At 44.4% G+C, this 71,643-nt stretch overlaps 3 protein-coding genes and 1 long non-coding RNA gene across 6 annotated transcripts; 2 read left to right on the top strand and 2 right to left on the bottom strand.

Moving 5' to 3' along the window:
- Positions 1-8,945: 8,945 nt before the first annotated feature.
- Positions 8,946-9,663, bottom strand: LOC136452593 (uncharacterized). The gene is made up of 3 exons (XR_010758857.1): positions 9,569-9,663; positions 9,170-9,485; positions 8,946-9,082 (listed from the first exon to the last, which is right to left on the bottom strand). It is a non-coding gene; the product is annotated as an uncharacterized lncRNA (long non-coding RNA).
- Positions 9,664-36,431: 26,768 nt separating this feature from the next.
- LOC136450225 (GTP-binding nuclear protein Ran-2-like) lies at positions 36,432-52,627 on the top strand. The gene is made up of 8 exons (XM_066450592.1): positions 36,432-36,591; positions 36,732-36,801; positions 50,081-50,137; positions 50,229-50,346; positions 51,690-51,779; positions 51,862-52,041; positions 52,151-52,228; positions 52,405-52,627. Exons 1-8 carry the CDS (start codon positions 36,589-36,591, stop codon positions 52,472-52,474), a joined length of 666 nt encoding a protein of 221 aa, XP_066306689.1. The 5' UTR covers positions 36,432-36,588; the 3' UTR covers positions 52,475-52,627.
- Positions 52,628-59,689: 7,062 nt separating this feature from the next.
- On the top strand, positions 59,690-65,241 carry LOC136452592 (transcription initiation factor TFIID subunit 7-like). Of its 3 annotated transcripts, none has more exons than XM_066453198.1 (6): positions 59,690-60,018; positions 61,061-61,194; positions 61,285-61,404; positions 61,507-61,567; positions 61,876-62,060; positions 62,886-62,909. In XM_066453198.1, the coding sequence occupies exons 1-5, from the start codon at positions 59,895-59,897 to the stop codon at positions 62,028-62,030; spliced, it is 594 nt and encodes a 197-aa protein (XP_066309295.1). In that variant the 5' UTR covers positions 59,690-59,894; the 3' UTR covers positions 62,031-62,060; positions 62,886-62,909. The 3 variants fall into 3 exon arrangements, with proteins under 3 accessions (XP_066309295.1, XP_066309294.1, XP_066309293.1); XM_066453197.1 differs by lacking the exon at positions 62,886-62,909 and adding an exon at positions 63,087-63,210 and having other exon boundaries at positions 59,691-60,018; XM_066453196.1 differs by lacking the exons at positions 59,690-60,018; positions 61,061-61,194; positions 61,285-61,404; positions 61,507-61,567; positions 62,886-62,909 and adding an exon at positions 63,087-65,241 and having other exon boundaries at positions 62,048-62,060.
- A 1,141-nt stretch (positions 65,242-66,382) lies between these two features.
- On the bottom strand, positions 66,383-67,009 carry LOC136454916 (uncharacterized). The gene has a single exon (XM_066455157.1). It carries the CDS (start codon positions 67,007-67,009, stop codon positions 66,383-66,385), a length of 627 nt encoding a protein of 208 aa, XP_066311254.1.
- Positions 67,010-71,643: the final 4,634 nt, after the last annotated feature.

The raw sequence follows: 71,643 nt of genomic DNA, 5'->3' as shown, positions 1-71,643 counted from the left end.
ATGCTTTTTTCACTCAATGCAAATGCACTAGAATTACTCCCAACAGTCACTTAGGATGAAGCAACAAACAATGAGATGAGTAGGAGGTGTTTCCTTAGGCTCACGAGAGATTCAATTATTTACATGCGTTCACCTACGCGATTGAGCGAGTGCTCTTAGTCTGACCCGAATTTTTTACAATTTGGCCCTTTTTTGAAAGTTTCTCACAAATAGACCCCTGGCGGAAAGAATTCAGGAAATGGACCCTTAGCTCGGTGCCATTTATGCTGGCGCCGAGCTCCTAGGCACGGTCGATGCCCTGCTAGGGGCCTTGGCGCCAGAGTGACTGGCGCCGAGCTCAGCGCCGTAGATCTTGGCGCCGAGCTCGGCGCCAATCACTTTGGCGCTGAGCTCGGAAATATCTACCGAGCCCATGCCGGTCCTCTCTCTTCTTCCTCTCGTGCCCTAGCCCTGCCGATGCCGCCGCCCTTGCCCACGCCACCTCGGTCGCCACCGTGCCGCGCCACACCCGCGCCGCGCCGCCGCCCTGCGCCAACCCTACGCCGAGCTAGCGCTGACCGCACGCCGCCACCCTACATCGCCGCCCTGCGCCGCGCTCACGCTAACGCCTTGTCACCAAGCCCATGTTGTCACGCCTGCTTCCGCGCCCGCTCCTACGCCGCGCCGCGTCGAGCCCATGCCGCAGCTACCCCCTCGGCCCGTGCCGTGCCCCTCGCCGCGCCGACCCTGCACCACCACCCTGTGCCGTGCCCGTCAATGTGCCAAGGCCGCCCCCACCCCGCGCCATGCCCCTCGCCGCTCTGAGGCCACGCCTGCTCCAGCGCCTGTGCCCGAGGCCGTGCCCGCGCCCCCCGCCCCGTGCCACGCCGAGGCCACCCCCCGCCGCGCCCCTCGCCGCGCTGTCTCCCATGGTTGGCCGCTACACCATGCCACGATGCCTCCGTCGCCCTCCATCGTTGGCCCTAGGCCACGCCCGTCGAGCCGGACTCATTGCGCGTAGCCTCGGGCATCCCGCGCTCGTCGCGCACCACCGATGTCGTCTACCGCACCACCGCCGGCCTGGATCTTCGGCCTGACCCACGCCCATCGTCCACCGGCCTGGATAGGTAAAAATTATGAATATGCAATGTACCTACTTAGTTGGTATTTGTTATTTATTAGTTAATGTGATGACTCAGGTAGTTGACTTAGTTAGTGATCTAGTGAGATATATATGTAGATAGAAACATAGACACATAGGCACATAGATATAGTTAGATAGCTACTTAGATATGTAGTTACATTTTTAGTTATCTACCTATGATCTAGCTATTTAGTGAGTACATTGTAAATATATTCGTAGTTATTATCTTGATTACTTAGTTTGTAGTTAGAAAGTACTTGTTAGGTACTATCTATCGTCTAATTTGGACTAAAGGAAATGTGTTTCGTTACTTGTTTGAAATAGATGGACAACCTAGTGACCATATATCATGGAGGCACCATTGAAAGCGATCGCTATGGATATGTTGAGTTTCTTGACATGCAAAGCGTGCCTGTGCTATTCAATGATAGGCCTTCATTTAGTGACATGGTTGCAAGGGCTCGGGAGGAGCTGCATTGCCTTGGAGATGATGGCATTGCAGTTGATGGTGTACTGCACCTAGGTTGTCCTCTGAACATCTTCAGGCGAATGATCTCAATTGGTTGTGCGGATCAGTGGGAGAACTATGTAAGATCGGCTATGAAGAGTCAACTGCAATGTTTGGACGTGGTTGTGCGTCGGGTGTTAGTTGATCCCATCCCTCATGGGTTTACCCCAACAATGGATTAGCAGGCATACATCGACCCTCCTGTTTCGGAACCTTACCTGCATGTGCAGATTGCACCTACGGTTCCCGATGCTCAATCTGCCCCCCAATACGGTATTTGGAGATGGTTGTCAGACTCATTTTTCCATGGCAGATCCTCCTTATGAGATACCTTTGACATAGAATCATCCGAGTAAGTGTCTTAACCGCAAGTTTTTTGGGAGCTTACCCCATTCCTTACATCTATTTCTTTCATTCTTTCCTCCTTTCTATAATGATGTTGCAGGAGACATTCCTGAGAATGTGGATGTGCCCCCTGTTGCTGCGCAAGTGCAGTTTGGAGATGGATTTCGTGGGTCAAATAATGTTGAAATTATGCATGATTTGGAGCCATATGAGATGGCTAGGGCTCTTGATTCTGATGATGATCGCCCTGTTGGAGAGCTGACGGAGAGTGACATTGAGATGATGAGGCATATCTTTCCCGACCGCAGTGATCCTAGAGTTCACGAGTTCAGCGATCTTGCTCATTCTAATCAGGCGTTTGTAGAAGGATGTGATGATGAGCTCCTAGAAGCTCCTGAGGCCGGTCCTAACATGGTAATTGAGAATGGGAGGGTGTTCAATGACCTCCCTGCTTTGAAGAGGTGGTTGTAGGCTTTTGCAGTGATACAAAAGAGGCCTTATAGGGTATTGCATTCATATGTGGAGCGCTGTTACACAGTTGTGTGTGACTAAGGAACGCTGCCCATGGAGGGTTTGTGCAAGGAAGCAACTAGGTAACCGGAAAATGGAAGATCACAAAAGTTGTCGGGCCACATAATTGTGCTGACCATGAGCTGACACTGAGGCATCGGCAGTTGACATCTACCCTCATTGCCAAGCGGTTGATGGGAATTTTGTAGGAGAGAACCCAACATGAAGGTGAGGACAATTATCAGGACCGTTGAAGCATTGTATGGAGGATATGTGATAACTTATGGTAAAGCATGGAGGGCTAAGCAGCGAGCGTGGAAGATGATATATGGGGATTGGGATGATGGGTATGAGCAGCTGTCAGTTCTTTTCAATGCAATCAAAGCGGTGAATCCTGGCATGCATTATGAGTACATCCCAAAACCTAATGCATGGAAGGATGGGAGGCATATATTCTTCCGTGCCTTCTGGTGCTTCCCTCAGTGTGTCGAGGCCTTTAGGCACTGTCGTCCCATCTTCTCCATTGATGGTACGTTCTTGATTGGCAAATACCAGGGCACACTTCTTATAGCCATATCCTGTGATGCGAACAACAAGTTGGTTCCTTTGGCATTTGCCTTGGTTGAGAAGGAGAACAATGACAGTTGGGGATGGTTCTTGAGGCTAGTCTGGATACACATGGTTGGGCCTAGGTAGGGAGGTTGGCATCATATCTGATAGGCATCAGGGCATACTTAATGCCATGCAAGAGCAGATAGAGGGGTATGCACCTGTTGCACCATCGTTGGTGTACTCGGCACCTTGCCAAGAATCTACTCCGAAAGGATGGTGTCAAGGGTAACTTTGATCTGTTCTAGGAGGCTGCTCGATAGCTTGAGGACAAGTACTTTAAGGAAAAGTTGGAGCAGGTCAGAACCGCATCAAATGTAGAAGGTAGACAATGGCTCACTGGTTTGATGAGGGATTTGGAGAAATGGACGAGAGCTCACGACGTCGGTGGCTGGAGGTACGAGTTTCAGTGCAGCAATATGGCAGAGTCATTCAATAAGTTGCTATTGGGGATACGTGGTATGCCCATGAATGCAATCGTTCAATTCACCTTCTATAAGCTTGTTGCCTGGTTCGACGATAGACACGCCCATGCATTGCAGTTGCGGAGTGATGGAGAGATATGGGCTCCGAAACCAAAGGCACATCTAGAGAAGGCAAGAGAAAGGGCTAGGCACACATGAGGTTGCATGCTTTGACCACACCACAGGGACTTATCAGGTCGAGCATAGGGGCGGTACAACTGTCGACGGCGAGGTCCGAGAGTCGAGGATACATGTGGTTGTCCTCTAAGATTTCAAGTGCACTAGTGGTAAACCAAGGCAATACCACTTTGTATATTCTCATTTGGTGGCAGCAGCTAGGCATCGCAACTATAATATCGAGAGGAGGATACCTCATGAGTTCAGTGTTGACACGCTTGTGAACACATGGAGCCCCCGCTTCGTGCCTTTCTCGGGACCCTAGAGAGTGGCCTCCATATGATGGGCCGAAGTACATTGCGGATCCAGCTTACCATTGGAACAAGCGTGGATCAAGGCAGAGGACGAGGCACAGGATGGTTATGGATCAGATACCTAGAAGAACTAGGCGTGGGAGAGGAACTCCATTTGTTACTGATCCCGAGCAGTACTGAGTGCGGCAAGTGTGGTAGACTTGGCCACAACTCACAAAGTTGCCGTTGGCAGATCAGTGAGGTAGGACTATTGGTTTATAGTATTATTTTATATTTGTCTTATTCATATATTTAATTATGCATGTCTCAATTTATGCTTGTATTTGTGTCAATTACTTATACATTTATAAGTTCATGTTTCATTGTATATTGGAATTCTAATTCATTCACTTTTTTGTAGGATGGAGCAATTCCACCTGCTCGACCCAACGTACAAGGCAACCCACTGAGGACGTCTCGTTGCGCTGGGGCAGGTAATAATCTATAAGTTTTATTCGTACATGTGTTCATGAAGTAACATGTGACTATGTTTTATTCGATGCAGGACCTTCCGCACCTTCGTTCTAGGACCCACAGTGGGTTCTTGGACATTCGGTACGACGACTAGGTACACTCCTTTCCTGCAAAGAGCTGGCCTGGATGTCATCTCCTTTTAGGTTCATCGTGGGTTGCCCAAGTTCAACTCAGCGGTGATAACTGCGTTGGTAGACAGGTATTAAAGTGAATCGTTGCCTCCATTCATGGTCATTTGTTAATGCGATTGACTTTTTGACAAGTAATCTTGCTTTGTCTTAAATATAGGTGGCGGCCGGAGACTCACAGCTTCCACCTACCTTTCAGGGAGATGACAGTCTTGCTCTAGGACTGTTAGAAGATGCTAGGCCTAAGGATTCATGGCAACCCAGTCACTGGGGCAGTGCAGGTTAGAGGGCTAGAGAGCACAAGTGGAGGCCTTCCTTGGGCGTGAGCTTGGCAAGCAAGGGGCTCGCACTTCTAGAGTTCCCATCTCCTGGCTACGTGCAGAGTTCGCATAGTGCCCCAAGGAGGCAGATGAGGAGACGGTTGGGATACTACTAGCAGGGCAGTGGATCCTACACCTTTTTGCCTGCGTTCTCTTTCCCGACGCCACGGGTGATAGTGCGTCCTAGGATGTGGATCCACTGCCTCAGTGACTGGGACCAGGCAGGTCAGTACAGCTAGGGGCTCTGTAGTCTTGTGTTTTCTATACCGGTAGCTGTGCGAGGGGTGTTGTCGGTCTACTGTCCAACCCATCACTTGGTGGATGCGTGTACCTGTTACAGCTAGTGGATGTGGGCTCATCTTCCAGTTGGTCAGTCCAGAGGTTCTGGCTCATCGTGAGTGGTTCCAAGGTCAGCCTCGAAGTTGCCAGCCAACATGGGCATACCTTTGGGACTAGGTTAGGGTTCCGCACATGAGGATAGATCCGGGCGTACATTGAGTACATGAATGAGCTAGATACGCTGACGACGTCTAGTGTAAGTAAATTTTATTTTCCATGCTGCTTTGAAAAGGATTAGTATACCATCTAACATCTTATTTGGACATGTTGCAGGTGGAGTGGGAGCAGTATGGTGGAGAGGATGCACTTCCTTTTAGCTGAGCAACGTCTGTGGGGCCGACGACTACTTCTATAGGATGAGGTGCCCTCTTATCTGCTTCTATGCTGTCGAGTACCACCTTCCAGATAGGGTTGCACTGCCAATTTGGAGTGAGACAGCTTTGGCCTATGGCTCTGTTCTCGACTGGCTTTGACTTACACAAGTAAGTGTTTTGATATTTCAAATGTCTCATGATGATGGTCCATTTCTATTAATATGGTGACACGTACATGGATTCATGTAACGATGACATACGTGCAGGTTGGATCATCAAAGGAACAAGAAGATTTTTGATGGGGAAAGGCACCACCAGTCCTACATTGAGGAATGGGAGGAGATGCATGACAACATGGACGACAACAATGAGCCGCACAAGAACCGTGAGTTCAGGCGGTACCAAGCTTGGTACCAGCGTGCGACACGGTACAGGCTGAGGCTACAGTGGACCGAAGCTGACTACGCCGACATCGAGTCCTCCGACGATGAAGACACGGCGTATGACCAGTCGACTCGTGCAGGAAGGCAGGTGGAGGCAGGACCGATCTTGGACAGAGTGGTAAGCCAATCGCCTTATTTTTTTACGTTGAGTTACATAACAATACATTCGGCGTTCTTGGACTGACATTAGGAGTTATCTATTATAGTTAGTGCAACCTTCGAGCCAGTATAACCCATATAATAAGTTAGATTCTTGTACAAAAGAAAACAAAACTAAATGCTATCTATTCAGAAGTATTATTATTGAGAACTTTGTTGCAGGGCAATACACTAAAATGCTCAGTTGAAGAGATCGAGCGCGTTCGGCCGAGAGTCAATGACGACTACATACTTGGCTTCCTAGACGTAAGATTTAAAATATTCTTTCAAACATATCATTAATGCGTTATATTTTTCAGTTAACATAGTTTTGTACAGCAGAGGCTGTCACTGTCATCTACGTCGTGCGGCTAGTCATTGTGGTTGCAGGACAGACACTGACGCAAGACAGTGTACGTTCCTTCCGTAGAAGAGGAGGCTTGGGTTCCTCTAGTCAAGCAGCTACAGGGGACATGGACGAGGACGAGGAGGACGACGATGACGTGGACAAGAGGCACGATGAGCTTGGCCCCTCTCAGCTCCATGACGCTCCCTCGACTCATCCTACACCGCCTCTAGGCACTAGGCGACGCCGTCCGCGTGACCCTTAGACTCCAGGCACCAGCGCTCTGGGTCACAAGGGTAAGGGCAAGAGTAGGAGGCAGTGAGGGATGTGGTAGGTGTTAGTATGAACTATTATGGATTTTGTATTTACTTTTCTGTAACTATTCGGGACTGCATGGACATTGTGGAGTATTTAGACTTTGCATGACATATTATGTTGGTTGTGATATTCGTTGTGGTTGCATTATGCTCCTTGGATGATTAAATGTTTGGAATATATATTGATGTCTCTGTTTGTAACTGTGGATGCTCCTAATACAAGACCGTATCTTGCGAATTTTTTTCGTGAACCTTTAATCATACTACACTTGTACAAAGGCACAAATGTAGTACACAGATTAACTATAAATTTATTAGAACATGTATAATCTAGGAAATATTGTACATATGCTTTGTAGATGAATCTAGGATTACCAAGCAACAGTGAACGAATCTATGCTTTTCAGACAATAAACATAGACTTTTCAGATACATGGACAACATCGAATTATCACATCACTGATATAGTACTGACATGCAAGGAAGCACAACTCCACTATATCTCCACCATCCATCTTATGACTATTTGATCCAAGGGCTGAGGTGAAGAGGCACACGGATCGCTGACATGGCACATTGAGAGGCCTCCATTCCTCCTCTCAACCTATAAATAACCACTCACTCCCTCTCATTCACACAAACAACAAGGAAGAAGAACACTCCTCAGCATTTGCTTTCAGTTGTAGTACCAATGTCTGGAGGGTCGTCCAGAGGGAGAGGAAAGGGGAAGGAAACTACCTGGGGGTGGGAGGGTCCTCTTGGTCCCGATTTCTTTGAGGAAGCTCTTTATGAGAGATTCCCAGTTGAGAGCAAAAGTGATTTCACCAAAGAGACACCACTGAGAGGATACGATGAAAGGAAAGAAGAGTGGCCAAAATGCATGCATGGTGAGGATTGCCTAGTGCAGATGTTCACCGAGGGAATAGATGGAGGTTGTCGTTTCTTCAAATGCCCATGAGCATGGGTAATTGCTATTACTATTTGTTTCTTCAATATGTTTGTCTTGTATATCACTTACACGACATACTTATTGTAGTCTTCCTTGGCCTGAAGAAAACTGTGGGTTCAGTAGGTGGGTCAATCCTCGACCTATTTATCCGCATGCGGAGTACATCTACTACCTACAGGACCGTATCTTCGATCTAGAAAGGGAAGTTAGCAGCGGTTACAAGGACGACGAACATGACGACAACAATAATGGTGCCGATTCACAGGAGGCACTCTGCAATGATCCATATTGCACCTGCCCTAACCACAAGAACAAGGGGCCTCCCCCGTCACCCCCACCCCCACCACCAACAACAGGGAGGCTACTATGGAGAAGGTGCAACACAATTTGCTATGTGGCCACAATACTAGGATGACTTTATCTTTTTCACATGTACCCAGGTTTAATTACCTAAGGCATGGTTTAATTACCTAAGGCATGTTAGGTTTAGTCAAAGAAAACTCTGTACCCAGGTTCGGTACATGTAGTCACATGCCATTTAATGTGTTTCGTGTGTTGATTTATATAATGTCCGTACGTCGTTAAGTTTTTTTGCAGCACGTGTTCAAATTTAAATACGTCCATATCATTAAGCAGAATATTAAGACCATAGATAATGAAAACAACCACATAATGAAAAGTTCGATACTATGCCACATTACACAACATATTAATACTACAACTATGTGCCGACAGTAGACATAGGGGCAAATACACTTCCAAATCCTCAGTCTGAAACTTACTGAGTAAGCAACTCATCATCCGAGTACTAGTCCTCTACTACAACCCTGTTGCTGTGGCTAGGCTCAACTACGTTGCTCTGACATGCCTAGTCGCTTGTAGTAAGCGGCCTCCGCTTCATCTGCGGCCGCTGCGGCCTGAGTGAAGAACGCGTCGTCATCCTCCTCTGTCTATAAGTCCGCCTCTGCTAGAGCGATGAGCTCGCTCAGTCTGCCAGTGTCGTCATCCGCCTCCTGCGCCTAAATGCCCGCCTTTGCTAGAGCGATGAGCTCGCTAAGTCTGCCAGTGTCAGTCCTTAGCCTCCTGCGCCTGTATGTCCTGCCTCTGCTAGGAGCAATGAGCTCACTTAGTCTGGCAGTGTCGTCTGCATCCTCGTCTCTCTCATCAGACAACACAATCGGTGATTGAATGGTGCGACCAACTCGTGGTCTATGGTCATCTAACTTCTTCTCCTCATACCTTGCACGAGCCACCTCTGCGGCATGTTCCCCGCTGCAACCAATCCCTTCATGTATAAAATGCAATCAGTTAGCAACACGATTATATTACATTTAAAACCAGGCAACGAAAAAAAAGGTTTTCAAGCACTCACTGGCACATAATGTAGCAACATGCTCGTTCAAGACCTGCATCTGTACTCTTGTCTCCTCCCTTGCCTCATTCCTTGCCCTCTCCTCCTCTAACATCATCCGCCTCTCCAATCCCCATTTGTTAAGCCCAACATCGATCGGGTTACAAATACCGCGCTGTCTAGCAAACTCACGCATCTTTTCTTTGTGATGTTTAACGAATAGGTTGACGTAGTCAGGTCCATATCCCCTCTTCCGTGTAATTAGTTGCCTCTTCTTCAGTTCATCCAAGAACTTAGCTTGACCATCATAACATTCCCAACTGCATTTCCTAGTGCTCTGTTCAAAAGAAATATTATATCATATATGTCTTTGCAAAACAAACAAAATACGATTTCATGTTTATCAGAAAAATAACGAACCTCATCATACTCAATCATATGGCCGCAATAATGGCCTATTCCAAGCTCCTGAAGGGACTAGGCCATAGTTGGATTTTACACCATATTCGCACATGACAGGAGGTGCTTTGTAGATTACCCTTTCTTTCTTCTTTTCCTTAACCCTCCGCGGTTCTTCCGGCCATTGGTTCTTAGGACCATACAACCACTCCTTGAAACGACACTTCGCCATTGAAAACACCTAAATAATGAGACATTAGTACATGAACACATATAGCTCAAGATTTTAACACATACGCTTTGCACTTACTTCATGCTTGTTTGGACACACAAACTCCAACGTATTCTCAGGGTTTATCACAGCTCGATCTCCGCAATCACACAGAGGAGGTTCCTCGAGTCGTCTAACTGCGGCTAGGTGCTTCTCCTTAGCCGTCATTGCCGGAGGGTTAGGGGGTGGAACCCACCGCTTGAAGTGCTCACGTTGATATCTCCCTCTAAACCAATCGTCGAAAAAGAGGTACCTAGGATCAAACATCTCTTCACCATCGATCCACTAAAAGAAAAAAGCACCTCTCATGGTCCTACACAACAAGATTCCAACAAAATATTAGTACCATACTTACACAAATAAAGAAAAAGGATAGTGCAAACAATTTCTTACATTAAACCGACTACATGTGTAGAAGCAACGCGCGGCTGTGTCCGGATGTTTCGATTGAAAACATAGGCCGAGAAACCACAGTCACAGTTAGGGACAGGAAGGCCAGGAGGGACAGGGGCATCTTTGCTAGACGCGTCGGGGTATAATTCTCGAGGACGACCCCGTTTTCGCCAAAACTCCTCCTGAAACATTTCTTGCATCTAACAAAACGGATGTAATTTAACAAATATAAATCAAAACATCACAAATAAATATCAATGAGAACCATAACTACAATACAACCAATTTCGTTCTGAGAACCGAAAGCAGTTAACATTATACCCTAAACCTAGGGTTTCTCATTTGATCCACAACAATGACCCCATAACATAACTACATGCGCCTAGGTTTGCTAGCTTTTTTCACGCCTTGGAATCAACCTACGGTTGTATAATACATATATTGAGGGATACAATGAAACCCTAAGTGATGACGATTCTTAGGTTCAAAAATCCGACTAATATATACCGAATCGATGCGAAAAAAACAAGGAGGTGAGCGATGATACCTTGCTCTCCAAGATCTACAGATCAAATCAAGGTTTTCAAGGTCCAATATGTCGATTCGTGAGGTAGGGTAAAGTGGTGAGAGAAAAACCCGAGAGAGAGGAGAAAGAAGAGGAAGAACGTTCGGGCAAGAAGGTTGGGCTGTGGTTAAATGCAGGGACCTCAGCGCCACTCAGTTCGGCGCCGAGCTCGGCGCCGAGCCCCCTGGCAGGGCATCGACCGTGCCCAGGAGCTCGGCGCCAGCATAAATGGCGCCGAGCTAAGGGTCCATTTCCTGAATTCTTTCCGTCAGGGATCTATTTGTGATAAACTTAAAAAAAAGAGTTAAATTGTAAAAAATCGATAGTCTGAAGTAGGACCAAAGAACCCTATGGTCTGACGCGGTTCAGTAAGAGTCCAGAGCATTTTTTTTTTCTCTTCGGACTAGGCTAATGCTCGTCGTCAGACCAAAGTTGAGTCCAACGACCGCATTGACGAGCCCCTGCAGTATTGACTCCGTGGCCCCCTCGATAAATAGTGTTAGTGTCTCATTCGACGAACGTCAGACCCTGGGCGTCAGACCAATGTGCTGAGTCCAACGAGACTCAGACGCACGGTCACACACATTGAGATAGGCTTAGTCGTCGGACCCATCCCATTGTCCGAGGGCTCGCAGAGGCGCCCTCTAGCTCACTTCTTCCACCCTTTCCTCAAACGTGCTAACTCTAAAGTGTTCCAAACCCTTGTGCACGTGAGCTGCATTTTCATAAATATTTTTAAAGAGTTTTTTTGCGTACTCACTTGGTCTAATCACATGCAAGGAGTTAATTCACCTAGTGGCACTTAGATAATCGTTTTGAACTTTGAGTTCCCTCTTAATAGTAGGCTAACTATTCTAAATATGATCACGCACTCTAATGCGTCTTGACCGGCAAACAAAATGCCCTAACTTATACCTTTACCTTGAACCTTGCATTATTGTAAAATTAACATCTAGATATATAGTAAAAGTAATGCATCTAAAAAAGATAAAAAAAACTTATAACTTGGAACGGAAGAGTAGTTGTGACCCAGTCTACATACTTCCTTTGTCCTAAAATAAATATACTTCTCGTTTTTCGAGGAATCAAACTTTTTAAAGTTTGACCTAACTTATAAAAAATATATTAATATTTATGATGTACAAATACAGAAAGTATCATTAGATTGAGCATGAAGTATATTTTGTTATAAATAAACTCATGTAATAAAGATGTAAATAGTGATATTATTTTTATATTTCTAGTCAAATTTAAAGAAGTTTGATTCTTTGAAAAATGAGATATGTATTTATTTATTTTGGGAGAAGAGAATAATCTCCAACGGTGGCCAAGGCAAAAAAAAAATTAGAAATGCTATAGGGCACGTGTGTTTTATGGTTTGTTGGCACATGAATTTTCTAGCCACTAGGATGAAGAATGGAACGCCCGATATGTGTGCTGGTTGCTTTGTGTCGCTGACGTGTAGGGCCCACTCAAAATGTTACTGCTTGAAATCAAAAGTCACGCCTGTCGCCATCGCCGTCGTTGTCCAGGAGAGGAAGCGGAGTGGAGGCGCTTTCCTGTGTTGCGTTGCGGCGATCTTTCGACGCACTGCCCGCCCAACCGCCCCGCCCTACCTCGTCTCCCCCTCGCCGAACCGGAAGTCACGCCTGTCGATTTTCGGCTGTCTCACTTCCCCCATCGTCCAGGTGAGAGGGGAAAGGGGTTCGTCCCGGTGGCTGGTGATTGTCTCTGCATCGCGGCGAGCCACGCCCTCTCTGTCTCTATGCGCCGCATCCCTCTCGTCTGCCATTGCTCGAGTTCTGGGGGTACGTGAGCTCGCCGCTTTCTCCCTTGAGTTTGTCATCGCTCTCGTCCTCTTTGCCCACCGATTGTAGATCTATGTTCCTCTGTTTCCTGAGGCCCAGCGATGCGTGTGGGGCGTTGTGGCGGGATGGCGAGAGCGCGTGGGGGGGCGCTGCAGCGGCGGAATGGTGAGTGGCGCTGCAGCTGCTGGACGTAGAGAGCGCGCGGGGTGAGCAGCAGCGGCGTGACAGCGACAACGCGCAGGGCGAGCTATGGCGGTGCATGGGGTGAGCTATAGGGTCGGGACAACGAGAGCGCATGGGGCGAGCTGCAGCGGCACGCGGGGTGAGCTGTAGTGTCGGGACGACGAGAGCGCACGAGGTGAGCTGCAATGGTGGTTTGTCTGGTTTCGATGAACTCTGTCGCCGTGTCGAAGGAACACCTATAGTAGTAGCAGAGAAGCAGGCATGCATGCATTATTTCCTTTGATTTGTTCTGTCTTTCTATTCTATCATATTCTTCCTCGTAGCAGGAAACACATAAAGGCATATTTGATATGTGGTTGTTGTTGTTGTAACTTGTAAGATCAATCAGTGAGGGCAATTACTATGCCATACGGAGAGCCCGCCAGTGCTTCTAGTCTTTTATATGAGGCTAGGAACAGTAGCTTAAGAAGCCAGGCTTCAGATGTAGGGGCAGCCAGGCAGCAGGGCAGGTGATGGCGTGCATCTGGAGTTCACTAAACATTTTGACTGGATGTTGAATTCAGTTTGTGATGAGAGTACTGAATGTTGCAACCTTTCGCCTAGGTAGATATTGGTGTTTCCTACTAATGTTGTAGGAGCTAATATGCCTCTATCTAATGACATGTAGTACTGCAGGTTTGCATTCCAACAATTCTAGCATAGATAGATAGAACCTATCGGCAAATAGGCTTAACAGTGGGAAAGGTAATTATTTTTCCTAAACTAATGAAACTATAGGACTTAAACGCATATGACGACATTGACATGCTATATTCACTCTTTATGCAAAAGAAAGTTGTTCTTCTTGTATATGTTATTGTCTACTAGGAGTTGATTAAATTCTCCTTGTATTATTTCGTGAATTAAGCTCTGATTCTGTAAATTTATAGAAGCTCTGATTCTGTAAATTTGTTTTTATTTCATAACTGAGTCTTGTCACTCCATTGCTAGGAAGATGCTTGTCACTCCATTTTATAGGCAGAGGTGTTTTAATTTGCAGTGTGTTGCCATGTATGTGTAATTAGAATAGGGGGTAAAAACACAAATATTTGTTGTAATCAAACTGATACTTGTATTTCAACTTTGGTATTAGAAGAATGGAGGTATTTGATATAGCTTCTTGATACTCGTTTATGAATATGGTCTCAGATTGTATTCTAGAGTCTGAAATGAGTGTAAGTGTATATAATCAGCTCTATAATTAGGACATTTCTAAAATAGCATAGATGTATGGCACTGAGATCCAATCTGGTTCATCAATGTTATAAGTAGTTGATTGTGATACATTGAAAGCTACCAGCACCATATGGATAAGTATAAAGCTAGCTGCTATCATGCAAAGTTTTGGATTAGACTGTTGAATGCTTTATACTTAGAAGATCAATGTTTTACCTTTTTCGGCATTATCTTTGGAAATGAAAATTTTATAATCATCAGATTGGCAGGTAAATATCAGTTTAATCGCTTGTAGTGCTCTTTCAAGCATTTCTTGCAAACTGCAAAATAGGACAATCCATCATGAAACACACAAAATAGTGAGCACCTATCTTTTAAAGTTTTAATTGCTTGGTCCATTTTGGTGGTTCCTACTTTTCTGATATCAGCTTGTTGAGGTGAAGTTCAGTTACCATTGTGATTTACATATTTAATGGTAGTTTCATGGTAATCCGACAGTTGACAATATTTATTTGACTGAGCTTGTTGACTACAATTGTAATTTTCATGTATATGATCAAATGATATATAATTATATATAGTCATATAGTCACAATACTAATAACCAAACTCGATTGATCATTATATGATTTATGCATATGGATTCTTCAGTATTATGTTAGATAGATCTGATAAATCTACACTGTCAACTGTCCCATCATTTGTCAGTTCGGTGGATTAAAATTGGTTTCTGTCTAATTATGTATGTTTTTCCTTTGCTGATCTTGGGTGGATTGAAATTGGTTTCTGTCTAATTATGTATCCAAATTGCAATTACTAAAGCTAATAATTTTTTGGCCATTTGAGTGACATTGACTGTAGTCTAAAAATAAGAGTATTTCTGAAAAATAATTCAACTATTCTGCTTCTTAGGGTCACTAACATCTAAAATGTCTCCTTTTTTAGGCTAGGTTCTGCCAGTTTTCAAGTTCTATTCCTGTCACAATAGTAACTAGTACTTATCACAGTTAGCATACTTCCAGTCTAGTTCATGTGAGAGGAAGATGGCACTAATTATGGTGGTGAAAACTAAGAGTGCAATGTGAAGCTAAACTCTTAGTACTATCTCTGTAACATACTCATGATTTATTGAGCATATGTATGGTCATTGTTGGACCATCCATCCATGATCCATGCCTTGGTTTCCCGGCTGAGCTTGAGCATCAGTTCTACTGCTACATACTCATGATTTTTTTACATGGATTTTTGGCTGCGCGCCGTTTTCTTGACTTTGATATAGTCTGTGAATTCTATAAGGAATTTGGATCCTAAATTTTATTTGTTATCTATTTTTTCCAAGTTGTTATTGCACCAAAGAAATTCTTGTAACTATATATTAGTTTCCTATGTTATCTTGTGACTATGTAATCTCGGTGAATCTAACTTGTCCTGCTCCTGTATCACTGATTTGCCTATATATGCAATTACTTCATGCATGCAACAACAGTTTGGTCATACCTATTCTAATATCGTGCTTGAAAGCTTTTGTTCATTCTGTTATGGTGTATGCCGACCTAGTATGAGTAGTACTGAACTAAAGTAAAAGAGTTCACTCAAGTGAGTTACTGAATGGTAGGCATGCAAAATTTTAAGAAAATAGTAGCTGATTAAACATTATTATTTTTTGCTATATAGCCATGGATGATGATGAGTTGGGTTCTGATGCTCAATCTATAAATGTTGAGAGTGATGATGACTTTGATACGAACTCTGAAGAAGACAACAACTCTGATTCATTGAATATTGACGAGGTAATAAGTTTACTTGATTTTGTTTGTATATGCACCTGTGTATATAATATGATACTTGTTTGGGACTTAAAGGGTTTGTTGTTGTTGTTGTTGTTGTTGCCTTTTTAGGATCCAAACTCCTTAGATGATGATATTGTTCCTGCTGTAGCAGTCCAAGCTTTCAAGCATCTGAAAGGAGTGTTTTCTAGAGTATGTTCTGAAACTTTTATTACTGAACTATGCATATTTCTATATCTCTTTTGGACTTTTACCTTCACTATATCATAGTCATAGGAGTAGGACATCAGTGTGTGTCTCATTTGCACATATCAACCTTTTCTATTCTTATTGTCCAGTAGTTAAGTTACTTGAATTAGTCCATGCCATAATGTTTTTTAAACTAACTATTGATATTGTTTTTTTAGTTTTCTAAGTCTATTCAGAAGAAAGGGAAATCACGATGTTCTGAAGTTCAGAAGCGTGCTGCAAAGGTAAATTCAGTAGCATGTCGTTTTTTTGACACCATGTTTAGTGAACTAATGATTAGTTTCATAACTGAAAACTTATTTTTTTATCATTTTTTCAGAATACTAGAGATGTTAAAGGCACCATTAAAGGAAAATCAACCGCTGGTGAAAGTTCATCTGGTAAAGCAGGAAGCAGGTGCAATAACAAGTATTTTGGACATAAAATAAGAGAATTGGATGAGCGTAAGAAAAAGATCATTAGGGATCATGGATTTAGGATCTTGTTTGAGTATGATGGATGTTCAGTGCCTAGAAACTTTATCCAATGGATTGCAGATCAAGTCGATGTCAACTATTGTGATATACTTGTTGGAGGCAAAGTAGTCCATTTTTCTGCAAAATTAGTTTACCTTTTCTTAGGGATTTCAATTGGTGGTGAAGACATCAGGCAGTAGAAAGATGAGTCCGCAAAGGCCAATTTTCTTAAAGAAATCAATGAGACTTCTTTGCCCCTCATCAAGACCTTTGGTAAGAAATTGGTAGGCAACACTTTGCCTGATGATGACATCTTCCGATACTTCATGGTTGTTGCATTGTCAACTTTCCTATGCCCAAACTCAAGTACTCTTCCTAGCCCCAAGTATCTAGGTGCTTTGATTGATGTTTCAACTATGAAAGATTGAGAGTGGTCCAAGTTTGTATTTGAATGGCTGTTTGCTTCGATATCATTATACAGAAAAAGCAAAGAAGGACAATCAGTGGCTGCATATACTTCTTTGCGGTGTGTCTTTTTTCCATTGCTTGTTTTCCTATCAATTACTTTTTGTCATCTATATGTAATGTATTTACTGACCACTTTGTAATTTCTTGTAGGCTTACTATCTAGACTTCCTGAACTTTGAATCTCGTCACCAGCTTCCCCCAAATTTGCCAAGAATTCTATGTTGAAAAGGTTCTATGATAAAAAAAATATGCTTCATATGATTGTGTCTCTGCTGATAAGTTTGGAAAGCATCCGATAAGTCTTGGTTTGAGGTTTTAAGAGTGTTGTCATGTTTGTTTTGTTCTTGTTTAGATTACTGACTGACTCACTATAATATATTTTGTGTAGGTCAAATCTATTGAGGAAACTTGTTATGCTGAATCTTTGTTACTGGTTGATGCTTGTGCTTCTTTTAGGGATTCTTTGTATACTGATTGTAGATTATTTGATGAACAAGTAGGTGCCTTGTTCAGTATATTCATGAGTATTTCATTTAGTTTAATATTGGTGTGGTTTAGTTCATTGCTATTTTAATATGCAAAATCCACAATTTTTTGCTGTTTTAAATTACTATTAATTTTACATGATAGGACAATGAAGCTTTGTGTGGCATTTTCCAAGAACATCACACAACACATAGTTTTAGGAGTCCTAACAAACTTGTCATCTCAATATTCTAGTACATGAAAAACCGTCATGGTCATGTAGTTGATGATGATCCACTGTCTGAGAATTATGCTGTCGGAATCCCTTCTCCAGCCAATGTTAGTCACCAAAATGATGATGTAATGGCTCATGAATTTGAAGCCCTGCTTCAACTCATACCATTGTGGAAGATGTTTTGGATACCACATTGCCTGCTGCTGCTGCATTTAATGTGGAAGTTATTGATCCCACAATGGCTGCTGTTACTAAAATTAATGATGAAGAAGTTTCTATGACTAAAAAAGTTGATTCAGATAGTACATATAATGTTTTTGGTAGTGACAATTGTGGTGTTTCTCAGGCAACTATAATTATTTCTTCCAATAACTCATCAGCTCAAGGTACATAAAATGTTTTTGTAGCATTTTTTCAGCATTGAGTTAACTTTATATCTCTTGTTCATACTCTTATGAATATTTTTGAGGTGCAGATTCAGGTAGAAGGAAGAGGAAGAGAAAAAACTATGCATCACAAACTTCCACTCCTAATAGTGTAGCTTCTAGGACTCGACATGGACTATCTAAACATCTTGGAAAATCCCCTCTTAGTTGCAGAAAAGATGATGATGCTGAGGTCAATGTTTTGAATATGTTCTTGTGTTTTGAATAGAGATTTCAGTTACAAATTATTTCCCTGAATAATATGTATTTGTAAATTTTAGGCAAGTGTACTCGATTATGCTGGAAATGGAGGTACAAAGGATATTCCTGTACTTATGGAAGAAGCACCAATGTTAGCTTCTAAAGCTGCAACCAAACGTCAGAAGCTTGTTCTAAAAGTGAGTTTCTGTGTTTTGCTATTTTTTTGTTTTCTGTGTGTGCACCTCACTGCTATATATAGATAGCCTGAATAATGTGTCTAGTTGTCGTGCACTATTCTCACCTGTTAGTACATCATTTAGCATAAGTTGCATCTTTTTCCTTCCATTTTATCAGCTATGCCATTGATCAGCCTTGTTTAAGGCAGCAGCATACTGCTCTACATAGCTACATTATTGTGTATGTCATGATCACCGATTCCTAAGGAAGATATACATATATGAAGTAACACTTTTGATAATTTGAGCAACTTTTTCTTGTTGGAGAGAATATTCCTATAACTAAAATACGATGATGTCCCCCACTTCTAGTTTAGATTCATTACAAAATTCTTAAATCTTTTTTCTACCAAAAATGTAGCGTCTATTTTATCTTCCAATGGTTGAACAACTAAGTCTAAATGGCATTGGTGCAGTATGTAAAAAGGGCAATCAAGTCCATAAGAAGTTGGTGTAGCATTGCCTAGTCTTGGGGAATAGAATTATATATAGGACATGGTCATCAAAAGTTTTAACCAAGGTCCTTTACATTGACAAGTGTTCCACTTCCACACATCTCTTCTCCTCCTTTTACCTTCTCTCTGCTTCGCATCAAGTCACACAATTCCTGTAGTGCTCTAGATTTAGAATACTATGCAGCAGTGACCAAGCCATTGGGTAGGTGTGGGCATGGTCCATTGGGTAGGTGTGGGCAATGCCAGTGGCAGCATGCCTGTAGTGGTCATCCACTGAACTGGGAAGCAAGTCTTCATCTTATGCTAATTGTGGTTGTGTATCCATGTTTGGCAGTGGTCCAGTCTTTTTGCCTTTTGGATTTTGCTTCTCTTAGGTTGGAAGATGCTAGCTTCTTATTGGATGGCACTCCAAATTATTTTGTGGGAGAAGCCTAGTAGGTTGGTGGGTGGGCAACAGAGGGAAAGCTAGACAAAAGCTAGGAAGGAAAAACTATTTGCCTCAGGTTCTCTAAAAACCAATAGTAGAAGGCAGCTGTTTGGTCTCTATTTAGGTTTTAGCAAGAGAAACTGAAGCTATAAGTGGGGCGTAAAAGATTGTCCATAGCACTTAAAAGCTAATTTATTCCATGTACCTTTTAAAACATGCTGCTAAGCCTTATCAAAGAAATGAGCATATTCTTTTGTATGATATACTTGGACACAGAAAGTATTGATCTTGTACAATCTGGCAGTGTTGCATCATGCATTACCTTGTGCCCTAAATAATATAATTAATTTCAATTAATAGAGCCAAGTTAAGGTTATCCTCATCGCATGCTCATTTCCCTTCCATCATTGGGTAATATTTATTACCATACCATTGTCATGGAAAATAAATCCCTACAATTGATCACTGATGCCTTATTACCTTACCAGTGTCATGGATAATAAATCCCTACGATTGGTCACTGATGCACTACAGATATATAATCTGTAGTGCATGACTTATCTATTGCCTGAATAATGTATTTGTCAATTTTAGGCAATTGTGTTGGATCATACTGGAAATGGAGGTACAAAGGATAATCATGTACTTGTTGAAGAAGGCCCATTGTTAGCTGCAACCAAACGTCAGAAGGTTGAACTAAAACTGAATTGTGTTCCAGTCCAAACTATCTTGTTCTGATCATGTGATAGTTGACAACCATTTTTCCTATTTGTTTTTTTAGTCCAAGGACAATGTGAAATTAGATGTATTGAAGAATGTTCAAACTACTTCTAGTTTCATGGACAATGTTTTCAGACCCAAAAGCTATTCCCTGCCATTTAAAAGAAACTCAACTAGCTGAAAATGCAGCTCATGCTTTGGATCATACTGGTTAGTACCTTTTTCTAGATTGCACATTTATTAGCAGTAAATTACACTTTTGAAATACTACAATTATGGTATTTGACATGTGCAATATATGTCCTTAGTCACCTGTAAGTTTGAACCTTCTTTACCAATTTAGTATTTGATAAAGCAGGGAAAGCACCTATTCAGAAACCTTGTATGAAGAATAATGCTCCCTAGTTTAATAGTCCTAGCATGCCATCTTTTAGAATATTTGATGATGAGGATGATTTAGGAAATTATGTTGAAGATCCTAAACTGAGGCATCCAGTTGGTCCAGTATCTGGTACAGCTTGTACTTCAGATGATAATCTTTAGAGAAGCTCAAGTGTTACCTTCTAAAGCTGCAACTACACATCAGAATGTCCAACTAAATGTGAGTTTTGTATTTTTTTGGGTTTTTTTGTTTGAAGTCAATATGCTGGTGCTCTGTCATTGATTATCTCATAGAACAAAAAAGAGCTTCTTGTAACTTGTTTTATTGTACTAACACTTGATTTACTTTCACTCTTTGATAGGTTCAATCCGAGAGTAGCTTCTAATTCCAATTTTGCCCTGCATCAAAGGGTTGGACGTTTGTTGACCGGATGAGGTCTAATCCATTTGGTGGAGGTGGTAATGTGAGCAATCAGGAAACTGTTCAGACCGAAAGAAATGACAATGTTGAAACTGTAAGCTTGTTTATTAGATTAAATCAATTTTGTATTGTGGCATATCTTGTGTTCTCTTTTGTCTCTTTTCTGTAACTAATATGGTAGTATTTTTTGATTAGGACCTTGTCCATATGGAGTCTTTACCTTTTACTAATTATTCTGCGACTGCTGAAGATCCAACTATTGTTGTTCCTCTAGCTGCAATCAGCACTTCTGGAGAACACTATGACATTGTAAATTGACATTTTTAGTTTTATGAATTTGGAACAATTATCTTGTGAGATAACCTACTAATTTTGCTTTTGGTGCAGCCATGGTACTGGAAGGACAATTGTTAGTAGTTGGGGGCTGCTCTTAGTCATGTAATAGCTAGTACAAGTAGTTGTAGTAGTATCCATACTCTAGTGTACCTTAGCGGTACTAGTGCTGTATATATTGAGAATAAAGGCAATAGAAGCATTTCTGTTGTCCCCTTCTTTATACCTCTCAGTCATGTTTGTTTGTGTGCTTGTTTGTTAGGTATTTGGAGAATAGAATGAAATAGTATGAACCCTATTATGTCAATTTTTACTTTATGATTTTCGAACAACTTTATGTTTTTTCCTAATTTTGCAGGCACCTACACCTCTTGCATCCCATCGAGGTGGGATTTCTATTTCTGCAAAAAGTATGGGAAACAATGGTTTATCAGACGACTCTAGGTCCTTTTCAAACCAAGGTCCTTAGTACTCTTCTAGTGCAAAGTTGGCTATTCATCACCCTAGGAGGACAATGATCCCAAGCAAATACAAGTTGAGCCCTTATATGATGCCTCATTCAAAGATGACAACGTCGAGGCTTGAAGCTAACGTGTATGCTGTTGTTTTGAAGATGGCAGAAACTGAACATTCCGAGTAAGTTTTAAATGTTTACAACCTCCTTAATGTTTTCACCACTCATGAGTACACTTGAATCAAGTAATTATGAATTGTTTTCATTTGTCTCAGTCTTGCAGTAATCGATTATGGGCAAGTGGTTGTGAAATTAAGTGCACTTGCAAGTTCTCTTAAGCCTCAAGGAAAGGTCCATTACTTTGTAGTGAATGCTTTGTGTAGGTTGTTATTCCATACGAAACACCCTAAGAATTCTTACAAGCATTATTTCTTCTCTAAAGTTGGTGTAAGTGTCATTTTTTTTCTCTCAATTACATGTGGTAACTATATCAAATAAAATAATATTGACCAATCTATTTTTGTAGGACTATTTTATTGGCAATCACGGTCCTAATGATAGCAAGGAGAAGCAGTTATATGATAATGCAGTGAAATGCTTTAAGGGTGCTAGTCATGCAAGGTCATTAGCATACAGCCAATATGTGAGTAACACATCCTTTTAATTTTTTTAATCTTTAGCACATATGTTGTGTGCATTGCAGTTGTGCTAATAATCCCTTCTTTTTCATTTTGTGTTATTTTTCAGCTTTATTTTCTAATTCTCTTCCATGATCGGTGGTATGTGGTTGTTGTGTATATCACTCGAAGATTGATTGTAATCTTGGATTCCTGTACTGTACATTTTGGAGCAGACTTACATTTCCATAAAGCTATCCATGATGAATTTATAAGTAGTAGCAGGACATGGATTCACATCATTTTGTTTGAATGCAATATGAAATTTTGTTCAAATAAGAAAAAAAAATATATACACTCTAATTATTTTCTCTACCTGCTTTTAGATACCAAACTTGACCACAATCTAGAGTGAAGTTGTTCAAATTGACTTTGGGTTCCATGGATATGAAGTTATCTATGCAGATGTACCTCAACAAACTGAGAAGTAGGTAGTGTACAGTCTTTTTTAATTTTTTAGATCATATCATTTTGTGTGGTGCTTATAATATTCTATCTTGTCTTTCTCATATCTTGTTTCAGCTTTAGCAATGATAGTGGTATCTTTGCGGTGAAGAATCTAGAGCTTTGGGAGCTAAATGTCTATTTGATGGACAAGTTTTCTGAAGCTGATATTGGGCATCTTCGTATCAAGTACGTCAATGACATGATTTTTAATGAATACAATAGTTTTGATGATGGTCGATCTAAAGTGATGAAATATGATGCTGAGGTAGTACAAGTTGCAATGTCACTTTGTGTATTGTTCCATCATGTACTCAATTGATTTTTGTTTCTAATATTTTTTTTCTCAGGTCTATGAACAATACTATAAGAGAGCATGACTTGCGTGTTGTGTTTGGATCTTGTGTTTAGGTTCCTATCATGTATTGTGTAGGTTCACGCTATGAATGCATGGTACTTTATAAAGAAGTAGTTGCGTTGATGAGAATAGTTGGTGCTCAAATGGCTGTAAATATTAATCTATAGTCAAGAGGCTAAACTAAAATGGATGATAATATTTGGTTGGATGGTTTGTTTGGATGCTTGATGTTAATTGTTTTTTACCATTATTCTAAGTTTATGTCCTTCTGCGTTAGTGTGTCTTTTTTGTCCACTATGTGTTAGTGTAGTAACCTTTGATAGTGAAGACAAGGACAAGCTTGAGGGTTGTGGAGGTCCCTCTTGTTCTTGTAAAGATGACGGTCTGATCTGGTTAGTGATCTTACATGCATTACATTTTTTAGTTTGAGCATGATATACTTTACTGAATGTGTTGTATGTTGTATTAACACATGCTTTCTCCCATTACTTGTTGTAAATATTTGGTTGTTTTTAGTTACTAATGGAGGAAGTTCACCCTCAGAGGTGGAACTCTTATCAGGAGCAGCAACCTGTTTGAGGAAGTTGATTATTCCTGAAGTTATATAGTTTGGTATGTGTTCTTCCATTTACTTGTTCTGTTGATTGTGTATTTCTAGTTGATTTTTGCTTTTTTAGTAGATCTGCATTTTTTGACCCACTGCTGCCATTTTTTCTGCTTTTTGGAGCTGTTGCTCCCTTTTTCTATTTTTTGGTGCTACTTGCTGCTTTTGCCTGCTGCTACTGATGTTTGCTGATGCCTCTCTCTGTGTGTGTGTGTGTGGTTGTGGTTGTGTATTTGACTGCTGCTGCTTGATGCTACTACTAATTAAGCTTGATGCTACTATTGCTATTGCAGCTGCATGCTGCTTGCTGCTGAATAAGCTTCTTGTTTTTTTGGACTTTTGAGTGCCTTTGTGGGTGTTGATTTTATTGGAAAGAGTGTGTGTGTGTGTGTGTTTCTCTCTCTTTCTCTATGATGCCAGGCTAGTTTAAGTTGTTGGTTCATGGGGTGATTGGTTTTTGAGTGGTTGATGCATCATTAGGCAATTCTTTTTGAATTTTGGTCCCCATTCATCATGTTTATACTAACTATGTGCAAAAGAATCCATAAACCAAACTTGCTGAACTCACAACCTATTCAGTTTTGGCTTTGGCTTTGTCAATTCAGGTTTGTTTGCCTCCTTGTCTAGTTGACTTATTTTAGAGCATCTTTTGTAGTTAAATTTTTTAGTTGCATTCCTGCATTTGTGATGGCCAATGATTGCATTTGTGAAGAAGTTGAGAAGTTTTGCTTCTGCTTTGCCAATAGGTGGAGTTCTGCTCCTAGAGAATGTTAGATTATACAAGAAGGAAGAGAAGAACGACACTAAGTTTTGCTAAGAAGCTAACATCTGTTGCTGACCTTTTTTTTGTTAATGATGCATTTTTCAGCACGGCACACAGAGCTCATGCTTCAACTAAAGGAGTTACCAAGTATTTTTTAAAGGCTGCTATGTGTTGGCTTCCTCATGCAGAAGGTAATAAAATGTCATCCCTGCTTATGATCTTTTAAGTATATTTAGGTACTTTTGAGTAGGATGGGGGTAAAATGGCTTTGTGTCTTATCTATCTTTTTATATATATCATTGTTTTTAGACAATTTGTGTTTCTTCAGTCTATTTTGCTAAGGAGCTGGCTGAGTTTACAACCACAAAGGGTGTCACCACCATCATCGGCAGTGGTGATTTTGTTGTTGTTGTTGAGAAGGTTGGGCTTGCTGACAAGATGAGCCACATTTTTCTACCATGTGTCCTTTGCCTCGATGATGCCTAAGGTACTTGGTTCTGCCAGCTCACGTGCCATTTTTTGTTTTGGATCTCTGTGTGTGTGATGAGTGGATGTGTGTGTCATTTTACAAACTGCATTGTATGTCTAATGTCAGGTTGCTAAGTAGTTTTCATTTCCTAAACCTTTTCTTTTTACATTACTAGTTTGGTATGATTGTGCCACTTTTGCAATTTTTGCTATATAATAGCTCTGCATGATGTGTGCCCCGAAGATCAACTAGTATCTAACATAAATATTTGTGCAGCTTAATGTGTTTTTGACTCACCAAAATGGCTTTTAGAGATATTCTAGTAGGGATGATTTGATCTTATGTCTAGTTACGGTCCTTTTTGCGGCTGACATGTACTATAGTGGTGCATGAACTTGGTAATTTTTTTCATCTTGCCTTTGCAATCTCTGGGCTTGTTTCCTCTTTTTGTTGTTGGCATAAGCACATGTCACCAGTTGATATTTCATTGCTGAAGAAACTTGCAGTATTGAAACTTGTTCTAAAAACAAAACAAATACTTCTGCCATTATAGCTGTGGAGGAGCACAAGTGCCTGAACTTAGAGTTGTGGCATGCCTGTGCCGGCCCGCTTTGTTTTCTTGCCCGCTTTGACCCACTGCTGCCATTTTTCTGCTTTTTGGAGCTGCTGCTCCCTTTTTTTGTTTTTAGTGCTTCTTGCTGTTTTTGCCTGCTACTACTGATGCTTGCTGCTACTGATGTTTGCTGATGCCTCTGTCTCTCTGTGTGGTTGTGGTTGTGTATTTGACTATTGCTGCTTGATGCTACTACTAATTAAGCCTGTTGCTATTGCAGCTGCATGCTGCTTGCTGCTGAATAAGCTTCTTGTTTTTTTAGACTTTTGAGTGCCTTTGTGTGTGTTGCTTTTATTGGAAAGAGAGAGTGTGTGTGTGTGTTTCTCTCTCTTTCTCTGTGATGCCAGGATAGTTTAAGTTGTTGGTTCATGGGGTGATTGGTTTTTGAGTTGTTGATGCATCATTAGGCAATTCTTTTTGAATTTTGGTCCCCATTCATCATGTTTATACTATGTGCAAAAGAATCCATAAACCAAACTTGCTGAACTCACAGCCTATTCAGTTTTGGCTTTGGCTTTGTCGATTGAGGTTTGTTTGCCTCCTTGTCTAGTTGACTTGTTTTAGAGCATCTTTTGCAGCTAAATTTTTCAGTTGCATTCCTGCATTTGTGATGGACAATGATTGCATTTGTGAGGAAGTTGAGAAGTTTTGCTTCTGCTTTGCCAATAGGTGGAGTTCATTGATGAAGAAACTTGCAGTATTGAAACTTGTTCTCAAAACAAAACAAATACTTCTGCCATTACAACTGTGGAGGAGCACAAGTGCCTGAACTCAGAGTTGTGGCATGCCTGTGCCGGCCCACTTTGTCCTTTCATATAAAAAATGTCTCTTGTGATCTGTGCTAATACTTCATGAACTTTAATAATTCTGATTTGTGCCAACATACACCAAGTTTTTGTTTTTGTTTTTTCATAGAAAAAAAATTATCTCTTGTGATATGTGCTAACACTTCATGAACTTTGATAATTCTGATTTGTGCCAACATACACCAAGTTTTTGTCCTTGTCCTTTCATAGAAAAAAATTGTCTCTTATGATCTGTGCTAACACTTTATGAACTTTGATAATTCTAATTTGTGCCAACATACACCAAGTTTTTGTCCTTATCCTTTCATAGAAAAATGTCTCTTGTGATCTATGCTAACACTTCATGAACTTTGATAATTCTGATTTGTGTCAACGCACATCTCATTTTTTGTCCATACATAGAAAAAAAATTGTTTAATCTTATTTGTGCTAACACATATTAAAGTTTGTTTTTTGTGATTTGTACCAGCACACACCAATTTTTTGTCATCTGAGATAAATAAAATATTCGGTTACACAATTGCAATCACCAACAATGTAATTTGCAGCTACTGGGAACTGCAATTTTAGTTCTCAGCATATGCAATTGTAGTTATGGGCATGATTTAATTTAAGAATGTAACATCCTATTCATTAAACAAATTACATAAATTAATTGGTCATTGAATTTGACTGCATCCCTCCTTCTGATTGATAAATTTTGCTTTCCTTCTATTGATCATCTTTGATTACCATGTCCTCAGTGTTCTGTTGCTTGGTGATTAATGCTACCATTTGATGTTTTCTTCCTCTTCTTTCTTTTTGGCTTCACCGGGGAGCCTACAAAACATTATTAGTTCACATAAATAAGAATTTTTTCATTTGGATTCAAATTCTATTTGTATGTACTGAAATTCTATTTGTATGTCTTAAATTTTTTGACCTGCACTGTCTATGTCATTTGTTTTCTTCTTTTTCTTCTTTTCTACTACCACCAGTTTTTTCTTTATTTCTTCTATATGTGTCTTCATTCTGACAGGTTTAGGTGGCCTTCCCTTTCTCTGAATTCTTTCTAGATCATCTATTTCAGTCTGTGGATCTCCAGCTTGTGCTGCTATAGTTTCTCCTAGCTGGTCATTTTGTGCTTCACCTGTTTGCTAAGCAGATAACATTCTATCTAAATTGATTTCCATCTTGTCAAATTCTACCATAAGGTATTCCATGGCTTCCTTATTTTTTGCTGCTTTTGAATTCAGTATTGTTGACTTCCTAGATAATATGTTGAATCTCAACAATGAGCTTGTTGTAACTGTTTCTTCTTCTTGTCTTTCAACATGTACCTTCATATCCTTTTTTCTCCACCTGTCTAAGAAGTATTTGTCTAGAATTGTGTTGATTTCCTTTTCAATGACAATTTTTAGGATATGAGAGCAAAATATCCCATCTTTATTGAATTTTACACATATGCAGGTAAATTCTTCTTTGTCTTCTGTTAGGTAAGTGTTTACTATATATCTCCTGAACCTATAAACCTCCTAAATCGGGTTACTTTTTTGCCACACCTCAAATGTTTCCCCATCTTCGGTTTCCCTATAGTTCAGCCTTGATGTTGCCTTCAGTTGTAGCTGGGACTTTTTGAATATATTTTTGTTGTATAGCTGTTGTGCCTGCTGCTCTATTCTATAGCCTAATATAAATTCCTTTGGCCTTTTCTGGTCGCTATAGCTGTCCTCTATCCTTTCTGCTCAATTTATGGTATCAATAGTCTAATTGTACTCTTTTAGAAAGCTAATGATACTATAGGTTGGCCCTACATTGTCTTTGAACCTCGTATTTGTTGCCTCACTTCTAGATGTGGTCTGTATGAAAGGGAAGAAGTCATTTTTGTAGTAGACCAGGATAAACCTTTTCCTCATTTCCCACATTTTGGAAAAGTAGTGATTCTCTTGAAGGTTTCTTTCCTCAATCATTCTCTTCCAAAGTCGCTCAAATTCTTCCACTGTTAGACTATTGTTCACTATATCTTTGAAGTCTTCATATAGTCCTTCATTTGCTGCAAAGACCTTGACATTCTTATTGTAGCATTTGGTCTTTATGTGGAACAAGCAATTTATGTGCTTTGTGTTAATGAAGACTTGCTCTATTGCTGATTTCATCGCCATGTATTGGTCTATGATGATCGTTTGAGGGTGTTTTCCTCCCATTGCTTCAAGGAAAGTTTGAAATACCCACTTAAAAGTGTCCACTATCTCATCATGAAGGAAAGCACATCCGAAAAGGCAACTTTGCCCATGTCCTATGATTCCAACAAATGGTGCAAAAGGTAAGTTATATCGGTTGGTCATATATGTCGTGTCAAAACTTACACATTCTCTATAATCTATATAATATTTCATAGAAGAACAGTCTGTCCAGAACAAGTTTCTTACGCTCTTGTCCTCATCTAAATCAAACTTGTAAAAGAAAGACGGATCCTCAGTTTGTTTCTTTCTAAAATAATCTAGTACTTGTGTCAAATCTGATCCTTTAACTTCTCTGTTTAGCTTTGTCATGTAGTTGTTGATATCTTTCTTTTTCATCGATAGAGCTGTAAGCCCCCCTCTCAGATACGATAGAATAGAAACCATATTCCTAGTTGGGATATTATTATTGTTCAGAGTCTTGATAAGTCCTTTTTCCATTTCTATCATATACTTGTGACCAAAAAATAGTTGATCCCTATCTCCAGGGCATAGCTCATGATTATGCTCCAAATCAAGAGTTTTAATCTTCCATACACCTCCTTCTTCTTTCACCATCATAACACAAGGACAATCTGACTTATGCTGAACATTTGTTTTTCTTCTCCTTACCAGTTTCTTTCTAATATCCTTGTCTACTTTAGCTTCTTCTTGCTCTAAAGACTTTGGTTCTTTTTCTTTTCTTTGACGAGTGCATCTCATTGTCACTTTGACTACCTCATTATTTCACTTCTTACTTTGAGTTCTTGTCGTACGTGTTATGGCAACTTGAAATCCGACTAGGAACGCATAGAAGTTGAAGAAATGGTGAGCATCATCCCTAGTCTTAAATTCCATCGATAGTTGTGGGGTGTACTTGCTGTTGATTGGTGTATTGTTGCCTTCAGATGCTGCAACCTGCTCATTTTTTATGAATTCTTCAATCTCTTCCTTTGTCAGTTCCTGGCTGTCATTTACATGCTCATTATCATATGTTATAGCTGATGTAATATCTGAACTTGTTGGTTCTATTGCTATGATCCTCAAGTCATTTTCTCCTATTGTTGGTTGATCATCTTGATTTTCATGCTGCACCTGTAAATATATTAGCAGCAGTCTTAGTTTCTGAGTAATGTCATTTATAATATATATAATTTTTTTAGTGTGGACTGAAATAGTTGAAGAGATCATTTTTATGTACCTCATCAATGTCCATGTTATTGAATACATCAGTTTGCCAATGGTATTGTTGAATTTCAGATCTATCATCATCAGCTATGCTTGTCGTTGCTCCATCATCATCAGCGACGATTGCCATTTCTCCATCCTGCTTTTGCAAAGATAAGTTTTACTTTGATGCCAATACATATTTGTATTGCTTATAAATGTATCAAATTGGCTCAGTTGTCTGTATCTACCTCATATGACAACCTTGACTCTGATATTGACCAGATAGTTTGTGGTCCAAAGATTTCATCCAGATCTTTAAGTCTCATATTCTGTTTTATTTGTTTGATAATGAGAATGGTTACCATTTATAATATAACACAACTAGTTTGACAAGCATTTATAATATAGTTTTACCTCATTCCTATAATTTCCAAGTATCATCTTTGTTAATGATTCTTGCATCTCTTCATGTTGATGCACAGTTTATAATGAAGCATTGAAATTAAAGTACTGTTATGCTAAAATTACATTGCACATATGTGTGTAATTTGCATGTCTAAATTGTAATTTTTGTATACTGGTATTATAAATTTTATCTGTGTATTACAGTCAGTCTGATTATCTTCCTGAGAGTTTCTGATCTGTTCCATCATAAGTTCAGTGTAGCCTCCCTGCATTGAAATATATTTTAGTCAAAAAACAACCTTCTTATGTTGGCATTTTTTATTCTAAGCAATGATTTTGCTCACCTTTTTGTATCTGCAGGTATTTGAAAGGTCACTGGAACAATTTGTGCCTGTAAATATTTGGTAAGGAGCTAACTACACTACCTTAATTGCTTCTTGTGAGGTCATTGACGTTGGATAATAATCACATCTACTTGTTGTGACATACATATTATTCTGTTTCATAAAAAAGCAAGCAACTGAGTACTTATATAGCTTTTTATCATATTCTTCTTTTTTTATTGCATCATTGAATTGTGTTTCTTAAACTCCACCTATGTTGTCTCAACATAGCAGGTCCTAAGCCCTGGTAAAGGAGGAGGGTTGTGATAGGCGTGGTGAGCCAACGTTAAATCTAGCCATTCTAATGGAGATGAAACCCGAAAGAAAACCATTGGGGCGTAACCCTCTTAGCGACGTGCCATATCGGAACCTAGGTATGGTGTTAAATGAGCAAGGGCCGGGTCATCACCCCCGTGACACGCCGTGTCGCGATCTGGGCATGGTGTCAAGAGAGTAAGGATCGGGTCGTCGCATCCTTAGTGGCATGCTACATCGGCACCCGGGTGTAGTGAAAAATGAGTAAGGGTCTTCACATCTGAGTCAATGAGTGCGAAGGGTAAAGAAGCTAGTCGAACCAACTAGGATCCATTTAGGTAGTTAGAATGTAGGGTCGTTTACAGGTAAGTTAAGAGAATTAGTTGATACCGCGACTAGGAGGTGTGTAAATATATTATGCGTTCAAGAGACTAAATGGAAGGGTCAGAAGGTAAAGGAGGTGGACAATACAGGTTTCAAGCTTTGGTACACAGGGACAGTTGTGAATAGAAATGGAGTAGGAGTTTTGATTGATAAGAGCCTCAAGAATAGTGTGGTGGGAGTGAGAAGGCAAGGAGATAGGATTATCTTAGTCAAGCTTGTCATTAGTGATATGGTCTTGAATGTAATTAGTGCGTATGCCCCTTGAGTAGGCCTCGATGAGAGTGCTAAGAGACAGTTTTGGGAAGACTTAGATGGCCTGATTAGAGCTGTACCTAGTAGTGAGAAGCTTTTTATAGGAGGAGATCTTAATGGGCATGTAGGTACTACAAGCGCGGGTTTTGGGGCAGTTCATGGAGGTTTTGGGTATGGTAGTAGGAATCAGGAGGGGAGGAAGTTCTGGACTTTGTGGTAGCTTTTGACCTGATGATAGCCAACACTTTCTTTAGAAAGAGAGAATCTCATCTAGTGACCTTCAGTAGTGGACAACACTCTAGCCAGATTGACTTTGTCCTCACAAGAAGAAAGGACAAACGAGCATGCTTGGGTTGCAAGGTGATACCAGGGGAATGTGTTATTTCTCAATATAAGCTTTTGGTGGCAGACTTTCATTTTTAGGTGCGTGCCCGTAGGGATAAACAAGCTAAGATTGAAAGAACAAAGGGGTAAAAACTAAAAGAGGAGACGTCAGAGGTATTCAGGGAAAGGGTTATCAAAGAGGGCTCTTGGAAGGAAGAAGAGGACATAAACAACATGTGGGAGAAGATGGCAACCAACATTCAGAAGGTGGCCTCAGAGGTGTGTGGAGTAACCAAAGGAAGTGGAGGCGAGGCTAAAGATACTTGGTGGTGGAACGAGGAAGTCCAAAGGGCTATTAAGGAGAAGAAAGAATGCTATAGACGCTTGTACCACGACAGGAGTGTGGACAACATAGAGAAGTACAAGGTGGCAAAGAAGACTACAAATCGAGCTGTAAGTGTGGCAAAGGGTAGAGCGTACGAGGATCTTTACCAACATTTGAGTATGAAGGAAGGAGAGAAGGACATTTATAAGATGGCTAGGGTTCGTGAGAGAAAGACAAGGGACTTCAATCAAGTTAAGTGCATTAAGGATGAAAGGGAGCATCTCTTGGTGAAGGAGGATGAAATCCGACATCGATGGCAAGAGTATTTTGACAAATTATTCAATGGGGAGAATATAGACACAACCTTTTAGTTGGATGACTCTTTTGATGACACCAATAGGTGCTTTGTGCGGAGAATCCAAGAATATGAGGTCACAGAGGCGTTGAAAAGGATAAAAGGAGGTAAAGCGATGGGACCGGATGGTATCCCAATCAAGGTGTGGAGATGCCTCGGGGACATAGCTATAGTATGGCTAACCAAGCTATTCAACCATATTTTTCGATCGAACAAGATGCCTGATGAGTGGAGAAGAAGTATATTAGTACCGATCTATAAGAATAAAGGGAATATTCAAAGTTGTACTAATTACGAGGGAATTAAGTTGATGAGCTATGCTATGAAGCTATGGGAGAGAGTTATCGAGCATCGCTTGAGAGCAATAACGCGGGTCTCTATGAACCAATTTGGTTTCATACCCGGAAGGTCAACCATGGAAGCCATTTTCTTAATAAGACAAGTGATGGAGCGGTATAGGGAGAAGAAGAATGACCTACACATGGTTTTTATTGACTTGGAGAAGGCTTATGATAGAATACCAAGGAATGTCATGTGGTGGGCTTTGGACAAATATAAAGTCCCAACGAAGTACGTCGGGCTCATTAAGGACATGTACAACAATGTTGTGACTAGAGTTTGAACAAGTGATGGAGACACGGATGACTTTCTGATTAAGATAGGACTACATCAAGGATCAGCTTTGAGCCCTTATTTGTTTGCCTTAGTGATGGATGAGGTCACAAGGGACATACAAGGGGACATCCCTTGGTGTATGCTTTTCACGGATGATGTAGTGCTAGTTGATGAAAGCCGGACAGGAGTGAATCAGAAACTAGAGTTATGGCAGGAGACTTTGGAGTCCAAAGGTTTTAGACTCAGTAGAACTAAAACTGAGTATATGAGATGTGACTTTGGCACTACTACTCAGGAGGAGGAAGATATTAGTTTGGAAGGTCAAGTAGTGCCTACGAAGGATATATTTTGATATTTAGGATCAGTGCTACAGAGAGACGGGGATATTGATGAAGATGTTAGCCATAGAATCAAAGCAGGGTGGATGAAGTGGCGCCAAGCATCTGGTGTCCTATGTGACAAAAGGATACCATAGAAGCTAAAAGGCAAGTTTTATAGGACAGCGATTAGACCTGCTATGTTGTATGGTGCAGAATGTTGGCCTATGAAAAAACAACATGTTCAACAGATAAGTATCGTGGAAATGCGTATGTTGCGTTGGATTTGCGATCATACAAGAAGGGATCGAGTTTGGAACGATGGTATACGTGATAGATTAGGGGTAGCACCAATTGAAGAAAAGCTTGTCCAACACCAGTTGAGATGGTTTGGACATGTCCAACAAAGACCTCCAGAGGCACCGGTGTGTAGTGAAATCCTAAGTCAAGATAGTAACATGAAGAGAGGTAGAGGAAGATCGAAGTTGACTTGGATAGAGGCAATAAAAGGAGACTTAAAATGATGGAATATACCTAAAGACTTAGCCTTAGATAGGAGTGCTTGGAAGACAGCTATTCACATGCCTGAACCTTGATTGCTTATGCTGGGTTTCAACTCTAGCCTACCCCAACTTGTTTGGGACTTAAAGGCTTTGTTGTTGTTGTTGAATTATGTTTCTTACCTCAAGTAGTTGATCAAACTTAACTGGTGCTTATATTAGTTTCATAAGGGAAGCAATTGAAACCTGCAAGAAAATGAAGAAGCCATTAGTTCTCATTTATTTATTGTTTGTGTCAACTGTTTTGAATTAGGAGTAATTTTACATCATTGTTGCTTTCTTCTTGGTGAATCATTTCCTCATAATTCTGAATCTGATATTGTGCTTCTGACATTTCCTGCTGTCTTGTTCTTCTTTCTAGATTCATGTTCTGTTATAACATCCAGATTTCATGTCTTGACAGTTAGAAGGTTTCTCATCATTACATATTTCATGCATCTAACACACACAAGGAGATTGGATTCAAATGATCGGTGTACTAACCTTGGCTGTTGAGGTTTGTGGTTCCTCTTCGATCTGATTTCTGCCTCTTTGCGTGGTGTGGCTGCAGAATTACTTTTAGAAAATTAGCCCAGAAAATTCGATTTGTGTGTATGTGTGATTTCTGCTAGCTACATGTGTGTGTGATCTCATGCTCTCTGTTTTTTTTTGCATTATGCTCTCTGTGTTTCTAGTCTTTTAGACCACATCACAACCCCCCAAGTGCTGGATCTGCTCCTTGTGCACAGTGAGCAACCAGGGCCACGCCCTGCTGTTGGAGCAAGCACAAACATTTAGAAATAAATGATGTCATTAGTGTAAAGTTGGAACATCAATTATATGTAGGAAATGGTGATTGAGCACTTGGCATAGAAAATTATGATCCAACAGCATGCCAGGGCCATTTGTATGTCCACAAATAATTGGTTGAGGAACTAGGGTGTGATCGAAATATGGTTGCATGTGGAGGTTCATACATATAACTCCTATTGTAGCTTTTTTGTGCTTTTGGAAATTATATGCTCTCATATGTGTAACTCTTTAGCGCCTGACAGTGTGAGTTATATAAATTGCACTTTTATGTTTTTCTTTTGTAGGTGCAACGCCGTTTGTGGCCTCTGCACAGTCAGGTGTTATATCCACTGAGAAGTATCCACTTGATCATAGTGTTGATCTAATAAAAGCAGATGTAAAAGGACATGTAGTTCTACACAATATTGTATGTGCAGGTATGAGTCATCAAGGTTTTTGGTCATGCTTGTGTGGTTGTGTGCTAGTTTGTCTTTATTTCTATGTACACCATTTATGGTTTTGTAAGATGGTGCAAAAGCTTGTAGGCTTTTGTCTTGGTTTCTTTTTATTTCTGTAGGCTTGTTTGTACCTTTAGACTACATCAGAACTTTCAAGTGTTGGACCTGCTTCTTATGCACATTGAGTAACCAGGGCCACGCCCTACTGTTGTAGCAAGCACAAATAGCAGACCATCTTTGCCATCTTGAATGTCTTTTCCATGGATCTATATTTTTCTGGTCTTTGATCTGAGTTGCTATTGTTTTTTATTGCTTTTTTCAGAAAATAGATTCAAAAGATTGGGATATTAACCATTGCTGATGAGGTATGGATAAGTCTTGTAGTGCTTTTTCTTGAAATTTCCTATTCTTCTTCTTTGCAATCTGTTGTCTGCCCCTTTCCCCTGCTCTGTGTGAGCAGAGCATAGGCTTTCCCGACGCAGCAAATTTGTTTTTGCTTTGCTTCTCTCCTAAGTCTATCTGCTATATTCCTATATATTTATGGTTTTGGGCTTCTTCTATGGGCTGCTGTTGTTTAATGGGCTATTTTGTCATTTTAGTTAATGTCTCTTCAGTTGCATAGAAATTACAACAGATTTTCCTCTACGTGAGTCTTCTTAAAAATCCATTGTTTTAGAGGTAGCCAACAAACGTGTGCTAGCTTGTTTTAAAACACATAATTTCTTCTCTGTTAGAAATCATGTGTTATACAGGCAACCAATAATCATACGTTAGCTTGTGCTAAAATATATGGTTTTTCCTCCGTTACAAATCGTATGTTTTGTAGCCAACAAACAACTATGTAGTACATTTTGCTGGTTGTTGGGTAGACAGATTTTTTTTTTCAAGAAGACAAACTCCCCGACCCCAACCCCGACCCCGACCCCGACCCCGAGACAGGCAGCCGCGCAGGTGTCCGTTGGCGTAGATATGACCGTTCGCGCGCAGGCCAAAAAAAGGGGCCCAACGGGCCCGGATTCCTCGCGTGGGCGGAAAGCTAACGACGCCCCCCCGATCCGCTCCCCACTCGACGCTGCTCAATCCCCTCAAAAAAAAAAACTCGACGCTGCACAAAAAAAAAAAAAAAAACGACGCGGAATCCAACGGCACCCGATCCCTGCGTCCATCCAAAGCTAATAGACACCCGGGCCGCACCCGCACCCGCACCCGCACCCGTATAAAAGCCTCCGCCTCGGCCCCTTCCACTCCAGGTCCAGAATCCAGACGCCAGACGCCAGACGCCAGACGCCCTCTACTTTTCTCCAGTCCATTTCGAACTCTCTAGACGCCTCGTTGGTCTCTCTGTTCGCCGCCGCCCCGTCCTCCTTCTCCCTCTCCGCGCCGCAGAAATGGTGAGCACGAACGGCCGCGATAGAGCGAGTATTCCAGGGGTGTCCCTGATCGCGATCGGTGTTTCTTAAGTAGATCCTAAGGTTTGCCTTGGTCGGATCGTCTGATTTGTCCGTGGTTTTGTGTGGATTTTCTCTCGCAGGCGCTGCCGAATCAGCAGGTCGTGGATTACCCCAGCTTCAAGCTCGTCATCGTTGGCGACGGTGGAACTGGTGATTCTCTCTGGCCTTCCTTAGGCCTGGCATGTTTTTTTTAATTATTATTCGTATCCGGATGTTGGGGGATGCGGTTTCTGATGCGCGCGCCGCGTTTGTTGCCGTGATTTCCTAGAGATCCGGCGGACTGATTCGTGGTTGAGGCAGCACATATCTTGTCCGATGGTGAGGCATATGGATATGGGATTGGTAGGGGGGTTTAGCTTGTGGGGGTTGGATTCTACACGGGAAATGAACTATTCGTGACCTGATTTGGGGTTGTTAGGCCTTTTTGGAACGCAGGAATAGGAACACATAGGGATAGAACGCTCTAAGCCAACATCTTGAATCCTATAGATGACACAAAGGAAACTTTCCATGAGGTTCAACCTCTTTATTAAATTCCTCCAAAATTCCTATGAAACAGGCCATTCCATAAGAATTTCATAGGATTTGTAAAAACCCAACCCTTTTTTCCAAAAGGAGTTCATAGGAAATTTTCCTATAGGATTTCAATCCTCTTGTGGGGTTTGGATACTACACGGGGAATTGTTCGATTTCCTTCCCTGGGATGCAGTTTTGTTACCGGCAAATTTTGTGTTCTTTGTCAGACCAGCCGTAAAGGCCATAGTATCATCTGCCGATAGTACCATTGCAACAAGGATATACTCAACAGTACTGTGAGCTGTTTGGTGAGGATATGTTTAATCACTGTTTAGTTTCTGTCTTTCTGATGAAAGGTTAAGGAGTGACTCAAGAATAAAATGTTTAAATATGTGTTGCAGTTTGTGCATGATTTTAATTCGATGCTATTTGGGATAGGATAATGGAGTAGATCTTTTCAACTTAAAATAAAAGGTGTGCTCCTTTACAAAACTGGCATTGTGTTGATCTAACGTTTAGTTAGGACTTAGGAGTGTTGAAAAATAAGGCATTTTCATATTTATTTTAATCCATAAAAATAACGCAATAAAAGGGAGAGTGAAGTCATGAATAAAAAGACAGAAACAATTCATGACAAATGTTAACATGATGATAAGACAAATTATAGAGCCGAAACATATGTGAAACATTGTTTTACATAGCTGAAGCATCACAAATATGATCATAAATATAATAGATGTGTTCTCAAATATCAAGATCACGATGATCACAAAATTAAAAGGAACCAGAAAACCAGTACTAGCATAATCATCCAAATCAACCAAACAGAGCATGCTGAATATGAAAGCAGTATTGCCTAGGAACATCATGATATTGATAATGAAACTCAGAAGAGGGTGAAGTAGATTATACCCTGCGGCGGAGCCGCTCGCACCAGGAAAAGCCATGGTGGTGCTTTGCTGTTGTAGTCGTCCCGCTCGATGCAGTGCAGAAAAGGACGCCGTGAAGAGGCACCGCTACAGGTTCACCAGCGAGTAGTCGTGCCACCACCGACACTCCCCAAAAACGTAATCGCCCGTCTTCACCTGAGCAGGTGAAGCCCACGACGGAGACGCGTTCCGGAGGCCTACTCTTCCATCTCTGGTGCTCGCCGGAGGTGGAACGGGAAGAACTTGCGCTGCTGGAAAGTGGTGTATTTCGCCAAGAGAGCTTAACCGAGAAGGGAGGATTTGTTTTATAGGCAGAGGCCAGAAGACGAGAAGTCGACGGCACCGAGGGGTCACACCTCCCTTCTGCGGTGGGAGAGACGGAGACGGAGAGCCAGAAGTCACGGGAGTTAACCTCCAATCAATTCGTCACAGGAAACGGATGTTGGAGGTACAGAGTGTTTTTACTCAGCCAGGATAACACACCCAGGCGACTGCTCTTTCATATATAGGAAATAAGTAGCACATTGATTACATTGATGGCTCATTAGAGCATTAACTAAACAGCTAACTGCCTGGGTACTTGCACAGTCACTTGTGCTGCCCAAGGCCTTAATAGCAGAAACATAATTAAGCACAGATAACTAAGTGATAACTGGGAGCAGGACTTAACTTCTACAGTTCTCCCCCTAAGACCTGCTTCCCCCATCCTTGATCTTCATGATCCCAATCTTGCTTCTCATGTCTTCAAACTTGGCCTTGCCTAAGGCCTTAGTCAGAATGTCTGCCAGTTGATCATTTGTGGCGACGAACTCAGTCTTGATGCTGCCTTCTTCAACACAATCTCTGATGAAGTGTTGTTTGATTCTGATATGCTTGCTTCTGTCATGAAAGACAGGGTTCTTTGCAAGTGCTATTGCTGATTTGTTATCCACTCGCAGCTCTACTACTTCCACTTTCTTTCCCAACAATTCAGCAAGTAACCTGGACAGCCACAGAGCTTGTGTTGCAGCAGTAGTCATGGCAACATACTCTGCTTCACAGCTAGATAAGGCAACCACTCTTTGTTTAATGGACTGCCAACTGACCAGATTGTTGCCTAGGAAGAATAGACAACCTGTAGTGCTCTTGCTTGAGTCAATATCTCCAGCCAAGTCTGAGTCACAGTAGCCAATGAATCTGGCTTCACTGGATGCCTTGGTGAAGTGCAGGCCATACTCCAGACTGCCTGCCACATACCGAAGGATACGCTTCACTGCCTGCTGATGCTCTATGGTGGGCCTCTCCAGAAATCTACTCACAAACCCGACTGCAAATGCCAAGTCAGGTCGAGTATGAACCAAATATCGCAGGCTTCCAACCAGCTGCCTGTACTGTGTTGGATCAACTTCCTTGGCTGTACTCTTCTTGCTCAATCTTAGCCTTTCCTCCATAGGAGTGGCTGCTGGGTTGCAGTCCACCATACCACCCAATTCCAGTATCCTTTTGGCATAGTGAGTCTGTCTAAGGGTGATGCCATCGGTGCTCTGCTGTACTTCAATGCCCAGATAGAAGCTTAAGAGCCCGAGGTCACTCATCTCAAATGTTGCTTTCATTTCAGCCTTGAAGCTTTCAACATCCTGCTCTTTGGCCCCTGTGATGATCAAATCATCCACATACACACCGACAAGCAACAGAGAGTTTCCAGAACCTCGCCTATAGATTGCAGCTTCATGGTTGCTTTGTCTGAAACCTTTCTTCTTCAATGTTGAATCAAGCTTTGCATTCCATGCTCTTGGTGCTTGCCGTAGGCCATACAGAGCTTTGCGCAAGCGATACACCTTGTCTTCTTGTCCAGCAACAACAAAGCCAGGCGGCTGATGCACATATACCTCCTCGTTGAGGTCTCCATTCAGAAATGCGGACTTGACGTCCATCTGATGAACAGACCAGCCCTCCTGTGCCGCCAGAGCCAACAAGACTCGAACGGATTCCATGCGTGCGACAGGGGCGAAAGCATCATCATAATCCACGCCTTCTTGCTGGACAAAGCCACGAGCGACAAGTCTGGCTTTGTGTTTGATAACATTACCGTGTTCGTCCTTCTTCAATTTGAACACCCACTTCAGGGTGATTGGACGGTGACCAGCAGGAGGCTTCACAATCTCCCAGGTCTTGTTTCTCTCTACTGATCGCAGCTCTTCTTTCATTGCTGCGCACCACGCTGGATCTCTCTTGGCTTCAGTATGCGAAGTTGGTTCGCCAGAGTGCGTTAGATGCAGCTCTGCGAACAGGCGAGTTGCAGGTGGCGGTGTGGGCTGCTGGCCAATGATATTGCTGACAGTTCTGTAGCGAAGTAGTTCATCCTCGTGATAAGCATCCAGTCGATCATCATCATCCTCCAGAGGCGTGGCATGCTCAATCTGAGGACTTGGTGGCGGTGGTGACACTTCCAGTGCCGCTGGAGCAGAATTAGCTTGAGGATGAGTTGATGCGGAGCCCTCTGCTCCTTCAACTCCAATTGGGCTGTTTGGTGCGGGTGTTCTTGGTGAATCCGGGAGCAGAGGCGACGACGGCGGCGCTGGTTCGCTCACCTCCTCTGACCAGACATACTCAACTGTGAATTCACTGCTGTTCACAGCTGATGGCCCAGATTCCGGCGAGGACCAATCCCAGCCATGTTCTTCATCAAATACAACATCACGGCTGATCCTGACACGCCCGCTCACAGGCTCAAACACCCTATATGCCTTAGCTCCTTCTGCATAACCAATAAACACGCCGGCCTCGCCGCGGTCATCAAGTTTGCGCAGCTGACTGAGCTTCCTTGTGTATGCCACACACCCAAACACTTTCATGTGTCCCAGAGTTGGTGAACGTCCATGCCAGGCCTCATATGGGGTGATCCCCTTCAACGCATGTGTCGGTGATCGGTTCAGTATGTGGACTGCTGTCATCACAGCCTCCCCCCAAAACCGAGCTGGCAGGCCCCTCTGCTTAAGCAGTGCCCTTGCCATGGCCACTACTGACTGATTGCGCCGTTCAACTACCCCATTCTGCTGAGGTGAGTGGGGAGCACTGAAGTGCCTTTTAATGCCTTGTTCTGCGCAGTAGGTAGCGAAATCAGCAACTGTGAATTCTCCTCCATTATCGGTGCGAAGCACCCTGATTTTCTGACCACTCTCCGCCTCTGCGCTCAGTTTGATGCGCTTGATGGCTTCTGCTGCTGCATCCTTGCTTGGTATGAGCGCTGCCCACATGAAACGGCTAGCGTCATCGACGAGCAGCAGGAAATATCGATTCCCTCCAGGTGTTGCAGGTGTCACTGGTCCGCAAAGATCGCCGTGCACCAGCTCAAGGGGCTGTTTGGCACGGTACTGTGTTGCAGCTGGGAACGGGCGCCTTCTCATTTTGGTGGTGACACAGGTGTCACACACCTGCTCCACATGGTCAATAACTGGGACACCGCGCGCCATCTCCTCCTTCCCAAGTCTGCGGAGTGCATCAAAATTCAAATGCCCCATCCTCTCATGCCACTGCCACGCTACATCTCCTCTGCATGCTGCAAGACAAAGTGGCTGGGCTGCATGAAGTTGGAGTGTGTACAATCTGTTAGCCCCTCTCTTCACCTTGGCAATCAAACGGCCAGTGTGTTCCCAGATACGTAACACGTCGTGATATATCTCCACCTTGGAGCCAGTCTCGTCAAGCTGACCCAGACTGATAATGGAATTCTTCAGGGCTGGTATATAGTACACACCCTGCAGCACCCTATGCTCACCAGTTCTTCCTTCGAAAGCAATCGAACCGATGCCTTTGATATCAACCTTGGACGCATCTCCAAATCGGACCGTGCCTCGCACGTCCGTGTTCAAGTCAGAAAAGAGCTCACGCCGTCCAGTCATATGGTGTGTAGCTCCTGAATCAAGGTACCACACATCTGCCTTTTCTTCATCGCCATTGGCACCAAGGAAGGCGCGGGCTTTTGGTTCTTCCAGATTCACCTCTTGAGCAGCATAGGTGTATGCCGGCGCGCACTTATCAAGATCAACGAGCCCATGCGCCAGAAACAGAGCCCCATCATCCTCGCATTCTGCATACTGCACACGCCCATTGTGGCCGCCGTCACCGCCGCCTGCGCCCCCTCGGCAACCAGCGTGCTGGCCTTGATTGCCACCGCGGCCGCTGCCACGACGGCCTCTGCCCCGTCCGCCGCCGCGGTCACCGCCACCATCACGGTCACCATCTCTGTCTCGGCGTGGATGAGGGCAGTCCCTTGCCCAGTGGCCCTCCTGGCCACAATTGTGGCAGGTATCGCCACAGCGTCCACCATCGCGGCCGCCGCCACGGCCCTTTCCTCGCCAGCCGCCGCGACCGCGGCCACCACCGCCGCCTTGGCCGCCGCCGCGCTGATTCTTTGAACTAGAGCCAGCAGAATCATCCCCGCCGCCCTTCTTCTCCTTCCAGCGTGCGCGCCATTGCTCCTCAGTATACATGAGCTTGCCGCCGACGGTGATTGGCTCGGTAGGCGCTTGCTCTTCACGGTCATCAACAGCCTTGAGCCTCCCAGTGGCTTCCTCAAGCGTGAGCATGTCAAAGTCCAGAAACTGCTCAATAGCAACCACAATCTGCGCATACTTCGACGGTACTGTACGCAGATACTTCTCCACCACACGCCTCTCATCGATGTCCTGATCACCATGAAGGACAAGCTGTCGATGCAGAGTTGAGAGGCGGAAAGCAAGATCTTCGACGCTCTCTCCTGGCTTGACACTGATGTTCTCCCAGTCGCGGCGGAGGCGTTGCAGCGTCGCGCGGCGGACCCTGTCCACGCCGATGCGCGCAGCAGCTATGGCGTCCCACGCCTCCTTCGCCGTCCGCTTGTCGATGAGCGGAATCCCCATCTCCTTGAGAACCGCTGCGACAATCGCCTCCATAGCCCGCCGGTCGTCGCGGAACGAGACCCGCTCTCCTTCAACTGCGTCCCACAGATCGCGGGCCTGCATTCGCAGTTTCATCTCTTGGCTCCATTCGTGGTAGTTCGTCTTGGACAGCATCGGCCAGTTCGTGCCGCTGCCCGAGTCCCTGTATACGACCCTGTCGTACACAGGCGACTCCCGACGCCCGCCACCGCGGCCACGCCTGCGGACTGGCGGAGATGGAGACCTCCGGCGCGGGCTCTTGACCTCCTCCTCTCCTTCTTCATACTCCAGCTCCTCTTCTTCCTTCTCTGCTGCAATCTCCTCCCTCAGCACCCGCGCGGTCCTTGCCGCCTCCTCTGCAGCCGCCGCCGCCTGCCGCGCCGCCTGGACCGCCTGCGCAGCTGCCTCCTCTGCAGCTTTCAAGCGCGCGGCCCGGCCAGAGGAGTCCTCCGCATCGCTGACGCCCTTGGCAGCCTTCCTTCGGCGCTCAGAAGATGTCGAGGCCATGGATGAGAAAGCAGGGAAGGGGGCTCGAGTAGAAGATGAGAGAGAGGTGTCTAACCTAGGCTCCGATACCAATTGTTGGAGGTACAGAGTGTTTTTACTCAGCCAGGATAACACACCCAGGCGACTGCTCTTTCATATATAGGAAATAAGTAGCACATTGATTACATTGATGGCTCATTAGAGCATTAACTAAACAGCTAACTGCCTGGGTACTTGCACAGTCACTTGTGCTGCCCAAGGCCTTAATAACAGAAACATAATTAAGCACAGATAACTAAGTGATAACTGGGAGCAGGACTTAACTTCTACAACGGAAACGGAGTTTCAAAAATAAAGGCCTCGCCCGCCCGTCCGCTCGCTCGCCGCCGCCCGCCCGCCTGCCTCGCCACGCCACGCCCACGCGCACGGGCACGGGCTCGGGCCGGGCCGGGTGGCGGCGGCGGCGGCGCGCGCGCGCGCGTGTGGCATCCAGGTGATTCACTTTTACTTCTCAAATAGATCGATCAATGATCAAGTATTTAAGTAGAGTCGTCTCTCGATTAAATTCCCATATGGTATAAAACCATTAATGTACATGTACGGACCATAGAGTTTAATAGAGATATTAAATAAATGGGCCAAGCCCATAATATCTAACAATCCCCACCAAACTCTAGGGTACGCAGTTTGAAGTTCTCAGAACCACATTCCTTTTATATACCAGTGTTTCGATGGAGACTGTTAAGTTGAACATCCATCTAGAAAGCTAGCTACACTCATCCACAACTGAACAATGGACAGAACCTTGAATTGACAGTTTTGTGCGAGATGAGTTTCACATAGCCTCTTAACTGATACTAGGCTGCCAAGTGCCTTCCCTCTGTTTTGAAGCATATAAGTCACACTTCGAGGCCTTTTCATGAGCATCTAGAGATTACCCACATCTCATAGATTGTGACTAGCAATCGAGCTCATATAGGTGTGTTCCTTATAGGATGTTCTGTAGGACAACATCCCCGCTATACCAAGCCGCTCAGATCACATTAAGAACTTAATCATCCTGCCTAACAGTATTAGAGAGACGGTGCATCTCCAACGAACTGAGCTATAATCTAAGGGGTCTCTCTCTCAGTCAATCAACAGCTTGTTTCGCCATCCTAATTCACGGGATCTCCGATCACATAGGATAGGTTACCACTGTTGATGGCTCTATGTGGGTCTCAAACCCAGTTCCCTCGACGCACCTTCTATCACATTGCGTGACAGACCCTTAGTGAATTGATCTGCCAGATTATTTGATGTATGGACATAGTCCAATGCAATTACTCCGGAGTTTCTCAGTTTTCTGACAGTCTTCAAACGTCTCTTCACATGCTTTGTGGACTTCATGTTATCCTTAGAACTATTTACCTTAGTGATCACAGTTTGATTATCACAGTTCATGGAAATTGCTGGGATTGGTTTCTCAACAATCGGCAAATCCATCAGGAGATCACGGAGCCACTCTGCCTCAGCACTAGCGGTATCCAATGCGGTCAGTTCTGCTTCCATTGTAGACTTCGTTAAGATAGTCTGCTTGCAAGACTTCCAAGAAACAGCACCACCTCCAAGTAGAAACACGTATCCACTCGTGGCATACAGCTGATCCGCATCAGAAATCCAATTAGCATCACAATAACCCTCTAGTACCCTCGGATACCCGGAAAAGTGAATGCTGTAACTCATTGTCCCTTTCAAATAGCGCAGCACTCTCTCAAGAGCATTCCAGTGAGTATCTCCCGGATTTGACACAAACCGGCTCAGTTTGCTTACAGCGAACGAGATATCAGGCCTGGTTGCGCTAGCTAGGTACATAAGAGAACCAATTATCTGTGAATATCTCAATTGGTCTCTTGCAATTCTGTGATTCTTCCTCAAATGAATACTTGGATCGTACGGAGTAGGAGCAGGCGTACACTCACTGTACCCAAATCGGTTCAAGACCTTTTCCACATAGTGAGACTGCATAAGAGTTACCCCACCATTTCCTTCCTCCCTTGAAAGCTTAATGTTAAGAATAACATCAGCCTCTCCCAAGTCTTTCATCTCAAAGTTACTCGACAAAAAATCTTTTACTTCTTTAATCACATTTAGATTGTTGCCAAATATTAATATATCATCCATATATAGGCATAGTATCACACCATCACCACCACCAAACCGATAATATACATATTTATCAGCTTCATTCACAACAAAGCCGGCTGATGTTAAAGTTTTATCAAACTTCTCATGCCACTGCTTGGGGGCTTGCTTTAGGCCGTACAGGGACTTCAATAACTTACAAACTTTACCCTCTTGACCATTTGCAATAAACCCATCAGGCTGATCCATGTAGATCTCTTCCTCAAGCTCTCCATTTAGGAAGGCTGTCTTAACATCCATCTAATGAATGAAAAGACCATGTGAGGCAGCCAGGGATAGCAACACACGAATGGTCGTCAATCGAGCAACAGGTGAGTAAGTATCAAAGTAATCTTCACCTTCCTTCTGTGTATAACCCTTAGCAACAAGCCTAGCTTTGTACTTCTCAATTATACCATCAGGCCTCAGCTTCTTTTTAAACACCCATTTACAGCCCACAGGTTTGCAACCAAATGGACGGTCAACCACTTCCCACGTCCCATTGGACATAATGGAGTCCATCTCACTTTGCACTGCCTCCTTCCACATGTCAGAATCAGGAGAAGAGTATGCCTCAGAAATGGTTGTGGGAGTGTCATCCACGAGATATATAATAAAGTCTTCTCCAAAGGATTTTGCAACTCTTTGCCTCTTACTCCTTCGAGTGACAGTATTATCATCCTCCTCAGGATTTTGCTCAAGCTCATGGGTGTTATCATCAGCGTGTATATTTGATTCATGAAGTTCAGGAATAGGATCATGACTAGGCATGCTAGATGCACCTATTTTCATTGGAAATTCATTCTCAAAGAACGTGGCATCTCTAGACTCCATGACCGTTCCAACAGCCATATCAGGAGCACTAGAATTTATTATTAAAAAACGATAGCCCACACTATGAATGGCATAGCCTAAGAAAACACAATCTACAGTTTTTGGTCCAAGCTTTCGCTTTTTGTTTATTGGCACGTTCACTTTGGCCAAACAACCCCAAACGCGAAGATAAGAAATATTTAATCTCTTTTTCTCCCAATCCTCAAATGGAGTGATTTCTTTGTTCTTTGTGGGCACTCTATTTAGGACATGATTCGCAGTTAAAATTGCCTCACCCCACCATTCCTTAGATAAACCAGCTGTCTCCAACATGGCATTCACCAAGTCAGTTAGAGTGCGGTTCTTTCTTTCAGCAATCCCATTGGATTGTGGTGAGTATGGAGGTGTCCTCTCATGAATTATACCGTGCACCGCGCAAAACTCAGAAAATTCATTAGAGAAATATTCTCCCCCGCGATCGGACCGCAACCGTTTGATATGCTTTTCAAGTTGATTCTCAGCCTCAGCTTTAAAGGTTTTAAAATAATGTAATGCCTCATCTTTTGTTTTAATTAGGTACACATAGCAATATCGAGTGCAATCATCTATGAACGTTATGAAGTATCTCTTACCACCTTTTGTCAAAATTCCGTTCATTTCACAAATATCGGAATGGATGAGTTCAAGTGGTGCCAACTCTCTCGCCACAGCTGCCTTGTGAGGCTTGCGAGGTTGTTTTGCCTCAACGCATGTATGACATTTGGAGCTTTTGGCAACGTCAAATTTAGGAATTAAATTCAAACCAGCTAAGCGGGACATGCAACCAAGATTAACATGACATAATCGAGAATGCCAAACATTCATCTCAACATTAACGTTATTAACGACATTATTCACTGCAAGAGGTAAAGTATCAACCAAAGACAAGCGGAACAAGCCTCCGCTCTCATAGCCTTTTCCAACAAAGGTTCCATACTTTGACATAACACATTTATTCGACTCAAACACAAGTTTAAAACCGTCTCGACATAGCAGAGAGCCACTAATGAGATTTTTCCTTATTGAGGGGACATGATGCACGTTCTTAAGTTGCACGGTCTTTCCCGAAGTAAGCTTCAGATCCACCGTACCAACACCATGAACACCAGCACGCGCGCCATTCCCCATCAGCAAGGCTCCACTCCTCCCGACCTGGTAAAAAGAAAACAAGGACTTATCAGCACACACATGTATATTTGCACCTGTATCAACCCACCAATCAGGTGAGGAACAAACTGTAAATGCAGATAAATTACCATACCCAGAAGCGTCTGCATCAGTCTCAATGGTGTTGACTGTCTTCGCCTTTGGTGGGGGCTTCCACTTAGCCTCAGGACACTCTCTAGAAAAGTGCCCAGTGTTCCCACAAGTGAAGCAGTTCATCTTTGCCTTGTCTAATCCCATCTTCTTATTATTACCTTTCTTGAAGAAGGTAGTGGATTTCTGCTTAAGCTCCTGCTGGGGCTTCTTCTTTTGTGGCTTAGGACGAAACTTTTGCACCACATGTGCACTAGTAGTCGCCTCACCATTCCCGCCCTTGCTCTTTCCCTTAACATCCTTTGCTCTTGCCTTGTCCTCAACATCAAGAGTGCCAACAAGTTCAGCAATGCTAAACTGCTGCCTCTTGTGTTTCAAGGTAGTAGCAAAATCAGTCCAGGAAGGTGGCAGCTTAGCAATAATGCACCCTGCCACGAACCTGTCAGGGAGAGGACAGCCGTACAGCTCCAATTCCTTCACCAGTCCCTGTATCTTATGAGCCTGTTCGACTACAGGACGGTTATCAACCATCTTGTAGTCATGGAACTGCTCCATGATGTACAGCTCAGAACCGGCGTCGGAAAGACCGTACCGGGCCTCAAGGGCTTCCCACACAGCTCTGCCAGTCGGGAGTGGTATGTAGGCATCAACCAGAGAATCATTGATGATGCTCAACAGTGCAGCCTTGCACATGGTCTCAGCATGTCCCCAAGCCTGCTTATCCTCATCGGATCTCACAGTAGCAGGCTGCTCATTGAGCACATGACCACAGCGCATGGCCGACAACCACAGAAGGGCTCTCACGCCACCTCTTGTAGTGAGTGCCCTCAAACGGCGTAGGCTTTAGCATGCCCGCAAAGCCAACAGATGAAAATGGCCTGAAATTACGTTTTTGGAATGTTGAAAAATAAGGCATTTTCATATTTATTTTAATCCATAAAAATAACGCAATAAAAGGGAGAGTGAAGTCATGAATAAAAAGACAGAAACAATTCATGACAAATGTTAACATGATGATAAGACAAATTATAGAGCCGAAACATATGTGAAACATTGTTTTACATAGCTGAAGCATCACAGATATGATCATAAATATAATAGATGTGTTCTCAAATATCAAGATCACGATGATCACAAAATTAAAAGGAACCAGAAAACCAGTACTAGCATAATCATCCAAATCAACCAAACATAGCATGCTGAATATGAAAGCAGTATTGCCTAGGAACATCATGATATTGATAATGAAACTCAGAAGAGGGTGAAGGAGATTATACCCTGCGGCGGAGCCGCTCGCACCAGGAAAAGCCATGGTGGTGCTTTGCTGTTGTAGTCGTCCCGCTCGATGCAGTGCAGAAAAGGACGCCGTGAAGAGGCACCGCTACAGGTTCACCAGCAGGTTCACCAGCGAGTAGTCGTGCCACCACCGACACTCCCCCCCCAAAAACGTTATCGTCCGTCTTCACCCGAGCAGGTGAAGCCCACGACGGAGACGCGTTCCGGAGGCCTACTCTTCCATCTCTGGTGCTCGCCGGAGGTGGAACGGGAAGAACTTGCGCTGCTGGAAAGTGGTGTATTTCGCCAAGAGAGCTTAACCGAGAAGGGAGGATTTGTTTTATAGGCAGAGGCCAGAAGACGAGAAGTCGACGGCACTGAGGGGTCACACCTCCCTTCTGCGGTGGAAGAGACGGAGACGGAGAGCCAGAAGTCACGGGAGTTAACCTCCAATCAATTCGTCACAGGAAACGGAAACGGAGTTTCAAAAATAAAGGCCTCGCCCGCCCGTCCGCTCGCTCGCCGCCTGCCTGCCTCGCCTCGCCACGCCCACGCGCACGGGCTCGGGCCGGGCGGCGGCGGCGGCGGCGGCGCGCGCGCGCGCGTGTGGCATCCAGGTGATTCACTTTTACTTCTCAAATAGATCGATCAATGATCAAGTATTTAAGTAGAGTCGCCTCTCGATTAAATTCCCATATGGTATAAAACCATTAATGTACATGTACGGACCATAGAGTTTAATAGAGATATTAAATAAATGGGCCAAGCCCATAATATCTAACAAGGAGAGCAGTGGGATACCCATACCCATGTGGTTGAGGAATCTAGGTGCAATCTACAGTTTTGAGGTGCATTGGAGGTTGACTCACTTCTGGGCATGTGTTTCTCATTAGTATAAAGTGCCCCCCTTTTTTTCAGTGGTTACAATTTGCCAAGTGCTGGCTACATTCCTTGACTTGCTGTTGTTGTGTTATACTTTATGTTATAAAGTAAACTTCCTTGTTTCTATTTATTTAAATGACTTCTTAATTCTTATTGCCCTGTGTTCTGCAGGTAAAACCACATTTGTGAAGAGGCATCTTACTGGCGAGTTCGAGAAGAAATATGAGCGTAAGTCTCATATGATTGTTATTGTGCATCTCATCATTGGCTTGGGGAACACTGAACTTATAATAATCTGAACTTTTGTCCTCCATTGCAGCCACCATTGGTGTTGAAGTTCACCCTCTGGATTTTAGCACTAACTGTGGCAAAATTCGCTTCTATTGCTGGGACACTGCTGGTCAAGAAAAGTTCGGTGGCCTCAGGGATGGCTACTAGTAAGTGATAAATTCATATTTTTTCAATTTGTTTATTTATGTTAATGTGAAGCTCAGTAAATATGCATACTATGTTTTTCTGATTGCTCCAGGCTGCAATACACCTTTTAGAGGTTGTCATTGGGTATATTGGAACTTTCTTTATTGATGAAGTATACTTCAAGAAAGTTAGATATGGTTTCCATTCACCCTGTACATGGTCCGGTTATAACCTGGACCAGCCCATGAACCAGCTCGCAGCAAACCGTGTTTAGAAACACATCCGGGTTGGTTTTGTGCTGGTTGGTTTGTACTCAACCCGTCAGGTAGGTCGTCTTCTTCCTTGCAACGCATCTGTCAGTCCTCCAGCTCTCCTTGCTCATAGAGCAGGTGCTAGTCAGAGAAGCAAATCGACTGGACTTCTCGAGCTTGCCCATGGCCAGGAAGCACGCCAATCTCGGATTCTCAGTGAACGGGGGTGATGGTGAAGGCGGCCGTGGACCCCATCCCAAGTCCGCGCGCACCATCCCGTGCTGCACCTGCTTGACGGCGTGCACTGCTGCCAGCCACTTCAGATCGTTCTGCGCCAGCGCCATCGGCGCAGACTGCGCACGGCCGGCCTCTACGCAGGTGAGAGCTGAGGCAACATGGACCACCATTGCCGCGCATGGCGGGCGAAAGATGAGGCAGCGAGCAGGTAGTTGAGATGGAGCGTGTGAGAAGCCATGCCATTATTGCCGGCAGCAAGGTCGGCAGCAGCGCTGGTGCTACCGTGCGGGAGCGGGCGATTGGGGCGGACCGGCAGAGGGGAAGGTAGGTGGCTTGTGTCGTGTGTTTCCTGCCACCGGGTTGAAACCGTGAACCATGGGTATCAAACCGCTAACATATCATCTCCGACGGGTTGGGTTAGATTTTACCCAAAAACCGCCAAACCTGGACCATGTACAGGCTGAGTTTCCATAGATCACATCTTGGGATTCTTTTTGATAGTTTGAAAAATTGTTGACATATCATTATGTTTTGAACCCACATAAGGCCTTGTTCGGGTTGGTGGGGATTGGATCCCTTTCAATCCCCTTGGGGGGAGGGGATTAACTGAACAAGCCCTAAATGGGACATCATGTCTGTATCCGTATATCCTGACACTTTTAATGGTTAGCTAGTATCCCATCAGCACTCTTTTAGGTGTGTAATGCAGTTTTTAATCAGTCTCCTATAACTATAACAAGCTTTTGAGTTCTAATTTATGGATGGTTGTCTAGTCTTCTATAGCGAGCTTTAACCATTTTTCATTCAATTAGTGTGAAGTGTTTTTCATTCATTTGGACTTGTCTAACTTTCTTGAAATTCCAACCATCTCGCAGCATTCATGGTCAGTGTGCCATCATTATGTTTGATGTGACTTCGAGGCTGACATACAAGAACGTGCCAACATGGCACAGAGACCTGTGCAGGTTAGTGTATTGGTACAATTTGGGTAAAAGGTCAGCAATGGTTATGTCAGAGATTTGCTAAACATCCAATCTTCGATTGCAGGGTGTGTGAGAACATCCCCATTGTTCTGTGTGGTAACAAGGTTGATGTAAAGAACAGGCAAGTCAAAGCCAAGCAAGTTACATTCCACAGGAAGAAGAACTTGCAGTACTATGAGATTTCTGCCAAGAGCAATTACAACTTTGAGAAGCCCTTCCTTTACCTTGCAAGGAAGCTGGCTGGGTAATTAGATATTTTGTTCTCTTCTGCTGTGCTAACTTGGTACTGGTGTTTATACACTGCAGCAACCCTTTTGCTGTGCTTAACTTGGTACTGGTCTTTATATGTTTAGGGATCAGAACCTTCACTTTGTCGAGGCTGTTGCTCTGAAGCCACCAGAAGTGCAGATTGATATGGCCATGCAGCAGCAGTAAGTGCTTCCATCTCTCTTCCTTTTATACCTGGCAACAGCAAAAAATTGACTTAGTGTCCAAATGTTGTCCTTAAAGTACTTCACTAGACTTGAATTCCATTGGGATTTGCTTGAATTCTCACAATTAGCACCATTTAACTGTTTGCTAACTGCACCTTTACCCATGATCTTAGGCACGAAGCTGAGCTTGCTGCTGCCGCTGCGCAACCCCTCCCTGATGACGATGATGACCTGATCGAATAGATGTTATCAATGGCCCTTGTTGATGCGATGGGGGAACTTTTTATAAGAATTCGTGGTGCTATGAGAATGAAGTTAATGACATCTGTATCCTGTTGTTGACGAGGATTTTTGGTGATAATACAGCGCCATTGTCAGGCAGTACGTTTCAGCGCTTCACTGTGCCTTTCTGTTTATTGGTTAATTGGTATTCTCGATTGATTGAAGCGGGGTTTGTAGTACGAACGAGGACGAGGAATTCGTGGGCCCATGGGGGCTGGGTTGAGAAGCTGCTTCCATTCCTAAATTTACATTTTTGAGAGGAAATTAGAGCTTTATTACTCAGGATTTAGGTTACAATCCTGCTTGATGCACAACGGTGAATTAATCTGAACAGTTTAGTGTTGAGTGCCTTACACCAATCAACTACGGTAATGCTTGACCAGCTTCCTGCTTCCGCTATTATGAAGTCCAATTCGGACCTCGACGCTGGAGACGACAACAATTCTGCGACGTTGGATGTCCCTTTGCAGGATCAACCATTCCGCCGACAGGAGGAAACCCTCGCGGTAAGCTAGCACCTGGATCCTTCGCCCTCATCAAACGAACGACGGAAGGGCTAGCGCCCAGACGCTCGAAGGATGTCGTGTCTGGACACAACTCCCCCGCCTGCATCTCATCCCACGCCCTACATCCGCATCCTGCCCAGCGCCAGCGCCTGCGTCCGTCGCAAGACCGTGCTCGCATGGGGATGGGTTGACCCACGGCTGTACCCCAGCACACAACAGGCGACCACTGTCCCCCAGCCACCGACGTCGTGCAACACCCTGATCTACTTTGAAATATTCAGATGAAATATTTGTAACATATATCTGAAATAGATGAAACACTTGAAACATACGTGTATAGGCATAGTAACATATATAACATCTGGATCTATTTTTGCAACATTCAGGATAAAACACTTGCAACATAAGTATGAAACATTTAAAACACACGCTTAGCAACATGTGCAACATTCGGATAGAACACTTGAAATATACGTCTGAAAACGTCTAAAACACTTGAAACATAAGCTTGCAACATACGTATATTGTCATTGTAACATAGGCGACATCCCATATCTACTTTTGCAGCATCTAGATGAAACACTTGAAGCATAAGTCTAAAACATCTGAAACACTTGAAACATAGCACCGCCGACGACCACAGCCTACCTATGGGGAACGGTGGTGTAGACAGCAAGCTCAAGTCAGAGGGATGTCGAAAGCTACCCAGCTGATAGGCCCTTGTTTAGTTTTGATAATTGGGTGACAATCTTATTTGGACTAATATATGTTTGAGTTAGACACACATGTGATTAATTCATAGGTACATCATGTGTGGGCAACCTTTGCCATGGAGGTTAAATGACTTGAAGATGTTGCAAAGCTCAGACATGTGATGAAGGAGCTCATTGCGTATGAGACATGAATGAAGTCATGTGATCAAGGTGGAGAAGATCAAGACAACACTTGGCTCGACGGACCGATTGCAAGTGTGAAGGGCAAGCTGAGTGATGACTTGACGCCGATGGACCGAGGCAATGGTGAAGAGCAAGTGAAGTCAAGATCGATGAACCAACAATGTCACGTGATGATATGAAGTGGATCATATCATTTGTGATATGGTTGGTGTATGTGTTGCATCGACATCAAAGGAGATGGAATAGAATGCGCAAGGCAAAGGTATAACCTATAGTGCATTTTATTTCAACGGTCATAGGTGTGTAGAGAAGTTTATGACCGGGTTTAGGATAGATGGTTATGCTATCAAAAGGAGCAAACTTGTTTGCATATCGGTCATCTAGTGTCACTTGAGTGATCTAACTTTGCATACGTGTTAGGATCGAGTGACGAGGTGAATTGAGTGATTAACTTCTTGAAAAATATTTGTGAAAAGCTAACACATGTGCACATGGTGGTGTACACTTAGTGGTGTTGGCACATTTGCAAATGAGAAGAAGTTGGAATTGATGTTGATCAACTCGGTGAAGAAAAGGAGGCAAAAAAAGGTCACTGGAGATAACCGGTTGCTGGCTCCGAAAGGACCGGACACGTCTAGTCAGTGCTGCAGTGAAGGCGCGGGCGTCGGTCTGTGACCGGACGCTGGCGGTGCAAAGGATCGGATGTGCAGGGACCGCGTCCGGTCGTTGGTGATGTTCTCTGACGTAGCGCGGTGGCGTTTGATCAGCGGGATCAGACTCTGAGGAGCGTCCGGTCATGGTCCCTCGGACTCGTCCGATCGTGGAATCGAGGCTCTAGGAACTATGTTCCGCATCAGACCCTGGCTAGGGTGGTGTCCGGTCGTTTCGTCTGAGCGTCAGGTCAGGGCGCTGTTGTGCGTAGGGGCGCGCGAGCGGAGGCCGTAGCGGTGCATCCTATGTAGCCTGGTGCGTCTGGTCGTTACTTGACCGTTGGCACGCGGCTAACGACCGTTGGGATCGAGCGGCCCTGGTTGAATGTAGGCAACACGTGGTTGCCCAGGAGTGACCGGACATAGGGCCTGGCGCGTCCGGTCATCACGACTGGCGCGCTCGGTCGCTGCGAGACTTGTCTAGTGAAGGGCTAAAAGCTCTAGTTTAGTTTTGGTGAATTGATGAAACCCTAAGTGCTAACCTAGTTTATCAAGTAATCATGAGATAGGTAGCACATTCTAAGTGGTGAAGCAAATGAAGATCATAACATGATGATGATGATGCCATGGTGATGATCAAGTGCTTGGACTTGGAAAGAAGAAAGAGAAAAACAAAAAGCTCAAGGCAAAGGTATAAACCATAGGAGTTATTTTGTTTTGGTGATCAAGACACTTAGAGAGTGTGATCACATTTAGGTTTGATAGCCGTACTATTAAGAGGGGTGAAACTCGTATCGGAATACAGTTATCAAAGTGCCACTAGATGCTCTAAGTCATTGCATATGCATTTATGATCTAGTGGAGTGCTAACACCCTTGAAAATGTTTGTGAAAATATGCTAACACATGTGCACAAGATGATACACTTGGTGGTTGGCACATTTGAGTAAGGGTGAAGAAGTTAGAGGTGAAAAGGAGTTAGTCTAGCTAGTCACAAGGTGATCGGATGCTAGTCCCAGAGGAACTGGCGCGTCCGGTCAGTTGTAACAGCGGAGACGCTGGCGTCGGTCAAACGACCGGATGCTAGGTCGCTCAGCGACCGGACGCTGGCAAGGTGTGTCCGGTCATGTTGTCGGACAGCGCTGAGGAAAGTCACTGTGTGACCGGACGCTGTCAGGGTCCGGTCAAGCATGACCGGACGTGTCCGGACGAAGAAAATCATTTCTGGAACCTTACTGGAAGCGACCGGATGCTGGAGGCTGAGCGTCCGGTCAGTTATAGCGCAACGTCCGGTTAACTCAAGTGACCGTTGAGATTAGGACACGTGGTTGTCGTCGGGCGACCGGACGCTGAGGTCCAGCGTCCGGTCAACATGACCGGAGTGTCTGGTCAGCCCGTGTTGTGCCCAGTGAAGGGGTACAACGACTCTATTTCGTAGGGGCTTCTATTTAAGCCCCATGGCCGATTGAAGCTCACACCTTTGGCCATTTTCATTAACATAGCAACCTTGTGAGCTTAGCCAAAGTCCTTCCACTCATCTCCATCATTGATTCATCATCTTTATGAGATTGGGAGTGAATCCAAGTGCATTGCTTGAGTGATTGCATCTAGAGGCACTTGGTGTTCGTGTTTTGCTGCGGATTTCGCTTGTTACTCTTGGTGGTTGCCGCCACCGAGACGGCTTCGAGCAGCGAGGATCGTCGAGCGGAGGTTAGTGATTGTCTCCGGCTCAGATCATAGTGATTGTGAGGGGTTCTTGACCTTTCCCCAGTGGAGACCCAAAAGGTACTCTAGTGGATTGCTCGTGGCTTGTGTGATCCTCATCTTATGTTGGTTGTGCGACACCCTATTGAGAGTTTAGCGTGTGAAGCCAATTAGTACGTGAACCTCCAAGTGAGTAAATCGCCACAACGAGGACTAGCTTGCCGGCAAGCAAGTGAACCTCGGTAAAAAATCATTATGTTCATCATTGATTCCGAGGTGATTAGTCTTCATTGTTATTCATCCTTGTGATTGATTGGTTCCTTCATCTACACGGCGGTATAATCTTCTTGATCACTCTCTTTACATTACCGCAAACTAGTTGCCAAGCACTTTAGTGTAGCTAGTTGTGAGAGCTTGGTTGGTTGGTTGGTGTGGCTCTTTAGTTAGCCTTTGAGAGCACACTAACATAGGGTAGTATCATAGCTATTGTGTGAATAGATACTATAAGGGCTAACGGCTCTTTTGAGCCATGGGACTGTAAATAGAAGTGGTGGCTGGCCTTGGGTCGGGAGCTGAGCACACTAGAGCCTTGTGGCTTATGTAGTGGTGCTTAGGAGCCCTCTAACTCACTTGTGTTTAATAATGATCATCTGATCGAGTGAGTGAGCAATTATAGTGCGATTGCATCTTGAGGTTTGCATCGAGTGTCATTAGGTGATCGAGTTGCAAGCTGGTGGTGCTTGTTACTCTTGGAGGTTGCCACCTCCTAGACGGCTTTGTGGCTTGTGACTTCATTGAAGTACGCAAGAAGATTATGTGGTGCTCCGGAGGAGGATTTCTGAGGGGGATTGTGCTCACCTCATGGGGACCGCGAAGAGCAACTCTAGTAGAGCGTGTCATTGAGCTACCTTCACTTTTAGGGTAGGTTCTTATGGTGTCCAACGTGTGGGCTTGGAGGGTGATGCCAATTAGCCGCCGAACCCCCAAGTGAGCGGCCAACACAATGGGGACTAGCATATTGGCAAGCACGTGAACCTCGGGATAAAATTATCGTGTCATCCTTGTCTTCCCGTTGGTTTGCATCCTTGTTACACAAGCTTGTATTTACTTTCATATACTTGTGCTTGTGTAGTTTCTCTAGTAATTAGTTGGCTTATGTAGTTGGCTAGTTACCTTCTTGTTTGTGTAGCATAGAAGTACCTCCCTTGCGTGACTAATTTGGTTTGAGTAACTTTGTTAGTCACATTGTTTAGTTTGTGTAGCTAAGTAATTTACGCTCTCTAATTCGGCATTAGTTGCCTTATTATTGAGCATTGCTAGTGAGTTTAGGTGGCTTTGTGCTTTTGCTTACTAGATTGTGCAGGAGCTCCCCTCGGTTGTGTGAAGTACTAGTTGCATAGGTTTGTGTGACCTTATAAGCTAGATTGGTTATGTGAGCTCTAGCTAGCCCGACATCTTTGTTGCCTAATTAGGATCTTTTTAAGATGCTTGAGAACTTAGATAGAGGGGTGTAGTCTTGGCTAGACCGATAGTTTCAATTCCGCATTTGTTTCGGTTAGCCAGCGCGATTAAATTTAGAAAGGACTATTCACCCTCCTCTAGTCCGCCATCTCGACCCTACACCAGCGTACACCTAGGAGCAGGCGTAGACCTTCCCTTCCTGCAGTGTTGTCTTCGCCCCGCTACGGTGCACGCCATGGCTGTGACGGCACGAGGTGGATGGGAGGCGCGGAGGAGCACGGGTTGGGCCCGAGTGTGGCGCACCCACGCTAGAGAGGGCCGCGATGGCCAAAGAAGGAGAGCGGCACAGTGGATGCGCCGGCTGTGGTCACATGCGTCAGTTGGGAAATGAAATGTCGTTGTGTTTTCGAGAACCGTGAAACACTTAAGGTAGAGTGAAGCAGGCTTGTTGGGCCCGATGGCTGCGCAGACCCGAGAACGAGCCGTCTGGATGGATATGCCTAGATGGACACCCCCAGCAGAGAATTTCTGAATGAGGAAAGGAAGATGACGATGATCACGCCCAGGCCAGCTTCTAATGTATCATGACCAAACGCCCTGTCAACCTTAGAGCCATCCTAAGACCAGGGGAGTCCACCACTCATATTCATCTCCGGTTGTTTTCTCTTACTGTCCCTTGACAGCCGGCGAGTCGAGCAACTCTGGCAGGGCTCCAAAATTTGAGTGCTAAAAAAGTTCAAAATGATTTCTACTAAAAATGAGAGGCAATCAAATCATCACCCTCGACCCTTATTCCTAGGGACTCTCCACCCTATACCTACTCAGCTGTTGGAGTGGGTTTCCACCCGTGTGGCTCCTCTCCTTCTGAGCGGGATCCAACTCACCTGATGGATCTCCCTCGGTAAGATGCGTGGCTCCTCTCCTTATGGCTAGATCTCATCCTCTCCTCGCGGCGACCTAAACCGCTCCTCCATTTTTCCCTCCCGGTGAAGCCACCTTGACGAGATCCTGGCTGCTCCTCCCTGTGACCTTGGCTCCTGCGTGGCTCGTGACCTCCTCTCATCAAAAATAAAAGGGGCTATGATTTTAGGTCCTTTTTGTTTAAGATGTAGTTTTTTTTGTTGTGTTTGACTCAAAAGCTAGCTTTATGACTTTTGGTTTCTGGATGTTTGACTTTTTAGTATTGATATTTGTAATAATATTTTAGATTCTCAGCATGCTTTTCAACTTTTCTAAATTACCTTTTTAGCTTTTTAAAAACCAGTCCAATAAGGACACCACCAACATAACTGTTAGTCTCATCAAAATCTACAATATACATCAGCAAGGATACAATGAGACTCCTAACCTTCCAACCTAGACGTACATGCACTAAGGCATCTTTTAGTTGTGGCCCCCACATTCTTTTCAAGATGATGGCCCCGTTCGCTGGTATGAAACTTGGCTGAAACTGGTTGAAAAGTACTGTTTTGGCTGAATTGTTGTGAGAGACAAAATAGTATTCCGACTGAAAAAACAAGCCGAACAAACCGAATATGGGATAAACCGAACAGGCCGATATGCATACATGCTTGGCATGCCAGGGATATCTCCCATCGCTCTCCAACGCGAGACCGAGCAGACGCTTCAGAGCACTCACTGTCTCTTTAAGCCACTCTGAGAACATATCTTCCTGCTTTTTTTTTTGTTCTAACCTGCATGGCATGACAAGGCTAACATCCACGTGGAGCATTGGGCATGGCCTAACTAATCCGTTTGTTTCGGCCTGTTCGGGAGACCGTATCGTATCGTGAATTATTTACTGCTGGCTGGTTTAGTGTGAGAGAAAAACACTGTTTCTGACTGAAAATTTACGATCGTTTACGAGCGAGCGAAGAGCTCAAGGGCCTCGTACCGGGAGATGCTCTAAGGTTGTCAGTCCATGGGACACACCAGTCAGGGACTCAGCATCATCAGCCAAGGCGAGCGTCGAAGTATTAGCGGACGCGGGGTCGGGAACTCTCCTGTTTTCACCCGAAGTTCCGAACGATAAACGCAAGAGGAAAGGGGAGGCGGAACCACGAGAAATTGGTTCTGCTCTGCGATTCAGCCCGGCGAACGCTCGCTTGAGTTGGAGATAAGCTTCGATTCCACCGTCCCAGACTCCCAGTGGATTTGTTACTGCGATGGAGGAGCAGTTCATCCTCCGCGTGCCGCCATCCGTGGCGGATCGGATCGAGCGCCTCATGAATGAATCCGCCGCTGCCTCCTCCAACCCTGACGAGGCCTCCCTCGACCTCTCATTCTCAGGTTAGGTTCCCTAACTCCCCCGTCTTCTCGCCCTCGAATCCTACTCCCTGTCTGCGAAAACCTAGCGTGTGCTAGGCCAGTAACCCTAACCCCCTTTGGAAACCGCTGCTCATGAATTCGCTGCTTGGGGATTACATGTCCGTAGGCTGTTAACGGAATACGGAAGTCAGGTCAGGTGCGGCGGGGGGCTTGCAAAGGCGCCGAGAACGCTGGTGGCGCTCTCTGGTACAGATTGCCGCAGCTCGCGGGGAGTTTGGCTTGGGCGTGCCGGGGTCCTGCCCTTAGAATTCTTAGCACGCCTAACTGTTCCGTTATTAGCAATAGTTGGAACAGAGGACGCTGTTAACCAATCAGAGGCCAGAGATCAGTAGATCACAGGCTACACTGTGCCCGTCCTGCTAGGTGACTCTGCAATCCGATTGCTTTACCTTTAGATAAGCCTTGATGTTTTTTTTTAATGAGATAAGCCTTGATGTTAATCACGTATGGAAGATCCATGTACTATCGGATGAAATGGTCCACATGTAGCAGCGGATGTAATAATTTAATGGTGAATAATTAAAGTTTAGGAATGCAAATGTTGTGCTCCATGCTTTTGTTAATTGTGCTTTTGCAAATCATGTTTCCCTGTGTTTGATGATTTCTCTCTTTTCCTGTGCTTAATGCAGCCCAATTTCTGATCCAGATGAAATCATGAAATAATTAGATTGCTATTGGTAGTCTTAGAAATAACTCAAGAGCAGTAATTATATGACTCAAAGAGTTGAAGCTGTTTCATAATTCATAGTGGGCATGCTAAGTCCTTATTATAAAGCTTTTAGCTTGATAGTTTTTTTGAGGATTTTTTTAGCTTGAGATTTGAGACAAAGATGATATGATTCATTGGATATGACATCCATTATGTGCATTGGTGCTTATTTGGTTCAGTTTTCTCCTCTTAGTGACAGTGAAACACTATGACCCCTCTTATTTGTGAGCATACAACTTGAAACATTTGGAACTTTTGTGACCTTGTGGGTTGATGAGATATTCCTTCGTACAGAGGATGGAAGAAATGGTACATTTATGATCGGTAATGAGAGCTTTCCTGCGTCTCTCTTGGATCTACCTACTGTGGTGGAGTCGTACAAAACATATGATGATTCTGTACTAATTAAAACTGCTGATGTTGGTCAGGTAAAAGTGCAAGTTTACTGTATCACTGTATGCCACCTATTTATTAAATTTCAATCTTAAAATCATCAGCTGAAAAACAAATTGAAACAGATGATTATGGTAAGAGAAGAAAATGATCCTGCTCCAGAAGGAGTTGAATGCAAGCATGGGCTTACTCCTCCAATGAGGGATGCACGCAGGCGACGTTTCCGCAGAGAACCAGACTTGAATGTATTAAAATTAATTGCCTTCTAGCTCCGTTCGATACCCAAGTTCATGTTCATAGAAACACTTTTAGGTGGAACCCTGATTCTTCCTTGTACAATTTTGCAGGCAGAGCTGGTTAACCAAGTTGAGAAGCATCTTATCAATATCATGCATGGAGTATCTGTCAGTATCCTTTTTTTTCACCTTCCATTTACTAAATTCTAGCTTGTGTAGTTGTGTTGTATTCTAGCAGCTGGACAAAATGGTATATAATATTTTTTTACTATTTAATTCTTAGGTTTTCTCAGTATTATTTGGTTACTAATGTTAGTTGACAAATGGTGTGTCTACATGGAGCTCCCTCCAGTTATGTTTTTGAATTGGTTGCTTAAAACATCCATAAGTCAATGTGCATTTGGTTTGTTGGTTCAAGGAGTCTATAAGTTTCACCGTTTTTTTCCATGTAAATGTTCATATTTCCTTGACTATCAATAGATCAGAATGCCAGTGTGATAGGAGGTGAAGAAGGTGGTGATCGTAAGAAACCTCCAGTAGCTCGTGCAACCAAGCAGCCAGATGTTCAAGAGCCTGCTGTGAATGGAGAGGAAGCGGAACCTGAGAGGAGTGACACTGATGAGTCAGAGAACTGAAGTGGATCTGAATCGAGTGCGGCCGCAGTGGTTAGTTCCAGTATCATATAGGGATAACACTTCCTATCTAATAGTTTAGTTCCACATTTCTTTGTAGGAGTAATTCATAACAGGAAACCCCCCCTCCTCTTTTTATACAGAAACATGGGGTATGTGGCATTGATTAAAAACTATAAGATGGTTGAAAAAAATATCTACATCTGTGTCTTTTGTTCAATTTAATTTTGTCTGATTGAGCACCGCATTCGTGGGAGTGCAATGGCCATCTTGTTTATATTCTGTGATTTGAGTACCCATCTGGACTAGGTCTGGGCAGAACAGTCAGATTAACACTCAACTGGGCTTAACAAACTTCCAACTGGTTATGATCTTGTGACACAATCCTCATTTACGTACGCACATATAGGTACGGATTATATTAAACTCATGGGCGTTATTGACTCTAGCATGTATAGTAAAAGTAGAATAATACCTCTGCTGTGGAATGGGTCTATATAGAAAAATAGATGACAATAGATGTGTAAACATAATTAATAAAATGGACTATAAATGTCACGAGAAAAAATATTTTAGATTATTGGGTGGTTATTGTTCCATACTAGCAATTAGACATGCTTTCCTATCTTGTACTCTTGTGACCAGCCTCAACTTTAGTATTATCTCTGGGAAAAAAAAATACTTGATACATTTAACTTTGCATGGTCTTCGGTGTGTATTTTGATCGCAAAAATTTTTAGATTATATTCTTAAAATCCTTTAAATATAAGATATTTTGTAAGTATTTTGAATACAAACCTACATATATAACCTACGCATGATCAAACTAAATAATATAATAGTTATTATTGATTGTAGGTTTTGAGCTTTGACTAAATCTTGTCCTAAACGACTCTAAATAATATAATAGTTATTGTTGTTTGTAGGTTTTGAGCTTTGACGAAATCTTGTCCTAAAAGACTAAATAATATAATACTTATTGTTTTTTTTAGGTTTTGAGCTTTGACGAAATCTTGTCCTAAAAGACTAAATAATATAATACTTATTGTTTTTTTGTAGGTTTTGAGCTTTGACTAAATCTTGTCCTAAAAGACATTTTTGTGACCGGAGGGAGTACGCAGACTACATGATAAGATTTGACTCAACGGGGAGTACAGAAATATAATTAAGACGTGCTTACTAAGTTTGTGATCACCCCGCATGCTAGTGCACTTGTTTTATCCATCGCCTCCAATCCAAAGCCAAAATCTCGTGCATGTTCATATAAGTCGGGAGCAGCTTTCCCATGACGCCTACATATTACCTCATACGGTGAGAAATTTAGGCCCATTTCTCTTCCCAATTGGTAGCAAAATGTGTATACTAATTGAGACTACCTAGTCAGATTAAAGCCTCAATTACCGAAGCAAAGCAACAGAATTAAGGTTGCTAGTCAGATTGAATTAAAACCTGCTCACTTTTATTCATACTTTCATAGCATAGAAGACATCAGACGATACTTGTTACACACCTCGTCCCGTTGCGAGGTATCAGAATGGATACCAAGTTTTTGTGATTCTCTCCTCCAACCGAAGACTTCTGCCACCATTCTTGTAGTTTCATCTTGCTTCTTGTTCAAGTGTACAGCTATGCCAGGTCCACTGACTCTGGTGACGCTCCTCCTCCCCGTGGTCGAGGACGTTGCTGTGCATGTACCTGTTGCAAGAAAGTGTACAAGCCTCTTTTTGATTTTTCTTGGTTGTGGAGCTTTCAGCTTAAGTTCACAGATTACTCTTGAATCTCTGTGCTACGTAGCCATTGCTTGCTTATACGCTTTCACGCCATCAAGTCGGAAGGAGAGGACTCTTTCCGGAATATTTCTTTCTCTGCTTGCCGTAGTGGTTGTCTTATCAGCGGCCAATGACAAGCGCAGCAACGCTACCGTGGCTCTGGCAGTGTACTGCAAATGGAAGCTTCGTTCTCGCTGCTGCACAGAAGCACCTGCTGCTGATGCCGAGGTGCCACTTGCACCGGTGCAGGAAGAAGCAAGATGTGCTCCCGTGCAGCAGGCCATGCTCCACCTTCACAACGAGGATCTGCCACGGTGTAGTAGTACTCCGGTGCAGGTGCAGCAGACCACGATCCACATCGAGCAACTGCCACGGAAGTTCACGTACAACGAGATCCGAGCCGTCACCGGAGACTTCGGTACCATGGTGGGTCGCGGCGGCTCCGCCGAAGTCTACCGAGGCCTCCTCGACGACGGCAGGGCGGTGGCCGTCAAGCGGATCACCAGCGACAAGCCTGTCGGGGAGACTGACTTCCTGAGAGAGATCTCCATCGTGGCGAACGTGCACCACCGCAGCCTGGTGCGCCTCCTCGGCTACTGCGTCCTGCGAGGGGGCAGCAGCCAGTACCACCTGGTGTACCCGTTCTTCGAGAACGGGTCGCTAGACTGGTGGCTGTTCCACGGCGAGGAGCGGAGGCGCCTCCTGCCGTGGCCGACGCGGCGCCGCATCGCCGTCGACGTCGCCAGGTTGCTCGCGTACCTCCACCACGAGTGCCACCTCCAGATCCTGCACCTCGACATCAAGCCGGCCAACATCCTCCTCCGGGCGCACGTGTCGGACTTCGGCATCTCCATGTCCATCGCCCAGGACGGTCGGAGCACGGTCGGGTACATGGCGCCGGAGATGCTTGTCAGCTCACTGTCCGCCAAGTCCGACGTGTACAGCTACGGCATGATGCTCCTCGAGCTTGTCGTCGGGCGCCGAAGCGTCGACCCCGGAAGCGCCGCCTCGTCCGAGACAGCGGACCTCTTCGCCCGTGTTGTGCGGGATAAGATGGTGCGAGGCGAGCTAGTGGAGCTGGTGGACACGGCCATGGCGCACGTGGACGTGCGGGAGGTGAAGGTGGCGCTCTGCTGCGTCCAGCACAGCCGTGACGTGATCAGGCCCAGCATGCTAACTGTTTTGGACATGATTGAAGGCCGTGTGGCAGTCGATCTGCCGCTGGGGACGTCCGTCTCCGTCGCGGATTTCATGGAACCACTTTCCTCGCCAGTCGCGCGTTATCGGTGACAAATAGTCCCTAATATTCAGACCTATATAGATGGACTAAGGCCCCGTTTAGATCCAATTTTTTTTTTGATTTTGGCTACTGTAGTACTTTCGTTTGTATTTAGCAATTAGTGTCTAATTATGGACTAATTAGGTTCAAAAGTTTCGTCTCGTGATTTCTCCCCCAACTATGCAATTAGTTTTTTTTTTCGTCTACATTTAGTATTCCATGTATGTGCCGCAATATTCGATGTGACGAGTACTGCACAAAATTTTTTGGAATCTAAACATGCCCTAAAGTGAACTTCAGCCGTTTAAGGCCGTTGAGTTTTTTAAACTGTTTTTGTTTTTACAAAAGCTAAAAGCCAATCAAAAAAGTTAAAAGCCACGGCTACTTTAGACCAAAAGCTGCTTTTGCCCTGTTACAAAATTAAAAGTAGCCTAACTCCTGCTTCCGGCTGCTTTTGGGGCAAAAACTGATTTTGAATAAAACGTTTCGTTCCTTAAAAAAAAAAGAAAACGTTTCGTTTTTCTTCGTTTTCTATTCCATCCGCATCCCCTGCGCTCCCGACTTCACCGTCTCCGGCGGCCTCCTTCACGGCGGCGCGCGCTGCTCCTGCCCCGGTTCTTGTGGTCACGGGCGCGGCCGGAAACTGAGCGAGCGAGCTCCATCGCAAGATAAGGCGGCGTCCCCGGAGGCGCGGCCCCGTCGCACGGAGGCGCGGGATCCAGCACCGAGGCGCGGTCCCATTGCATGGAGGCGTGGCCCCGTCGCACGGAGGCGCGGCCCCGTCGGTGCGTGGATGGCGGACGGGAAGGGGGCACCAGCTCCGGCGGACGGGAAGACGGATGGGGACGGGATGGCGCTGCCGGCGGACGGGAAGGGCACCTGCTCCGAGCTCCGTCATCTCGATCCGCGCCGGGCACCTGCTCCGAGCTCCCTCATCTCCATCCGGTGGCGGTCGGATGCGAGCTCCCTCATCTCCTTCCGCGCTGGGCCCTTGCCCCGGCGGCCAGTGGCGGGCACGGCGCCTGCTCCGGCACCGGTGGCGGCGTGGGCCCTGCCCGGCGGCCAGCGTGGCCTTTGCCCCCACCCCGACGACCAGCTCGGGCATGGCTCCTGCCCCAGCGCCGGCGAGGCCTTTGCTGTTTCTAGAGGATGAACAACCTATGAGGCTGACAAGCGGGGCGGCTCAACAGGTTTCTCAAAGGCCACCACTACTCAACCAAAGGCTCGAATTTTTTTACAATTCGGTCATTTTTTTTAAAGTTTCTCATAAATAGACCCCTGGCGGAAAGAATTCAGGCAATGGACCCTTAGCTCGGCGCCAGAGTAACTGACGCTGAGCTGGCGGGCACGATGGCAGGGAGCTCGGCGCCGTAGATCTTGGCGCCGAGCTCGGAAATATCTATCCGGCCCGCGCCTCTTTCTCTTCCTTTCTCGCCCAAGCCGCCCCTGCCCGTGCCGTCGCCGCCGCCCTTGCCCGCTCCACCGCCGCGCCGCGCTCGCGCCGCCACTGTTGCTCCGGCGGCTGAGCCCTCGCCGTGCCGCGCCGCCGTTGCTGCTTTGGCGGCCGAGCCCGTGCCCTCGCCGCGCCGCGCCGTGCCGCCGCCGCTGCTCCCTCGCCCGAGCCCGCACCGCGCCGCCGTGCCCTCGCGCCGTTGCCCGTGGTTGGCGGCAGCTCCGCACCGCCACGCCCTCCACCGCCGTCCTCGCCTTAGCCTCGCCTTGGTCTCCACCGGCAGCCTCGGCCTCGCCCCGCCTTGCCCCCCTCCACCGCCGACCTCGCCCCGCCTTGCCGCCGTCCACCGTCGGCGTGCCTCCCGCGCCCGTCGAGCCGGACTCGCCGCGCGGAGCGCTGGGCACCCCACGCCCGCTGTGCGCCACCTCTGTCGTCGGCCGCGCCACCACGGGCCCGGATCTTCGCCTTGACCTACGCCCATCGTCCGCTGACCCAGAAAGGTAAAAATTATGAATATGTAATGTACCTATTTAGTTGGTGTTTGTTATTTACTAGTTACTGTGATGACTCGGTTAGTTGATTTAGTGAGATATATATGTAGATAGATAGAAACATAGATACATAGGTAAATAGATATAGTTAGATAGCTACTTAGATATGTAGTTATATTTGTAGTTAACTACATATGATCTAGCTATTTAGTGAGTATACTATAAATATATACGTAGTTATTATCTTGATTACTTAGTTTGTAGTTAGAAAGTACTTGTTAGGTATTATCTATCGTCTAATTTAGACTAAAGGACATGTGTTTCGTTACGTTTTTAAAATAGATGGACAACCAGTGACCATATATCATGGAGGCATGGTTGAAAGCGATCGCTATGGATATGTTGAGTTTCTTGACATGCAAAGCGTGCCTGTGCTATTCAATGATAGGCCTTCATTTAGTGAGATGGTTGCAAGGGCTCGGGAGGAGCTGCATTGCTTTGGAGATGATGACATTGCAGTTGATGGTGTACTGCACCTAGGTTGTCCTCCGAACATCTTCAGGCGAATGATCTCAATTGGTTGTGCGGATCAGTGGGAGAACTATGTGAGATCGGCTATGAAGAGCCAGCTGCAATGTTTGGACGTGGTTGTGCGTCGGGTGTAGTTGATCCAATCCCTCATGGGTTTACCCTAGCAATGGATCATCAGGCACACATCGACCCTCCCGTTCCAGAACCTTACCTGCATGTGCAGATTGCGCCTACGGTTCTCGATGCTCAATCTGCCCCCAATGTGGTATTTGGAGATGGTTGTCATACTCATGTTTTCGTGGCAGATCCTCCTTATGAGATCCTTTTAACACAGAATCATCCGAGTAAGTGTCTTAACCGCATAGTTTTTGGGAGCTTACCCCGTTCCTTACATCTATTTCTTTCATTCTTTCCTCATTTCTATAATGATGTTGCATGAGACATTCCTGAGAATATGGATGTGCCCTATGTTGCTACGCAAGTGCACTTTGGAGATGGATTTCGTGGCTCCAATAGTGTTGAAATTATACATGATTCGGAGCCATATGAGATGGCTAGGGCTTTTGATTCTGATGATGATCGTCCCATTGAAGAGCTGACGGAGAGTGATGTTGAGATGATGAGGCGTATCTTTCCCAGCCGCCGTGATCCTAGAGTTCATGAGTTCAGTGGTCTTGCTCATTCCGATTAGGCGTTTGCAGAAGGACGTGATGATGAGTTCCTAGAAGCTCTTGAGGCCGGTCCTAACATGGTAATTGAGGAGGGGAGGGTGTTCAATGACCTCCCTGCTTTGAAGAGGTGGTTGCAGGCTTTTGCAGTGATACGAAAGAGGCCTTATAGGGTATTGCATTCATATGTGGAGCGCCGTTACACAGTTGTCTGTGATAAGGAATGCTGCCCATGGAGGGTTTGTGCAAGGAAGCAACAAGTGACCGGAAAATGAAAGATCATAAAAGTTGTCGGGCCACACAATTGTGCTGACCATGAGCTGACACCGAGGCATCGACAGTTGACATCTACCCTCATTGCCAAGTGGTTGATGAGAATTTTGCAGGGAGAACCCAACATGAAGGTGAGAACAATTATCAGGACCGTTGAAGCGTTGTATGGAGGATATGTGATAACTTATGGTAAAGCATGAAGGGCTAAGCAGCGAGCGTGGAAGATGATATATGGGGACTGGGAGGATGGGTATGAGCAGCTACCAGTTCTTTTCAATGCAATCAAAGCGGTGAATCTAGGCATGCATTATGAGTACATCCCAAAACCTAATGCATGGAAGGATGGGAGGCAGATATTTTTCCGTGCCTTCTGGTGCTTCCCTCAGTGTGTCGAGGCCTTTAGGCACTATCGTCCCGTCTTCTCCATTGATGGTACATTCTTGATTGGCAAATACTAGGGTACACTTCTTATAGCCATATCCTGTGACGCGAACAACAAGTTGGTTCCTTTGGCATTTGCTTTGGTTGAGAAGGAGAACAATGACAGTTGGGAATGGTTCTTGAGGCTAGTCCGGATACACGTGGTTGGGCCTGGCAGGGAGGTTGGCGTCATATCTAATAGGCATCAGGGCATACTTAATGCCGTGCAAGAACAGTTAGAGGGGTATGCACCTTTGCACCATCGTTGGTGTACTCAACACCTTGCCGAGAATCTACTCCGGAAGGACGGTGTCAAGGGTAACTTTGATCTATTCCAGGAGGCTGCTCGACAGCTTGAGGACAAGTACTTTAGGGAAAAGTTGGAGCAGGTTAGAACCACATCAAATGCAGAAGGTAGACAATGGCTCACAGGTTTGATGAGGGATTTAGAGAAATGGATGAGAGCTCACGACGACGGTGGCTGGAGGTACGAGTTTCAGTGCAGCAATATTGCAGAGTCATTCAATAAGTTGCTATTGGGGATACATGGTATGCCCATGAATGCAATCGTTCAATTCACCTTCTATAAGCTTGTTGCCTGGTTCAACGATAGACACGCCCATGCATTGCAGTTGCGGAGTGATGGAGAGATATGGGCTCCGAAACCAAAGGCACACCTAGAGAAGGCAAGAGAAAGGGCTGGCACACATGAGGTTGCATGCTTTGACCACGCCATAGGGACTTATCTGGTCGAGCATAGGGGCAGTACAACTTCTGACAGTGAGGTCCAAGAGTCGAGGATACATGTGGTTGTCCTCCAAGATTTCAAGTGCACTTGTGGTAAACCAAGGCAGTACCACTTCCTATGTTCTCATTTGGTGGCAGTAGCTAGGCATCACAACTATAATATCATGAGGAGGATACCTCATGAGTTTAGTGTCGACACACTTGTGCACACATGGAGCCCCCGCTTCGTGCCATTCTGGGACCCTAGAGAGTGGCCTCCATATGATGGGCCGAAGTTCATTGCGGATCCAGCTTACCGTTGGAACAAGCGTGGATCAAGGCAGAGGACAAGGCATAGGATGGTTATGGATCAGATAGCTAGAAGAACTAGGCGTGGGAGAGGAACTCCATTTGTTACTGATCCCGAGCAGTTCGAGTGCGGCAAGTGCGGTAGACTTGCCCACAACTCACGAAGTTGTCGTTGGCAGATTAGTGAGGTAGGACTATTGGTCTATATTTTTATTTTATATTTGTCGTATTCATATATTTAATTATGCAAGTCTCAATTTATGCTTGTATTTGTGTCAATTACTTATACATTTCTAAGTTTATGTTTCATTGTATATTGGAATTCTAATTCATGAACTTTTTGTAGGATGGAGCAGTTCCACCTGCTCGACCCAACGTACGAGGCGACCCACCGTGGACGTCTCATAGCGCCGGGGAAGGTAATAATCTATAAGTTTTGTTCAAAATTTGGTGAGCGTACATGTGTTCGTGAAGTAACAGAAGAGTATGTTTTATTCGATGCAGGACCTTCTGCACCTTCGTCCTAGAACGCACAGTGGGTTCTTGGACACATGGTACGACAACATGTACACTCCTTTCTTGCAAAGAGCTGGCCTGGATGTCATCTCTTTTCAGGTTCATCGTGGGTTGCCCAAGTTCAACTCAACGGCCATAACTACATTGGTTGACAGGTATTAAAGTGAATCATTGCCTCCATTCATATTCATTTGTTCATGCGATTAACTTTTTGACAAGTAATATTGCTTTGTCTTAAATATAGGTGGCGGCCGGAGACTCACAGCTTCCACCTACCTTTCGGGGAGATGACAGTCTCGCTCTAGGACTATCAGAAGATGCTAGGCCTAAGGATTCATGGCAACCCAGTCACCGGATAGTGCAGGTTAGAGGGATGGAGAGCACGAGTGGAGGCCTTCCTTGGGCGCGAGCTTGGTGAGCAAGGGGCTCGCACTTCTGGAGTTCCCATCTCCTGGCTATGTGAAGAGTTCGCACAGTGCCCTGAGGAGGCAAATGAGGAGACGGTTGGGTACTACTGCCGGGCGTAGATCCTACACCTTTTTGCCTATGTTCTCTTTACCGACGCCACGGGTGATAGTGTGTCTTGGATGTGGATCCCCTGCCTCAGTGACTGGGACCAGGCGGGTCAGTACAGCTGGGGCTCAGCAGTCTTGTGTTTTCTATACCGGCAGCTATGCGAGGGGTGTCGTCAGTCTTTGTCCAACCCATCACTTCGTGGATGCGTGTACATGTTACAGCTGTGGATGTGTGCTTGTCTTCCAGTTGGCCGTCTAGAGGTTCTGGATCATCGTGAGTGGTTCCAAGGTCAGCCTCTAAGTCGCCAGCCGACGTGGGCGTACCTTTGGGACCAGGTCAGGGTTCCGCACACGAGGATAGACCTGGGTGTACATTGAGTTCACGAACGAGCTAGACATGCTGACGGCGTCTAGTGTAAGTAAATTTTATTTTCCATGCTATTTTTAAAAGGATTAGTATACCATCTAACTTCTTATCTGTACATGTTGCAGATGGAGTGGGAGCCATATGGTGGAGAGGACGCACTTCCTTTTTAGCTGAGCAACGTTTGTGGGGCCAACGACGACTTCTATAGGATGAGGTGCCCTCTAAGCTGCTTCTATGCTGTTGAGTATCACTTGCCAGATAGGGTTGCATGCCAATTTGGAGTGAGACAGCTTTGGCCT

This window comes from Miscanthus floridulus, chromosome 5, assembly GCF_019320115.1.
Source record: "Miscanthus floridulus cultivar M001 chromosome 5, ASM1932011v1, whole genome shotgun sequence".
Taxonomy (NCBI): domain Eukaryota; kingdom Viridiplantae; phylum Streptophyta; class Magnoliopsida; order Poales; family Poaceae; genus Miscanthus; species Miscanthus floridulus.
This window is presented reverse-complemented; position numbering and strand designations above follow the sequence as displayed.

Bases quoted from the DNA above. Each gene is read 5' to 3' on its own strand.
- LOC136452592 (XM_066453196.1), top strand. From the start codon at position 63,656: ATGCCAGGTCCACTGACTCTGGTGACGCTCCTCCTCCCCGTGGTCGAG.
- LOC136450225 (XM_066450592.1), top strand. The intron at 50,347-51,689 runs GTAAGTGATAAA...ACCATCTCGCAG, and splicing joins GGCCTCAGGGATGGCTACTA to CATTCATGGTCAGTGTGCCA. The intron at 52,042-52,150 runs GTAATTAGATAT...TTATATGTTTAG, and splicing joins CTTGCAAGGAAGCTGGCTGG to GGATCAGAACCTTCACTTTG.
- LOC136454916 (XM_066455157.1), bottom strand. From the start codon at position 67,009: ATGGGCGTAGGTCAAGGCGAAGATCCGGGCCCGTGGTGGCGCGGCCGA.